The sequence below is a fragment of the Triturus cristatus genome, chromosome 4_2, assembly GCF_964204655.1.
Source record: "Triturus cristatus chromosome 4_2, aTriCri1.1, whole genome shotgun sequence".
Classification (NCBI taxonomy): Eukaryota; Metazoa; Chordata; class Amphibia; order Caudata; family Salamandridae; genus Triturus; species Triturus cristatus.
In genome coordinates this window covers 407,766,691-407,838,779 of record NC_140586.1, presented here as the reverse complement: position 1 = coordinate 407,838,779, position 72,089 = coordinate 407,766,691, and the positions used below count along the sequence as shown (strand labels likewise).

The window sequence follows — 72,089 nt, the reverse complement described above, 5'->3', positions numbered from 1 at the left end:
TATTTTTTTTCAAATCCAACGGCAAATAGACAACTCTTCCTTTTAAACCTCTCTGTAAATCTGAAGGAGGTAATTTGCCTGTTTTTGGCTCCATACGTACTATGATCTGGAACGGATGAACACAATGAATGAGTATAGACTCATATGTATTTAAATCAGAAAGTTCTGCAGGAACTTCAACCAATTCTAAATTATTATGTACAGCTCTAGCTGGCATTTTATTTTCTTTTAACTTGTTGTAACAGTATTTACAAATACGATGATCTTCACCCAAATCAAAACAATTTCAAGAAATATATATGTTGCAAAATCCTTCCACTTATAATTATCTTCTTCTTCACTTTTTTTGTAGAGATCAACATTCCTTGTTTGGATTTTATAATGGCTTCTCCGGCAACAAATACAAGTAATATTTGGTCTTTCATTAGAGATGATAGCAAATTTTGTTATTTGATCTTCAAATTTCTTATTTACGGAGGGTTCTACATTCTCTTCCACATTTTCCTCAATAACTGTGTCATTCCCTGCACTTTCTTGTTCCGGACCAAAGTAACTTGACTGAATTTCATCAGTAACCTTCTCAACATCTGATACAGTTCCACGGAACAGAGCCCTATTCAACTCATTTAACTTTAGTGCTGGACTTTTAGCAAAATACAATCTTCTCACAAATTTTCTAATTTCAGTATGATGAACTGCCAGCATCCTAAAATGGTGAAAAACACTTTGACAAACTTTTCTAGATAGACAAGCCAGAGAGTGTCCTTGCAAACCAGTATTCTCTCTCACTCTGCATGGATCTAGTCCTTGAAGCACCTTAATCGTCTGTTTAACACTCTTTTTACTATATTCTCTTAAAAACTCACGTAACTTATCAATAGATTCCTGTCGCAAAGTACAAATACTACTACAATTCCAAGTATACACTGGGGCTTTAGGACGTCTCCCCATAACCTCATCCGCAATCACTTCTTTCCCATTTCTTGGAACCATTTTCTCCTTTTCCATTATACAACCATCTTTTACTTCATAAGCTCGTCCAGTGGTGTCAACTGCATGCAGCAAACTATTACTTTGAAGATAACTCTCTTCATTAAAAAATGGTTCAGTACTTGAACTATGCATCCATTCTCCTAAAAACACTTTACAAAAGTTATTTCTTTTCACTACTCTTTTCGTTTTGCTTTGTGACTTCATTACATTGACTATTTTTTCTAATGTACGCATCCTGTTCAAAATTAAAATGAATAGTTTTCTTTTTAATTCTAAAGCCTTAGCTACAATAGCTTCAATATCTTTTTTTCTCTTGTAAAATTTAGCTCTTTTCTTATATTTTTTCACATCCTTTAGCAAATTGGACATCACTCTTCTCTGAAACATTTTCCTACGGATCTCTTTAAATGCTGATTTTCTTTTCAAGTCAATTTTTATTGCTTCTGCTTGTACATTAGCATTTAGTAAATTCTCACTATTGTCCTTTTGTTTTCTACTTCAAACAGTTTTTCCAATGGGGCCATTTTTTCAATTTTTCCTTTTTTTGAATATATTTTTAGAGAATTCCTTTGTCTGCTTACCAGAAGACTTTTTCTTTTTCCCAACATGAGCATCTTCAACTAACTTGGGTCCTCCAGTTGTCTTCAAATATACATGTTTTTTCTGTTGTTTTCGCTTTCTTGATTTTATAGGCATCTTATATTTCCTTCACTGCTCTGCAGCAATACCTGAAAGAAACTAAAAAAAAATACCTTTTTGTAATTTAAATATATTACTATATTTGTTATGATCTTTTCTAATCTTATAACACTATCTACCCCTTTCCTACAAGTGAAAAACACAACAAAACCAAAACGAATTTAATCTCTAAGAACAATTCTTGTGTGCACACAGACTCTTGGTGTGATTCTAGGCAGAACACGATATTTGATTTGCAATTCAAAAGCACACTTACTTTTTTTTTTTTGCAACTTTTAATTACTCTAACAGTCTGACACATTTCCTTTATAGTTTAGAGAGGCAGAAAAGAGCACATGTCCAAACAGCTTTTTCAGAGCATGTACATGTGTAACCTGGCTGACTGACTACACTCCAGCAAAGATAATGAGCCTTGGTGATGTTCAATGCATTAGCGTTCCTCACTCCTACCTAAAACACCACACAGTGCTGATTAGTAAGCATGAGTGTACAGGAAAAACAGCTAGCTCTCTGCTAAGAGTGTGGTTCTGGAGACTGTCTACTGTCAGGTGCAAGAGAGACTTGAATGGACCCTTACATAACTGCTTACACACTGTAAACATGTATGTAAGACTACATGTGTGGTAAGGGTTAATATGAGTTTTTAGCATGTAGCAACTACATGACCCATTGCAGGAGTGGAAGAAAAACCTACCATGTTGATTTCAAATATGTTAGCATTTGCCTCTTATTTGAGATACTGTTTTGGGCTGAATGCTAACCATCACATTTCCAGAAAACAAGCTTCCCCTTTCATACGAATGCAATTCTAAATGAAGCAGAGTGTCACAAAATAGATCTCTGAGAACAATTCCTGTGTGCTCACAGACTCATGCTGTGATTCTAAGCAGAAAACGAAATTTGCTTGCCAATTTCAAAGCATACTTACTACTGTTTTTTTCTGCAAGTGTTAAGTACTCTAACAGTCTGATACATTTTCATTACAGTTTTCAGATACAGAAAACAGCACATGTGCAAACAGCTTTTTGAGACCATGTACATGTGTGACCTTGGTGACTGACTACACTCCAGCAAAAGAAATCAGCCTTAGTGATGTTGAATGTATTAGCGTTACTCACTGCTACCTGAAACACCACTCACTTGTGAATACTAAGCATGATTCTACAGGATAAACTGCTGGGTGTGTGCTAAGAGTCTGCTTATGCAGACTGTGTATTTTCAGTTACAAGAGACATATGCATGGATACATCCAAAAAGAACCAGAGTGACACGAAATACATCTCTGACAAGAATTCCTGTGTGCTCACAGACTCATGCTGTGATTTTAGGCAGAAAATGAAATTTGCTTGCCAATTTCAAAGCACACTTACTACTGTTTTTTTCTGCAAGTGTTAAGTACTCTAACAGTCTCATACATTTTCATTACAGTTTTCAGATACTGAAAACAGCACATGTGCAAACAGCTTTTTGAGACCATGAACATGTGTGACCTTGGTGACTGACTACACTCCAGCAAAAGAAATCAGCCTCAGTGATGTTGAATGTATTAGCGTTACCCACTGCTACCTGAAACGCCACTCACTTGTGAATACTAAGCATGATTCTACATGATAAACTGCTGGGTGTGTGCTAAGAGTCTGCTTATGCAGACTGTGTATTTTCAGTTACAAGAGACATATGCATGTATACATCCAAAAAGAACCAGAGTGACACGAAATACATCTCTGACAACAATTCCTGTGTGCTCACAGACTCATGCTGTGATTTTAGGCAGAAAATGAAATTTGCTTGCCAATTTCAAAGCACACTTACTACTGTTTTTTTCTGCAAGTGTTAAGTACTCTAACAGTCTCATACATTTTCATTACAGTTTTTAGATACTGAAAACAGCACATGTGCAAACAGCTTTTTGAGACCATGAACATGTGTGACCTTGGTGACTAACTACACTCCAGCAAAAGAAATCAGCCTTAGTGATGTTGAATGTATTAGCGTTACTCACTGCTACCTGAAACACCACTCACTTGTGAATACTAAGCATGATTCTACAGGATAAACTGCTGGGTGTGTGCTAAGAGTCTGCTTATGCAGACTGTGTATTTTCAGTTACAAGAGACATATGCATGTATACATCCAAAAAGAACCAGAGTGACACGAAATACATCTCTGACAACAATTCCTGTGTGCTCACAGACTCATGCTGTGATTCTAGGCAGTAAATGAAATTTGCTTGCCAATTTCAAAGCACACTTACTACTGTTTTTTTTCTGCAAGTGTTAAGTACTCTAACAGTCTGATACATTTTCATGACAGTTTTCAGAAACAGAAAAGAGCACATGTGCAAACAGCTTTTTGAGACCATGAACATGTGTGACCTTGGTGACTAACTACACTCCAGCAAAAGAAATCAGCCTTAGTGATGTTGAATGTATTAGCGTTACTCACTGCTACCTGAAACACCACTCACTTGTGAATACTAAGCATGATTCTACAGGATAAACTGCTGGGTGTGTGCTAAGAGTCTGCTTATGCAGACTGTGTATTTTCAGTTACAAGAGACATATGCATGTATACATCCAAAAAGAACCAGAGTGACACGAAATACATCTCTGACAACAATTCCTGTGTGCTCACAGACTCATGCTGTGATTCTTGTCAGAAAACGAAATTTGCTTGTCAATTTGAAAGCACACTTACTGCTGTTTTTTTCTGCAAGTGATAAGTACTCTAATAGTCTGATACATTTTCATTACAGTTTTCAGAAACAGAAAACAGCACATGTGCAAACAGCTTTTTGAGACTATGAACATGTGTGACCTTGGTGACTGATGCACCCCAGCAAAACAAATCAGCCTTAGTGATGTTGAATGTATTTGCGTTACTCACTGCTACCTGAAACACCACTCACTTGTGAATACTATGCATGATTGTACAGGATAAACTGCTGGGTGTGTGCTAACAGTCTGCTAATGCAGACTGTGTATTTTCAGTTGCAAGAGACATATTCATGCATGCATCCATAACAGCTTAAACATTGTAGTAATGTATGTAAAGTACATGTGTGGCAAGGTTTAATTGCAGTTTTGTATATGTATGACCAAGCTCAGCAATTGCATGATTAGAAGCAAAATCTGCGATATCAATTTCAAATGTGTTAGCATTTGCCTCCCATTTGTGTCTTACTGATTTATGCTGAATGGAAACCATCATATTTACAAAAAGAAAGCTGCCCCTTTCCTACAAATGCCATTCTTACAGAACCGGACCATCACTATTAAAATCTCTAACAACAATTCCTGTGTGCACACAGACTCATGGGTTGATTCTAGGCACAAAACAGTATTCCTCAGTGATACCAGTACACCTTAACTTATGGTAAAAACACACTCCATAATATTAAACTAGTTAAAGACAGTTAAATATCTCCCAAACCACAAAATGTAAAACATAACTTTTAAAGAAGAATCACAATTCTAATATTTATATCAAAAATCACCACATACATCCTCTCTCAAACTCATATCTCACCTTTAAAATTACTTAGTTGAGAAAGAAATGTGGCACTCAAACAGCATACTATCAGAGTCAGAATATCAGAGCTCTACACCTCTCTCCTCTCTCCAGAACCAGTAAATGGCAATGTTTCCCTCTCTTTTTTCACACATATACATGGTAATTACAAATCTCAGTGCTTCCCACATTTTCTCAAATGAAATCACACATTTCTATTGGTTGAAAACGTCAACCCTTTTCCAAATGTACCCTTCCCCCAACTTGACTTCTGCCTGCTACCATAGCAACAGCTCATGGAACACTGCTGTGAGGAGAGAGGTCAGAAGTTCAGCACACAATGTTTCAAATCCAAAGAGCAAGAGTGCTTCACCTGTCAAACCTAACAGCAAATCCAAATTAATCTTCTGTGGGAACACAATTTTCTGAACCAATACAAAACATGCTTCTAAAAATGTATACACCCAGCCTACTTTTTACTGTAAAAAGATTTGAATCAGCCAATGAGTTCTTTTTATTTAAAAAAAATATGTATGCCTCCATTTTACAACTGTCTTTCATTTCATATTGCCATTCTACTGACAGACACCTTCTGAGTGCATCCAGATCTCCTTGAAAGATGTTCACAGTGTGGATTGTAGGTCACAGCTATGTCTTCTGGAGTGAAAAGTATGCAGAAAAAAGAGGTATGGTGAGAGACCTTGCTTTGCCGAATGTAGACATTAAATGGATTGGTCAGAGAGGGTTAAAGTGGCACCAATTATTGCCTTTGGTGAAAACCTTTCAACATCTCCCACAGCCTAACCTTATTATTGTGCACTGTGGTGGAAATGACCTAGGCACTTTAACTGGGGTAGGTCTGGAAATGCTTGTTAAGGACACCTTTGTGCAATTGATGTCGCTTTTTCCTCAATCTGCCTTTGTATATTCTAACATATGCCAAAGGCAAAAGTGGAACTGGTCCAACCAATTTTGTCCACAGATTGACAAAGCAATAAAGCACGTCAACAAATCTATTTCTGCTTTCCTCAGAGACTATGGTATGGGTTCTATATACCACAACAACTTACAAGGCATTTATAGAGGAGACGGTGTACATTTCACTGATGAAGGCAACAGAGTCTTCCTCTTGAACTTTAGACTCTGCATCGGTACTTACTTGTAGGTACCGAAAAACACTTCATAAACACAACGGCTCTTTTTTAGAGCCCCCTAATATCTAAACACTTAAATTTGTTTTTTACTTCTATTTTTTTTATTGTTTTTTTTTCTGCCATACGCGTACGGTAAGCTTACCGTACGCGCACCCCGCGATTTAAAAAAAAAAAATTTAAATGTATTTTTCATACTTTTATGACCTTCTTTGACCCCCTGACAAACGCTAGGGGGTCTGCAACTCTCTTCGTTGCCCCCCTTTCCACGTTCTCCACCTTTGTTTATCAGTGTGAGACACACAAAATGGAGGCTGACACTTCCTGATTTCGACCGTTTCTAATGTTTACAGTCAAGTGATGTAACCACCAATCAGAATTAAGCTCGCGCACGGCAACGTGCGCGTACGGTAAGCTTACCGTACGCGCTCAGAGCGAGCTTATAGATATATATATTGATTTAAATGCTATTTTCTCAGCAAATACTGAACACATTTACACCAGACCTACAAAAGGCACATCCCTGACCTGAGGACTACCTCTCTGCCAAATTTCAAGTAATTCTGTTCAGCCGTTCGGGCTGTAGCTTGGACTAAAGGTCCTATGGAAAAATGCATGGGGAAAACACATTTTGGGACCCCCCTTTTTCTCAGCCCCCGCTTGACGAATCCCCCCGAGACTTTCAGGGTAGGAGCGGAGCGGAGCGCCCCACCTATTTTGAAAATTTCGCCAGGATTCGTCAATCGGCGCTAAAGATATTCAAAATAGAATGTTGCGGATTTCCTATGGAAACACGGTCCTAACTATAACTACCTACTGGTGACCGCCAGTAGGTAATATATATATATATATATTTATATATATATATATATATATATATATATATATATATAAATATATGCCACAAGGAATCGCCTCACGAGATGCACTCCATAACCGTACAAAGAGACGAACACGGACCCAGTAGTAAGTGCTGATTTTCATTTATTCAGTCCAAAACTGCACCACCGCCATGACGCGTTTCGGCCTACCAGAGGCCTTGATCACATGGCGCTGTCGTCAGAAGCCTAAATTTTTAAAGTGCCAGTGCAAGATCATGTGTCCCATCCTATCAATGAACATAGACAACAGACTGTATCACTGATATGGAATACAAGTGTACAATGTATAAAAATATATATATATAATAACTGTTAAATACGTTATTGACACCAGGAAGGAGCGAGCGCATACGGGCCACAGGAACATGTAAATCAGGTATCCGCGCCCATTTAGGCATACTGCGGAAACATGGCAAATCTTAGTAGCAACTAATAACTGGATTAAAATTCATATGCATTGTAAAACACAAAAACAAATGTAAGTGACATATTGTCTATTGTTTCAAGCAGCTGGCACATATGCATGTGAAATTCAAACACATAGTTAATTATGCGTAGGTTAAAACTTTAAATACCAGTGTGTGATATCTCTTTGCTTTAACATGTTTTAATCCCTGCGCCAGAAAGGTTTAATTCCAATGTGACTATACTAAATACTGCCTGAAATAGGTTGGCTACTGCTGTTACTGAGGCCTCCTGAACCTATCTATGTTAAAAAAAAGTGCTCGTGCTAAAGTGATTGAAACAATGAAACATTCATTGTCGTGACTTCTAAAAAAAGGGAAGGGAAAAAGGGAGGTGGGGAGAAAAAGAAACATAAGGAAAATTTGACAAGCGTGACTACCAATTTCATCACATCTACAGTTTCTGGAGGATCAAAAGTTGATTAAACTAACATGGTGTGTCAGGGGCCAGGTAAACAGTGGCTGTGGATTTCAAAGCCACATGAAGAAGTCTTCACTGGAATTTAATCCATTCGGCATTTTGGAGTCCAGCTCCAAAATATACCGTGTTTCCAGTTTCCTGAGAAGGGCTTCTCGGTCCCCACCCCGTCTGAGTGGTGGCACTGAATCAATGACGAAGTAGCTGAGGTGTTCAAGACTACTTTTGTGTTTCTCTTTGAAGTGTCTTGCTACTGGATATGAAGCGTCATGATTAGTGATAGCCCTCATGTGCTGGAGTATACGTTTGTGTGCCTGCAATTTGGTGCTACCAATATATTGCAGGCCACAAGTACACTTCAGCACATAAACTGCAAAGTCTGTCCTGCACGTTAGTTTCTTGGTGATTTTGCAGGGTGTTTCAAAAAACGGAGAAGCATATGTTGTCGTGCTTTTGCCCAAACTGCAAGCTTTGCAAGAGGAACATTTAATGAATCCTTTGCTAGCCTGTAGCCAATTACTAGTGTTGCTCATTGAACGAGCCTTCCGAAATGTAATGGCAGGGGCGTTCGGTACATTTCCACCAATAACAGGATCATTGCGTATGAGAGACCAGTTTTTCTTAAAAATTCTCCGCAATGTATGTTGTTGGCGGCTGTATGTTAAAATCAATCTGGATGCATCCTCTTGAATGGATGAAGGGCTGGAAGCAGCAGAAGAATCAGATTTTTCAGATTTTGAACTCAGAACTAGATCTCTGGCCAGGGATCTGGTTTTGGACATGGCCTTGTCAATAACTGCTGAAGAATATCCCCTTGCTAAGAACCTGTGTTTGATCTCTTCCTGGGCTGCCCAACAATGCTCATCAGTGCTGTAAATCCGTCTTATGCCCATAGGGAATGCTGCGTATAAGGGGCCCTGGATGGTGACTACTTGCATGGAGCACTGTGTTACCTGCAGTTTCTTTGCGAAAAAGTTTTGTTTGGAGTTTCCCATTGAGTATGAAAATTTCTACATCTAGAAAATTAACCTGGGTTTGGCTGATATGTGCTGTCAACTGCAAGTTCAACTGGTTGACATTGATGGCCTGAATAAAGTTGGAAGCAGCTAAGTCTGACCCCTTCCAAACCAAAAATAAGTCATCTATATAGCGATGCCAGGCAATGATGTTGTTAGCCATGACATCACTAAAATCTTTGCTGAGGACTTGCTCCTCCCACAAGCCCATGTGTAAACATGCGTAGCTTGGGGAAAAGCAAGCCCCCATCGCCACGCCCCTCAATTGTTGGAACACAACATTCTGAAATAGGAAAAAGTTGTTATTGAGGCAGATAGTAATCATTGCCAATATCATTTTGCAATGGTCCATCATGTACATGGGTTCAGTCCTCAGGAAATGTTCCACCGCCTTTATCCCATCTTGGTGGTGTATAATGGTATAAAGAGCGGTTACGTCAAGGGTAATTAACCAGTAATCATCCTGCCACTCAATGTTGTCAATTTTCCTCAGGAAGTCATTAGTGTCTTGTATGTAAGAGGGAAGTCTCTTCACATATTTTTGTAGAAAAAAATCGATGTATAAAGAGGTCTTTTCCAAAATACTGCCTCTGGCCGAGATGATTGGCCTGCCTGGAGGTTTGGTGACGTTCTTATGAATTTTGGGGATAAGATAAAAGACCGGAATTATGGGGTGATTCACATTCAAAAATTTGAATTCTTCTGTACTGAGAAGAGCGGCACTCTATATATATAAATATTTATATATATTTATGTTTTCACTGAAAAAATACAAAGATTACAGGGATGTTATAGTTAGGAAATGGAATTAAAAAAACGTAGAAATACACTAAAAAAACAAAGGTTACAGAGACATTATAGTTGGGCTCCGGTTTTACTCGTACAAAACCAGAGAAATCCAGCAGTTATAGTTAGCTGAGGTAACTATAACTCACGCCCTGCAATGCACTGCTATGACCTCACATAATACATCACTCATGACATGGTCAGGTACATCACTGATGACATCTGCAATGGAATCACTGATGACATCATCCAGTGACTGTGAATGTTTTTAAAAAGCTTATGGGTGTTAAATATATATACCAAGGTGTATTGGTAAATCGGTGTGTATATGAGTGTCTGTATGGATGATTCAGTGGGTGTGTGACTGACCGTATAAGTGAGGGATGGTTTCTCAGTAAATGTATGGGTGAATGACTAGGTTGTGTGAATTTCTGTATCAGTCTGTCAGTTGGTGTATAAGTGGCTGTATTGGTTGGTGAGAAGGGACATGAGAGGCTGTATGGGTGACTGGTAGTCTGAGTACCTCTATGGGTGTATGAGTGTCTGTGTGGGTGAGTGAGGGTGTGTGTGACTGCCTGCATGGATTAGTGAGTGGTTGAGTCAGTGGATGTATGGGTTAGTGAGTACGTCGGTGAGGGGCTGCATGGGTGACTGAGTGTGTGTATGGCTGTGTCGGTGAGTGAATGGATATGTCAGTGGTATATGGGTGAGTAACTGCATATGTGAAAGGAAGTTTAGGTGAGTGTTAGTATAGATGAGTTACTGTGTGAGTGAGTGAATGTGAGAGTGGCTATATGGGTGAGTGTGTGTTTGTGTCAGCAACTGTATAGGTGAGTATGTATTAGTATCTGTATGAATAAGTGAGTGGGTGTGTGTATAACTGTATATATAAGTATGTGATTGACTATGGGTGAATGAGTAGGTGTGTGAGTAGCTCTATAGGTGACTGACAGTGTTTGAGTGGCTGTATGGGTGTATGAGTGGATATAACAGGGGCTGTAGTAGTGAGTGTGTTCGGGTATGAATGGCTGTATGGGTGACTGAGTGAATGTGTGTATGTAGGCCTATGAATCAGTGAGTGGGTGTGTAAGTATTGGTGTGGGTCAATGGTTTTGAGAATGGTAGTGTGGAAGTTGGAGTGGGTGTATGTATGAAAGGTTATATTGGGGTGTGAGTGGGTGCATCAGAGATTCTGTGGATGATGTCATCATTGATGTCATTTGAGATGTAATCAGTGATGTCATTAGTGATGTCACTGACCATGTCATGAGTGATGTAATATGTGAGGTCATAAGCAGAGTATTGCGGAGGCTCAAATTGTAGTTAGCTCGGCTAACTATAACTGCTGAATTTCTCTGGATTTGCATGAGTGAAACCTGAGCCTAACTATAATTTCTCTGTAACCTTTGTTTTTTCTGTGAATTTCTAATGCTTTTTAACTAGTCGCCACATTGGCAAAGTTGTTAGAGAAACAAGGCTGGGGCTCTGACCAGCTCTCAGGAGTACCTCTGTATAGGACTTGCCAGAGGTACCAGGAGGGCTTCTTGGCCCCCAGGGTCCCCCAGAAGTAAAGTCAACTTCATCCACTAAACAGTAGTGCACCATGAGCCATGTTTGCATAGTGGTGGAGAAAGGGGTGTGGCCTCCGATGACCTCTTAGCAATCCCGCTGTGTGGGACTTATTGGAGATAACAGGAGGGGTAGTTGGCCCCCAAGGACAGCCTTGTGGGCCAAATACCCCTCCTGTTAACTCCAGGAGGTCCAAAACAAGGGAGGAGGCTACATTACCCCCTTTCCTAGGCCAATATCTGCACCAGGGACTGCATCCCCTGGGGCCAGGCCTCTTAGTTGGGGACTAACGGGGGAGCATCAAGGCTCCGCAGTCCCTGCCAGCTCGCCGCCTTCAGTGGGAGCGGGCACTTTTGGACAGAGGAAGCTGCTAACATGTAGCTCCCACTGTCCAAAAGCAATTTTGCTCTGCTTTGTTGGAGTGAGTTCATTTTTAATGCTCTCGCTTCCATGAAGCGGAGCAATATTTGCTACAGCTTAGCGGAAGTGGTGCTCCCACAAAGCCATATCAAACTGCAATGTCCCAGGGGTGGGCAACTCAGGACATTGCTGGAGTTGGCACGGGGATGCTGTCCTCAGGGCAATGTAGGGCTCCACGAGGAGGGTCGCACATCCCCCCTCCAATGTTAAGTAAGCCCTGGGGAGGTAGTGGTCCCCCTTCATTATTTTATTGTAGCCCCGGGGAGCTGGTGATCCCTGAGGCAACAGGGGTGCTGAGCAACCCCCTGCATTTTTAGTTTTGAGTTCCCCGGGGAGGTGGTGTTCCTCGGGGCTTAGAAAAAGCCCAGAAAGGGGCCCCATGAGCCCCCTCCTTGTTTACCCACATGCCACCCGGATTTGGCCCACCCGGGAGCTTTAGTAAAAAGACGTGCAGGCTTTTTGTTTTGTCTCAAATTTGCATTTATTGTGACTTCATAGAAATGTTCTTTTTTTAATGCATTTATGTGTTGGCGGGGTACCAGGGGAGCCCAAGTCCATGGCTTGGGGGTCAGGGTATTCCTACCCGTTCCCCTTTTCTTTATTTCACTTTTTTGGGGGGACTCAGTGAAGCTGAGTACCAAGATGGCTGCCAACACTTCCTGGTTGACGTGTTGGCCCTCAATTAAACATGTGCATTTCCTTGCAAATGCTCGTCTTTTTTCAGGCTTCGCAACCAGAGATATCATTATAATTTTCGACTTACATTTCTAAAAAACTACTGAACAGATTTACACCAAATAACAAAAAGTACAATCTGAGTAACAACATCTACCTTTCTTCCAAATATGGTGTAATTCCTTCTATTAGTTCCGGCTGTGTGTTCAACAACGCGTTCCTATGGGAATTAACATTACAAACACACACTTATTTTGCGCCCCTTTTTCTCGGTCCTCACTACATTGATCACCCCCAAACTTTCCAGCACACACAGAACCTACCTTGACACATTTTTGGGAACTTTTCAGGAAGATTGGTCAAACCACACCAAAGATATAAGCAAGTCGAAAAGCTATTTTCCTATGGAAACTAGGTCCTAAGTATAACTACCTATTTGCGATATATATTATCTACTGGCCGTCGCCAGTAGGTAGTTATACTTAGGACCTAGTAGCCACAGGAAAATAGTTTTTTGACATGCCTATACCTTTGGCGCTGGTTGACAAATCTTCACAACATTTTCCCAGAATAAGTGTCACAGTAAGTCCTGTTGTGCGTGGGAAGTTTCAGATTGATCGGCTAAGCGAGGGCTGAGTAAAAGGGGGCAAAAAAAAGTGCATTTTCCCATTTTAATTCCAATAGGAATTAATCTGAATATATTGTGGGGGGGCTTCAGGGATCCCCCGCACTCCCCCAATTCCCCAGTGCTGCCACCTCCTTTTCGTTTAATGAATAGGGAGCCATGTGGATCCCCCATCCCGGTGACCACCACCTACATAGGGCTTTTGCGAATTTGAATGTGGGGGGGCATGAGCCTCCCTGCAGCCCTGGGCACCACCACCTCCCCGGGGAAAATGACTAACAAGGAAGGGGCCAAACGGCCCTTATCCTGGAGCCAGGGATGGCCCTGAGGACTGACATCCTCCCAGGGTCGGCTCCTGCAGTGTCCCGGGGTGCCCATCCCTGGGACATTGCAGTTTGCTATAGATTGGTGGGAGCATTACCGCTCCGGACAAGCCATAGCGAACTCTGCTCCGCCACTAGCTAGCGAGAGCATCATAAATGCTCATGCTTGCTAGAAGCAGAGCAGAACTTCTTTTGGACAGAGGGAGCTGCATGTTCAGCAGCTTCCTCTGTCAGAAATCTCTTTCCTCAGAAATCAGAACTCCGTGGAATCCAGGTGAAGCAATGGGGGGTCCACCTCCTAACATCCCCAACTCTGACTATAAGCACAGAGTGTTAGGGTGATCAGGTGAGGCAAGGATATGAGAGGAACTGCGGGGAAAAGGAACCTGCAAAACAAAGAACATTACCATAAATAAATGAAAACATGAAAAACGACTCTCATATGATCTCGCTAGTTACTTCACTCTACCTTGCTCATCTACAAGGCATAAGTCAACAGATTAGTGCACCTCAGAAAACAACACCTCACCAAGCCATATTTCTTCATGCAGACCCCGTACATAAAGGTTCCTTATCACACCCTTAGTAATGAGAAGACGTCCAATATATAACAAAAGAAAAAGGTGCTGGTATGTAAACAGAGTCTCAATCCACAGAGAGATAAAGAAGCAAATTACTACTTCCCAAATGCGCAGTGTCCGAGAGCAATGTCAAAAGCAACCCAAAGAAAATTGGTTGTCTTCTTTTGTTTTCATCAACAGTGAAGAAGTTTTGTCCAGCAAACCGCTGTTTTCAAAATAGTTACTTGGATACAGATTCAGATCCTTATCTTAAACGAGCCAAACCCAAACGAAGAAAAAAAATGAAATTTCAAAGAAAGAGCACTACTTCGTGCTACACAGAATCGGTAATGCGTGGTTAAGACTCACCACCGCATTCCGCTCTGGCCATCCGATTAGCTCCGATCCGCCAAGCTAAGCAATGCCAATGCACAAGATAAAATGGCGTGACAGCGGGAAATCTTCGCTGCTGCACACCCAGGAAATCACATGCCAATTAGGAGCACTTTACAAGAACCAGAATCCTGGTTCTGACTCACCCGTAACACTGCTTCAAGTCCAGGGAACCCGCGCTTCTCAAGGAACGAACAGATGAAACCACACGGAGCGGCTTCCAGTAGCCGCGGGCCTCTCTCTCTGCCGAGAGAGAGAGAGAGAGCAACCTGAAACAAGAATTGCGCACACCTTTGAGGGAACGTCACCCGGTATAAAAGGCCACTCCTCTAATCAACTGCCTTCTTGGAATTGTAGTCCTGACCTTGGCGATACGATAGGCAAGGTGGAAAATACAATTTAAAACAGTGTGTTTAACTCTGTTTGCTATTCTCAATGGGGTCGCAAATTGCGCAGCTCATTTATATTAATGAGCCTCTCGCATTTTGCGGACCCATTTGGAATGACAGGCCCTCCCAGGGATGGTGGCCTGCTGGGCTCAGCAGACTACCCTGTCTGGGACTGCTTTTAAATAAAGCAGTTTTTCCCCAAATGCAGCCCGTTTTCCTTAAAGGAAAACGGAAACGTTTTCGTTTAAGTTTTTTAAGGGCAGGCAGTGGTCCATAGGACCACTGCCTGCCCATAAAAAATATTTTTGCATGATGTGCAAAGGGGAAGGGGTACCCTGGGGACCCCTTCAAATTTTCAAATGCATTACCACCTACTTGAAGTAAGTGGTAATTGCGAGTGTTTTGCGACCGCAATTGCAGTCACAAAACATTAGTACATGGTTTTGAGACTTGCTATTTGGAGGGGAACGCTCCTTCCAAATAGCGAGTTGCAAAACCTATTTAGCTGGTCGCAAATAAATTGCTTTGTACATGGCTCATGATGTCGTACATATGGCCCCAGTTGTCTAAAGCTGAACACCAACTAGACTGAAATCATGATATTCAGGAAGAGCACATCATGTCGGAACTCCACCTGGTGGCCAACAGTGCTAGTACTGACACCAACCCCCCACAATCCATGCCAAGAACCTCGGGATCATCATCAACAGCAAACTCGACATGACCATCTAAGTCAATGCTGTAACCGTCTCATGCTTCCATACCCTGAAGATGCTGAGGAAGATTTTCAAATGGCTCCCACACAGCACCTGGAAAATCGGCTTGCGCACCCTGGTCACAAGCAAGTTGGACTATAGGATCACCCTCTATGAGGGGAATCAACAAAATTCACAAGAAGGCTGCAGCCCATTCAGACTCGGTGGCCAATCGCATCTGCTTTCACGAACTTTCCAGGCACCACATCTGGTGGTCGAGCCTTCTCCCGCATTGCTTCTAAAGCATGGAATGACCTGCCACTACACATACGAGCCGCCTCCTCATTTACTGAATTCTGCAAGAAGCTAAAGACCTGGTGTTAAGATGTTAGAGGAACACACCAGGGAGCAATAAAGAGGTCCAAATGTTTATGGATATAACACTCCCCAGCCACAGCACATCACAGATCAACCTTCCTTCCTTGGCCAGCTCTCTCAGCCATGGAACACTGCTGATAGAATATTGGTGGGCAGGGACTAATGTACATTGGGCATGGGAGAACACAGGTAAGGATTGAACTGAATGAGGAAATACCACACACCTTCTTTTCTTCAATAAAACAAGGAAAGTGACAATGGAAGTGAGAAAGAGAAGAGAGAGACAATGCGTGGAGAGTGAAGGTTGCACAGCAAATATACCTTTGGAGCGAGGAAGAAGGAAGAGGTGCAGCCATGCAGAGGAATCAAGGGTGCTTTAGGTACATATAATGAGTCAAAATAACAAGTAAAAATGAACAAGAGATACATGCTCTCTTACACATATCTAGTAAACTATAGTGGATGAAGTGAACAATTCTAACGGATACATTTCTTTTGAAAGAACAACGGCTAAGACTCTAAATATGATTGCATATTCTTTCAAATATCTTTGTGGTCTGATGGGACGTGTTTGCACTCTATAGAGAAAACTCCCTGCCGAGTACTCGAGGTTGGGGTCTGATGCTCCATTTTCAGTGCTATGTGTTTTTGCAGTTGCTTGTAACTCCTCACGTTACATTATGTCTCTTGAACATAGAGTGGTTTGGTTCCGCCACTCTTCCAAGGTTCCATACCTTACCATCATCCGTTTTTACAGCATTCCGGAAGTGTTTCACTACTTTCACATGTTTTTAAAATTGTGAGTGTTTTGCACACCAGGTGGGAGGCTTAATATTTACCCAGTCCCCAACGGTGACATTAGATTTCTTGGTGTGCTTGTCTTGGTCATGCTTTTCTTTTCTCATCCCTTGATATCTAATTTCTCATCGTCTCCATGGTTGTTTAGTGTCAGCCTTTTCCCAATTTCATCCATGAAGGGAGTAGATGAGAATTAGGTTTCTTTCCCTTTAATCGCCCAGAGGCTGTTTTCAGGGTTGTTTGGTGGGTGGTGAAGTGACATTCAATGATTCTTTTAGCTCTTTCGTCTCTCCAGTTGAGATTGTAGACTTTTTCCACTTGCATTCCTTCCTTTAAAGTCTTATTATAGTGCCCTACTGTTCTATTAGCCTCAGGGTGATATAGAGCTGAGCGTTTATTGGTGATGCCATTTCTCTCCAGGAATGTTTGCTCTTCACTTGCACAAAATTGTACCAGATTGTCTACTGTTATTGAAGAGGGTGATCCTTCTCTTGCGAAAACTTCATTTGGAAATGTTATGACAATTTTGGAACTAATGTCTGGTGTCAGTCTGATTTTAGGCCACATAAGTACAGATCCCTTAAAACTATAATGTAGGGAGTGGCAATTTCACCTGCTAAGGGTCCGACAATGTACTTTTACTAACAACACAACATTCACCGGGAATTCACATCTCACTATGCCACTCTATACATGTCCACAGTCAATATAACGACAGAGGAGACTCACCAATACCTAGCTGCCATCACCCTTCCCAAAATCACCCCGGAACAGAGGCTCCAACGTGACACCACAGTAAACATAGAGGAGATACTGGTAAGTATGCGCACCTTAGCCCCGGAGAAAACCACGGGTCTGGATGGACTTCCATCCATATTCTACAGTGCCTACGCTGATATATTAGCACCACAGCTCAAAAGAGTATATGGCGCTGCGCTTGCAGACTTCACACTCACAACTACACAGAGAGAAGCTTTACTGGTCTCTCTCCCCAAACCAGGCAGGGATCCAGCCTTATTAGGATCTTACAGGCCGCTGGCTATACTCAATAGAGATTATAAAATTTTAGCATCCATTGTTGCTGCTAGACTGGCTCCACTGCTAAAGTCCTTAGTACATCCAGACAAAATGGTTTTGTCCCCACCCGGAACACCTCCCTGAATATATGTAGATTCTTCAGAATTCAGGAATATGCTACAGCTCCCTGGCCCAATTTAGGCTGCTTGGTCCTGGACCTGGAGAAGGCCTTCGACTCACTAGAGTGGACCTATCTTTTTGTGGTTTTACGTGACTACAGGTTTGGGGATAACATTCTCCAACTGATCAAACTGCTCTACACACAGCCCACCATCAGGGTTCGCATAGGTAGCATAACATCAGAGAACATAACCATTCACAGTGATACTAGGCACGGTTGCCCCCTGCCCCACTTCTCTTCTCACTAGCGATGGAGCCATTAGCAATACAATTGCTTGGCGGGAGAGGGGACTGGGGTATCCAACTGGGAGATGGTTTACATGTGGTTTCGCTATATGCGGACAACCTCCTCTTATATCTCTGGGACGTACATAATATACCGAGTTTTATAGCAGACACATTAGGACAGTTTAAGGCGACGTTGAGCATGAACGTGAATTGGGCTAAGTCGTGTCTCTACCCCTTCAGAAGCAAAGCCTGTAACCCAGAGTTTCTCATACACAACTCACTTCTTAACTGACAGCCTTCCACTTTCAGGTATCTAGGTGTTTTCATCTACCATAGTCCTTCAGACATTTTGGAGGGCAATCTGATTAGAGCTGTATTTTCCATTAGGGCACGAGTGAAATTGTGGATAACGCTGCCATTAAATGTGATGGTCGGAATTGCCTTGACCAAAATGGTGATATTGCACAGGCTCCTGTATTACTTCTCTAACCTCCCCGTCTATGTCCCTACCAAAATGTTTTGTGAGCTGGAACAGCTGCTTCGGGGTTTTATTTGGAATTCAAGCCATCCTAGAATAGCGTTCTGGAAACTATATGCGCCCACAAATAAGGGGGGACTGGCTGTCTCAAACATGGAGCTATATTATTTAGCATCACAGCTCCAATGGGTAGCGGAATGGCTTGCAGGACTTAATTTAGCAGACACAACCTTGACACTACCTCAATGGTCTCACTCTCAGATTTATCATCTGTTTCACCTAATGGCCCGACTTCCCACTCCATCTCCGACTTACCTGGCCTTGGCCCTTCGCTACCACAAGCGCAGTCTATACCGCACCAGGAGCAAAACTCCATATGCCCCAGTGCTGCCCCTCTTGGGGACACTGAGGAACAAAACAGGCACCCCCAATAGTGTACCTTTGCCCTGGCACACCGCCGGGATACACACGCTTGGCAATTTATACGAGGATGGTACTCTGATACCCTTTGAAAGACTGTCTTTTCAGTATGAATTGCCAGCAGGTCAATTCCTACTTCATAATTCGATTGTCAGATCACTTACAATGTCAAGGGGAGATGTGAGCACTGAACCTGAAATGCACCTACTGCTCCAGTACTTGCACGTTATGGGCAACAGAAGCCACATTATACTCTGGTTGACAGAGGCTTGGCTAGCACACACTCTGCAGCCTCTGATGTCTCTGTGCTCGTAGTGCGACCAGGACAGGGGCACTCCATGGTCGGATGGCGATTGGGTACAAATCTGGCCAGTTCCACGCAGATAACAAGAAATGCCAAATTTCGTGTTATTCAAACCTATATTACACACAGAGCGTATTTATCTCCAGACAAACTAAACAACTATTTCCAAATAACCAATTCCGCTTGCCCGCGCTGCATACAGGTGGCCGCTAATTTACTGCACATGCTGTGGTCCTGCCCTACACTACAGCTTTATAGGTAGGAAGTGACAGCACTGCTAGCGGCCTACACTGATGGACCCTAATTGTGCACATGGGCAGAATGTATATTGGGTCTGATTTCCTAGACCCAAGAAACACAAAGTTACCTCCAGATTTACAGATTTGGGTCTTATTGTAGCTAAACAATTAATCACTAAGCGGTGAAAAAGTAAACAACCCCCTGTCTTCCACAATTCACTAGTGGTATGGACACAGGCCAAAAGCACGACACTGCACAGGGAGGAAGTAGCAGGCTGGCATAAATACCCCATCGCGCAATACTGGGACACAATACTGTTGAAATAAAAACAATCAGACCAGGACTCTGATGGTAATAATTCACCAAACAGCGATAGGACTAGGTCAATTGTAAACACCTGAGTGATCCATGACTTAGATACCGCACATACCAATTTGATATTGACATCACCTGAATGTGTACTGTTGTATTAGGGAACTGGGATAGCTCTAGATTTTTCTCTTTCTGTATCCTGCAATGGTGGGGCTCGGGACTGAAGGACGTGTACGCATATGATGGAAGCACCAACAATAGCCTGAAATGATTCTAGTGTGCTGGATTGTTGTAATTTGTTTACATGCTCATTTTTTCTCGTTATTAAATATGCATTGCACTATTTCCTGAAACAAGAATCACATAGATCCAACCAGGCTGCAGTGGGCAGAGCAGTTCATGTTTCTGCTGCGACATTGCACATAATAGAAGCGGGACACACCTACCATCATCATCCCTGGACATTATGGTGGTATCGTGACTGTAACTAATGCACTGTGAATCTAAACAGATGACTATTAAGGTGGTTGCAGCCAAACTGTCATGTCTTGATAATATGTTTAATAAGTACAAGTGCCATGAATCTGATCCCTTCATATATTATCTCCCATGTAACATGTGAATTCTGCACTATTAATGTTAAAATGTTATAAAATGCAAATAAAGAAATTTAAACAAAAAAAATGAAATATTGTGAGAACATATTGTCTTCATGTTCATTGGTATTGTAAAGTGTAACGTTTTCTTAAATTTGAGCAAAACTTTGTTGACAACAACACACTTGATAATGATCTGATTAAGTGTAATATTTCGGATCAATAAACCACTGAAATGGTAATATTTTATGTGAGAGTAATGTAACACAAATGATGCATCTAATCAGCACGAGAAGCTATTTTTCATTTTGTGTTCGTATAAATACTTTGTTTATGTTGTTTGATTGACACGTAGCGCCTGACAATGTTACTTGTGCCTTTAAGAACCCCATGATCCTGTGTTAGGATATATATATATATATATATATTATCTACTGGCGGTCGCCAGTAGATAGTTATAGTTAGGACCGTGTTTCCATAGGAAATCTGAATATTCTATTTTAAATAACTTTGGCGCCGGTTGACGAATCCTTTCGAAATTTTCAAAACTAATGGGGCGCTCCGCTCAGCTCCTACCCTGAAAGTCTTGGGGTGATTCGTCAAGCAGGGGCTGAGAAAAAAGGGGGGTCCCAAAACGTGTTTTCCCCATGCATTTTTCCATAGGAACTTTAGACACAGCTACAGCCCGAACGGCTGAACAGAATCACTTGAAATTTGGCAGAGAGGTAGCCCTCAGGTCAGGGATGTGCCTTTTGAAGGTCTCGTGTAAATCTGTTCAGTATTTCCTGAGAAAATAGCATTTAAATCAATATAAATATCTATAGGCGCGCTCCGAGCGTGTACCGTAAGCTTAACTTACGCGCACGCCGCCGTGCACGAGCGCGATTCTGATTGGTTGTTAGATCTTAGTAAACATTCGAATCGGTCGAAACCAGGAAGTGTCGGCCGCCATTTTGTCTCTCGCAGTCTGAGGGGGTGAAAAACAAAGGTGGAGAACGTGAAAAGGGGGCAGGGTGGACAGTTCCTGACCCCCTAGCCTTGGCCAGGGGGTCACAGATGGACCCCCAAGGGCAAAAATTAATTTTAATTTTTTTTCAAAAAATCGCGGAATGCGCGTAGCGTACGCGCACGGCGTAAACGGAAAAATTTTGCGAACTTCGCGTAACTATTCCGCGATTACGCGTACCGTACGCGCACGGCAAAAAATATTTTTCAAAAAGGAAAGCTTAAAAAAAAATAAAAAAAATTGTGAGGTAAGGTTGGCTCTTAAAAGAGCCGTTGGGTTAATACAGGGATAGAGGAAAGAAAGAATGGGAATATTATGAACGTCTACAAACGTGCTGGTCTATCTTATTGTTAATAAGGGAAACACTGGTCTCCCCAAAAACAATAAGACCACAACACGTTGTACACCTCATTGAAACCCTCCGAAATCGAGGGTTAATATCCAGAGGAGCTGAAGAAGGTGATGCTCCCACCTCAGAGGAAGGGCTCAGCTGAGCTGCCGATGATGTACTCGGCTGAGCTTCTTAGGTTGGGCTCCGGTGACTTACTGAAGAGTTTTCTTCAGTATGTCGAGCAAAGGTCCTGGGATGTTTATCCCTAAGGTGTCTCATCATAGAGTGATTTCCAAAGGAATACTTCTTCCTTGGATCTCCTCTAGATAAAACACCCTCACAAAGTCTGCAAGTGACCAATGGAGCATTGACCTTTTTCTGCCCCTCTGGAAAAGTAAAATACTCCCACACAAAAGAATTCTTTTGTTTCCTCCTTCTCTGTCTGATGATGGTGCTGCTAGGATCACTCTCAGAAGAGGACTGCTTCTCTGCCATTGTATCTCAATGTCAGTTCAGCTCCTTCTCCTAGGGGATCTCAAGCAGTAATGAGGGGAATGGGTGTGGTGTGGGAAGTTTCTGGAACTGAAAGTAGTTTCAACCAATGAAAAGTGTTCTTTGTGGATCACATGACCTACCGTGCGCGCTCCGTAAGCTTACGGTACGCGCTCGTAAACAAGTACGCATGCGCAAACGTGACGCTTACGGAGCGCTTACGGAGCGCGTACGTAGGACGCACTCGCGCATGCGCATTACACGCACCTGCGTAACCGCAACGTTGCTTCCGCGCAACGCGCATGCGTGTACGCGTACGTCACGTACGTATCACGTAAGCGCACCGTACTTATGACGTACGGAGCGCGTAGCGTCAGTTTACCGTACGCACATCGTATCACGTAAGCGCACCGTACTTATGACGTACGGAGCACGTATTATAAAATGCATAAAAAAAAAAATACAAGTTTCAAGAGTTGTAGAAGATAATAACTGTGATGTACAACTGTATGTAAACATTAATTTTTAAAAAATTAACCATTCCATAATGCAGGATATAGTACATATATTATTTTATACATAGGTTGGATATTATTTTTTACCAAAAATCTCAAAAAAAAATTTGCATTTAAAAAAACGTACAAATTCACTGAAAAAACCATCGGTTTCACACACGTTATAGTTAGGAATTAGCATTTAAAAAACCTTGCAAATTCACTTAAAAAACCATAGGTTTCACACATGTTATAGTTAGCTGGACATTTCACTCGTACAAAACCAATGAAATTGCCCCGTTATAGATAGTGCAGGCAACTATAACTCACGCGACCGCAATCCTCTGCTGATGATGTCAAATATTACATCACTGATGACATATGTGTCTTTCTGAAAAAAAAAATATTTGTAATATATGTATAGCTAAAAATTAATGGAAGAAGACATGGGTAAATAAGTGTCTAAATACAGTGATGTAATATTTGACATCATCAGCAGAGGATTGCGGTCGCGTGAGTTATAGTTGCCTGCACTAACTATAACGGGGGAATTTCATTGGTTTTGTACGACTGAAATGTCCAGCTAACTATAACATGTGTGAAACCTATGGTTTTTTAAGTGAATATATATATATATATATATATATATATATATATATATATATATATATATATATATATATATAAATATTTATATACATTTATGTTTTCACTGAAAAAATACAAAGATTACAGGGATGTTATAGTTAGGAAATGGAATTAAAAAAACTTTAATACACTAAAAAAACAAATGTTATAGAGACATTATAGTTGGGCTCCGGTTTTACTCGTACAAAACCAGAGAAATCCAGCAGTTATAGTTAGCTGAGGTAACTATAACTCACGCCCTGCAATGCACTGCTATGACCTAACATAATACATCACTCATGACATGGTCAGGTACATCACTGATGACATCTGCAATGGAATCACTGATGACATCATCCAGTGACTGTGAATGTTTTTAAAAAGCTTATGGGTGTTAAATATATATACCAAGGTGTATTGGTAAATCGGTGTGTATATGAGTGTCTGTATGGATGATTCAGTGGGTGTGTGACTGACCGTATAAGTGAGGGATGAAGTTTCTCAGTAAATGTATGGGTGAGTGACTAGGTTGTGTGAATTTCTGTATCAGTCTGTCAGTTGGTGTATAAGTGGCTGTATTGGTTGGTGAGAAGGGACATGAGAGGCTGTATGGGTGACTGGTAGTCTGAGTACCTCTATGGGTGCATGAGTGTCTGTGTGGGTGAGTGAGGGTGTGTGTGACTGCCTGCATGAATTAGTGAGTGGTTGAGTCAGTGGATGTATGGGTTAGTGAGTACGTCGGTGAGGGGCTGCATGGGTGACTGAGTGTGTGTATGGCTGTGTCGGTGAGTGAATGGATATGTCAGTGGTATATGGGTGAGTAACTGCATATGTGAAAGGAAGTTTAGGTGAGTGTTAGTATAGATGAGTTACTGTGTGAGTGAGTGAATGTGAGAGTGGCTATATGGGTGAGTGTGTGTTTGTGTCAGCAACTGTATAGGTGAGTATGTATTAGTATCTGTATGAATAAGTGAGTGGGTGTGTGTATAACTGTATATATAAGTATGTGATTGACTATGGGTGAATGAGTAGGTGTGTGAGTAGCTCTATGGGTGACTGACAGTGTTTGAGTGGCTGTATGGGTGTATGAGTGGATATAACAGGGGCTGTAGTAGTGAGTGTGTTCGTGTATGAATGGCTGTATGGGTGACTGAGTGAATGTGTGTACTATAACTGCTGAATTTCTCTGGATTTGCATGAGTGAAACCTGAGCCTGACTATAATTTCTCTGTAACCTTTGTTTTTTTCTGTGAATTTCTAATGCTTTTTAACTAGTCGCCACATTGGCAAAGTTGTTAGAGAAACAAGGCTGGGGCTCTGACCAGCTCTCAGGAGTACCTCTGTATAGGACTTGCCGGAGGTACCAGGAGGTCTTCTTGGCCCCCAAGGTCCCCCAGAAGTAAAGTCAACTTCATCCACTAAACAGTAGTGCACCATGAGCCATGTTTGCATAGTGGTGGAGAAAGGGGTGTGGCCTCTGATGACCTCTTAGCAATCCCGCTGTGTGGGACTTATTGGAGATAACAGGAGGGGTAGTTGGCCCCCAAGGACAGCCTTGTGGGCCAAATACCCCTCCTGTTAACTCCAGGAAGTCCAAAACAAGGGAGGGGGCTACATTACCCCCTTTCCTAGGCCAATATCAGCACCAGGGACTGCATCCCCTGGGGCCAGGCCTCTTATTTGGGGACTAACGGGGGAGCCTTAAGGCTCCGCAGTCCCTGCCAGCTCGCCGCCTTCAGTGGGAGCGGGCACTTTTGGACAGAGGAAGCTGCTAACATGCAGCTCCCACTGTCCAAAAGCAATTTTGCTCTGCTTTGTTGGAGTGAGTTCATTTTTGATGCTCTCGCTTCCATGAAGCGGAGCAATATTTGCTACAGCTTAGCGGAAGTGGTGCTCCCACAAAGCCATATCAAACTGCAATGTCCCAGGGGTGGGCACCTCAGGACATTGCTGGAGCTGGCACGGGGATGCGGTCCTCAGGGCAATGTAGGGCTCCACGAGGAGGGTCGCACGTCCCCCCTCCAATGTTAAGTAAGCCCTGGGGAGGTAGTGGTCCCCCTTCATTATTTTATTGTAGCCCCGGGGAGCTGGTGATCCTTGAGGCAACGGGGGTGCTGAGCACCCCCCCTGCATTTTTAGTTTTGAGTTCCCCGGGGAGGTGGTGTTCCTTGGGGCTTAGAAAAAGCCCAGAAAGGGGCCCCATGAGCCCCCTCCTTGTTTACCCACATGCCACCGGGATTTGGCCCACCCGGGAGCTTTAGTAAAAAGACGTGCAGGCTTTTTGTTTTGTCTCAAATTTGCATTTATTGTAACTTCATAGAAATGTTCTTTTTTTAATGCATTTATGTGTTGGCGGGGTACCAGGGGAGCCCAAGTTCATGGCTTGGGGGTCAGGGTATTCCTACCCGTTCCCCTTTTCTTTATTTCACTTTTTTGGGGGGACTCAGTGAAGCTGAGTACCAAGATGGCTGCCAACACTTCCTGGTTGACGTGTTGGCCCTCAATCAAACATGTGCATTTCCTTGCAAATGCTCGTCTTTTTTCAGGCTTCGCAACCAGAGATATCATTATAATTTTCGACTTACATTTCTGAAAAACTACTGAACAGATTTACACCAAATAACAAAAAGTATAATCTGTGTAACAACATCTACCTTTCTTCCAAATATGGTGTAATTCCTTCTATTAGTTCTGGCTGTGTGTTCAACAACGCGTTCCTTTGGGAATTAACATTACAAGCACACACTTATTTTGCGCCCCTTTTTCTCGGTCCTCACTACATTGATCACCCCCAAACTTTCCAGCACACACAGAACCTACCTTGACACATTTTTGGGAACTTTTCAGGAAGATTGGTCAAGCCACACCAAAGATAAAAGAAAGTCGAAAAGCTATTTTCCTATGGAAACTAGGTCCTAAGTATAACTACCTATTTGCGATATATATAATATCTACTGGCCGTCGCCAGTAGGTAGTTATACTTAGGACCTAGTATCCACAGGAAAATAGTTTTTTGACATGCCTATACCTTTGGCGCTGGTTGACAAATCTTCACAACATTTTCCCAGAATAAGTGTCACAGTAAGTCCTGTTGTGCGTGGGAAGTTTCAGATTGATCGGCTAAGCGAGGGCTGAGTAAAAGGGGGCAAAAAAAGTGCATTTTCCCATTTTAATTGCAATAGGAATTAATCTGAATATATTGTGGGGGGGCTTCAGGGATCCCCCCGCACTCCCCCAATGCCCCGGTGCTGCCACCTCCCCCGGCTTTACGTTTAATGAATAGGGAGCCACGTGGATCCCCCATCCCGGTGACCACCACCTACATAGGGCTTGTGCGAATTTGAATGTGGGGGGGCATGAGCCTCCCTGCAGCCCTGGGCACCACCACCTCCCCGGGGAAAATGACTAACAAGGAAGGGGCCAAACGGCCCTTATCCTGGAGCCAGGGATGGCCCTGAGGACTGACATCCTCCCAGGGTCGGCTCCTGCAGTGTCCCGGGGTGCCCATCCCTGGGACATTGCAGTTTGCTATAGATTGGTGGGAGCATTACCGCTCCGGACAAGCCATAGCGAACTCTGCTCCGCCACTAGCTAGCGAGAGCATCATAAATGCTCATGCTTGCTAGAAGCAGAGCAGAACTTCTTTTGGACAGAGGGAGCTGCTTGTTCAGCAGCTTCCTCTGTCAGAAATCTCTTTCCTCAGAAATAAGAACTCCGCGAAATCCAGGTGAAGCAATGAGGGGTCCACCTCCTAACATCCCCAACTCTGACTATAAGCACAGAGTGTTAGGGTGATCAGGTGAGGCAAGGATATGAGAGGAACTGCGGGGAAAAGGAACCTGCAAAACAAATAACATTACCATAAATAAATGAAAACATGAAAAACGACTCTCATATGATCACGCTAGTTACTTCACTCTACCTTGCTCATCTACAAGGCATAAGTCAACAGATTAGTGCACCTCAGAAAACAACACCTCACCAAGCCATATTTCGTCATGCAGACCCCGTACATACTGGTTCCTTATCACACCCTTAGTAATGAGAAGACGTCCAATATATAACAAAAGAAAAAGGTGCTGGTATGTAAACAGAGTCTTAATCCACAGAGAGATAAAGAAGCAAATTACTACTTCCCAAATGCGCAGTGTCCAAGAGCAATGTCAAAAGCAACCCAAAGAAAATTGGTTGTCTTCTTTTGTTTCCATCAACAGTGAAGAAGTTTTGTCCAGCATACCGCTGTTTTCAAAATAGTTACTTGGATACAGATTCAGATCCTTATCTTAAACGAGCCAAACCCAAACGAAGAAAAAAAATGAAATTTCAAAGAAAGAGCACTGCTTCCTGCTACACAGAATCCGTAATGCGTGGCTAAGACTCACCACCGCATTCCGCTCTGGCCATCCGATTAGCTCCGATCCGCCAAGCTAAGCAATGCCAATGCACAACATAAAATGGCGTGACAGCGGGAAATCTTCGCTGCTGCACACCCAGGAAATCACATGCCAATTAGGAGCACTTTACAAGAACCCGAATTCTGGTTCTGACTCACCCGTAACACTGCTTCCAGGCAACGATCCTTCTAAAGTTCAGGGGACCCGCGCTTCTCAAGGAACGAACAGATGAAACCACACGGAGCGGCTTCCAGTAGCCACGGGCCTCTCTCTCAGCCGAGAGAGAGAGAGAGAGCAACCTGAAACAAGAATTGCGCACACCTATGAGGGAACGTCACCCGGTATAAAAGGCCACTCCTTTAATCAACTGCCTTCTGGGAATTGTAGTCCTGACCTTGGCGATACGATAGGCAAGGTGCAAAATAAAATTTAAAACAGTGTGTTTAACACTAAATACAATTTTCCTACTCCCTGCTGACGAGAGGCAACTACCTCGAAACACGTGTCCAGGGATGGCACACGCCACGCATACTTGCATTCTCACTCGAGCATAGCTGTATCCGCCGACGCTGACCTTCAGGGACCATTGGGGGAACACGCCTGGTAGGTGTAGCAGTGTGCGACCAATCTGGTTTAACTTTATATTCAGGCTCCCTTGAGCCGGTGGAGTCGACGGACTCATGGTTACGCACCTGCGCGCTACGAGAGGTACTAGACCTGATAACGATTTTAGCAGCTTACACAGCAACCCCACACATTTTCCTACTCCCTGCTGACGAGAGGCAACTACCTCGAAACACGTGTCCAGGGATGGCACACGCCACGCATACTTGCATTCTCACTCGAGCATAGGTGTATCCGCCGACGCTGACCTTCAGGGACCATTTTCATTGGGGGAACACGCCTGGTAGGTGTAGCAGTGTGCGACCAATCTGGTTTAACTTTATATTCAGGCTCCCTTGAGCCGGTGGAGTCGACGGACTCATGGTTACGCACCTGCGCGCTACGAGAGGTACTAGACCTGATAACGATTTTAGCAGCTTACACAGCAACCCCACACATTTTCCTACTCCCTGCTGACGAGAGGCAACTACCTCGAAACACGTGTCCAGGGATGGCACACGCCACGCATACTTACATTCTCACTCGAGCATAGGTGTATCCGCCGACGCTGACCTTCAGGGACCATTTTCATTGGGGGAACACGCCTGGTAGGTGTAGCAGTGTGCGACCAATCTGGTTTAACTTTATATTCAGGCTCCCTTGAGCCGGTGGAGTCGACGGACTCATGGTTACGCACCTGCGCGCTACGAGAGGTACTAGACCTGATAACGATTTTAGCAGCTTACACAGCAACCCCACACATTTTCCTACTCCCTGCTGACGAGAGGCAACTACCTCGAAACACGTGTCCAGGGATGGCACACGCCACGCATACTTGCATTCTCACTCGAGCATAGGTGTATCCGCCGACGCTGACCTTCAGGGACCATTTTCATTGGGGGAACACGCCTGGTAGGTGTAGCAGTGTGCGACCAATCTGGTTTAACTTTATATTCAGGCTCCCTTGAGCCGGTGGAGTCGACGGACTCATGGTTACGCACCTGCGCGCTACGAGAGGTACTAGACCTGATAACGATTTTAGCAGCTTACACAGCAACCCCACACATTTTCCTACTCCCTGCTGACGAGAGGCAACTACCTCGAAACACGTGTCCAGGGATGGCACACGCCACGCATACTTGCATTCTCACTCGAGCATAGGTGTATCCGCCGACGCTGACCTTCAGGGACCATTTTCATTGGGGGAACACGCCTGGTAGGTGTAGCAGTGTGCGACCAATCTGGTTTAACTTTATATTCAGGCTCCCTTGAGCCGGTGGAGTCGACGGACTCATGGTTACGCACCTGCGCGCTACGAGAGGTACTAGACCTGATAACGATTTTAGCAGCTTACACAGCAACCCCACACATTTTCCTACTCCCTGCTGACGAGAGGCAACTACCTCGAAACACGTGTCCAGGGATGGCACACGCCACGCATACTTGCATTCTCACTCGAGCATAGGTGTATCCGCCGACGCTGACCTTCAGGGACCATTTTCATTGGGGGAACACGCCTGGTAGGTGTAGCAGTGTGCGACCAATCTGGTTTAACTTTATATTCAGGTTCCCTTGAGCCGGTGGAGTCGACGGACTCATGGTTACGCACCTGCGCGCTACGAGAGGTACTAGACCTGATAACGATTTTAGCAGCTTACACAGCAACCCCACACATTTTCCTACTCCCTGCTGACGAGAGGCAACTACCTCGAAACACGTGTCCAGGGATGGCACACGCCACGCATACTTGCATTCTCACTCGAGCATAGGTGTATCCGCCGACGCTGACCTTCAGGGACCATTTTCATTGGGGGAACACGCCTGGTAGGTGTAGCAGTGTGCGACCAATCTGGTTTAACTTTATATTCAGGCTCCCTTGAGCCGGTGGAGTCGACGGACTCATGGTTACGCACCTGCGCGCTACGAGAGGTACTAGACCTGATAACGATTTTAGCAGCTTACACAGCAACCCCACACATTTTCCTACTCCCTGCTGACGAGAGGCAACTACCTCGAAACACGTGTCCAGGGATGGCACACGCCACGCATACTTGCATTCTCACTCGAGCATAGGTGTATCCGCCGACGCTGACCTTCAGGGACCATTTTCATTGGGGGAACACGCCTGGTAGGTGTAGCAGTGTGCGACCAATCTGGTTTAACTTTATATTCAGGCTCCCTTGAGCCGGTGGAGTCGACGGACTCATGGTTACGCACCTGCGCGCTACGAGAGGTACTAGACCTGATAACGATTTTAGCAGCTTACACAGCAACCCCACACATTTTCCTACTCCCTGCTGACGAGAGGCAACTACCTCGAAACACGTGTCCAGGGATGGCACACGCCACGCATACTTGCATTCTCACTCGAGCATAGGTGTATCCGCCGACGCTGACCTTCAGGGACCATTTTCATTGGGGGAACACGCCTGGTAGGTGTAGCAGTGTGCGACCAATCTGGTTTAACTTTATATTCAGGCTCCCTTGAGCCGGTGGAGTCGACGGACTCATGGTTACGCACCTGCGCGCTACGAGAGGTACTAGACCTGATAACGATTTTAGCAGCTTACACAGCAACCCCACACATTTTCCTACTCCCTGCTGACGAGAGGCAACTACCTCGAAACACGTGTCCAGGGATGGCACACGCCACGCATACTTGCATTCTCACTCGAGCATAGGTGTATCCGCCGACGCTGACCTTCAGGGACCATTTTCATTGGGGGAACACGCCTGGTAGGTGTAGCAGTGTGCGACCAATCTGGTTTAACTTTATATTCAGGCTCCCTTGAGCCGGTGGAGTCGACGGACTCATGGTTACGCACCTGCGCGCTACGAGAGGTACTAGACCTGATAACGATTTTAGCAGCTTACACAGCAACCCCACACATTTTCCTACTCCCTGCTGACGAGAGGCAACTACCTCGAAACACGTGTCCAGGGATGGCACACGCCACGCATACTTACATTCTCACTCGAGCATAGGTGTATCCGCCGACGCTGACCTTCAGGGACCATTTTCATTGGGGGAACACGCCTGGTAGGTGTAGCAGTGTGCGACCAATCTGGTTTAACTTTATATTCAGGCTCCCTTGAGCCGGTGGAGTCGACGGACTCATGGTTACGCACCTGCGCGCTACGAGAGGTACTAAACCTGATAACGATTTTAGCAGCTTACACAGCAACCCCACACATTTTCCTACTCCCTGCTGACGAGAGGCAACTACCTCGAAACACGTGTCCAGGGATGGCACACGCCACGCATACTTGCATTCTCACTCGAGCATAGGTGTATCCGCCGACGCTGACCTTCAGGGACCATTTTCATTGGGGGAACACGCCTGGTAGGTGTAGCAGTGTGCGACCAATCTGGTTTAACTTTATATTCAGGCTCCCTTGAGCCGGTGGAGTCGACGGACTCATGGTTACGCACCTGCGCGCTACGAGAGGTACTAGACCTGATAACGATTTTAGCAGCTTACACAGCAACCCCACACATTTTCCTACTCCCTGCTGACGAGAGGCAACTACCTCGAAACACGTGTCCAGGGATGGCACACGCCACGCATACTTGCATTCTCACTCGAGCATAGGTGTATCCGCCGACGCTGACCTTCAGGGACCATTTTCATTGGGGGAACATGCCTGGTAGGTGTAGCAGTGTGCGACCAATCTGGTTTAACTTTATATTCAGGCTCCCTTGAGCCGGTGGAGTCGACGGACTCATGGTTACGCACCTGCGCGCTACGAGAGGTACTAGACCTGATAACGATTTTAGCAGCTTACACAGCAACCCCACACATTTTCCTACTCCCTGCTGACGAGAGGCAACTACCTCGAAACACGTGTCCAGGGATGGCACACGCCACGCATACTTGCATTCTCACTCGAGCATAGGTGTATCCGCCGACGCTGACCTTCAGGGACCATTTTCATTGGGGGAACACGCCTGGTAGGTGTAGCAGTGTGCGACCAATCTGGTTTAACAGTGTGTTTAACACTGTTTGCTATTCTCAATGGGGTCGCAAATTGCGCAGCTCATTAATATTAATGAGCCTCTCGCATTTTGCGGACCCATTTGGAATGACAGGCCCTCCCAGGGATGGTGGCCTGCTGGGCTCAGCAGACTACCCTGTGTGGGACTGCTTTTAAATAAAGCAGTTTTTTCCCCAAATGCAGCCCATTGTCCTTAAAGGAAAACGGAAACGTTTTCGTTTAATTTTTTAAGGGCAGGCAGTGGTCCATAGGACCACTGCCTGCCCATAAAAAATATTTTTGCATGATTTGCAAAGGGGAAGGGGTACCCTGGGACCCCTTCAAATTTTCAAATGCATTACCACCTACTTGAAGTAAGTGGTAATTGCGAGTGTTTTGCGACCGCAATTGCAGTCACAAAACATTAGTACATGGTTTTGAGACTTGCTATTTGAAGGGGAACGCTCCTTCCAAATAGCGAGTTGCAAAACCTATTTAGCTTGTCGCAAATAAATTGCGTCTCGCTAAATAGGCTTTGTACATGGCTCATGATGTCGTACATATGGCCCCAGTTGTCTAAAGCTGAACACCAACTAGACTGAAATCATGATATTCAGGAAGAGCACATCATGTCGGAACTCCACCTGGTGGCCAACAGTGCTAGTACTGACACCAACCCCCCACAATCCATGCCAAGAACCTCGGGATCATCATCAACAGCAAACTCGACATGACCATCCAAGTCAATGCTGTAACCGTCTCATGCTTCCATACCCTGAAGATGCTGAGGAAGATTTTCAAATGGCTCCCACACAGCACCTGGAAAACCGGCTTGCACACCCTGGTCACAAGCAAGTTGGACTATAGGATCACCCTCTATGATGGGAATCAACAAAATTCACAAAATTCACAAGTTGGTATTTGACCTTCATACAAACAAGGTTGTGTCGTCTTCATTCTTTATTCTGAAAAAGATTAAGAGGCTGCTCCCTTATCTCCCTCCCTCAGCTGGGAAGACTCTGGTCTCTACCTTAGTCTTCTCCAAAATGGATTATGGAAACGCTCTCTTTCTCCATACCCAGAAGCGTGTCATAACAAAGCTGCAATCCATCCAGAATGCGGCAGCCAGGATTCTCCTGAGCATTCCTCGCCGCAACTCCACCACTCTTGGCATTCGTCAACTCCACTGGCTGAGAGTAGAGAGCCGCATTAAATTCAAGGCCCTCTGCATTGCATATAAGGCAGTACACGGCATAGGACCCAGGTTCCTGACGGAAGCCTTTCAGCCATACACTCCTAGACGGCAATTAAGATCGGCCAATACCAACCTCCTCACTGTTCCACTCACAAGAACGGCCACCTGGGGAGATAGACGTTTCTTGGTGGCCACCCCAAACTCTGGAATCTTTTGCCACATTCCATCAAAACTGCCCCGAATCTGATGAGCTTCCGCAGGCTCTTAAAAAACGTGGTTATTTAACCAATGAGAGGATGACTGACCCCAGTAGCTCCACAGCGCCGAGACACCCCAGGGTATTTGTTGCGCTATAAAAATTACGTAAATAAATAAATAAATAAATAAACAAGAAGGCTGCAGCCCATTCAGACTCGGTGGCCAATCGCATCTGCTTTCACGAACTTTCCAGGCACCACATCTGGTGGTCGAGCCTTCTCCCGCATTGCTTCTAAAGCATGGAATGACCTGCCACTACACATACGAGCCGCCTCCTCATTTACTGAATTCTGCAAGAAGCTAAAGACCTGGTGTTAAGATGTTAGAGGAACACACCAGGGAGCAATAAAGAGGTACAAATGTTTATGGATATAACACTCCCCAGCCACAGCACATCACAGATCAACCTTCCTTCCTTGGCCAGCTCTCTCAGCCATGGAACACTGCTGATAGAATGTTGGTGGGCAGGGACTAATGTACATTGGGCATGGGAGAACACAGGTAAGGATTGAACTGAATGAGGAAATACCACACACCATCTTTTCTTCAATAAAACAAGGAAAGTGACAATGGAAGTGAGAAAGAGAAGAGAGAGACAATGCGTGGAGAGTGAAGGTTGCACAGCAAATATACCTTTGGAGCGAGGAAGAAGGAAGAGGTGCAGGCATGCAGAGGAATCAAGGGTGCTTTAGGTACATATAATGAGTCAAAATAACAAGTAAAAATGAACAAGAGATACATGCTCTCTTACACATATCTAGTAAACTATAGTGGATGAAGTGAACAATTCTAACGGATACATTTCTTTTGAAAGAACAACGGCTAAGACTCTAAATATGATTGCATATTCTTTCAAATATCTTTGTGGTCTGATGGGACGTGTTTGCACTCTATAGAGAAAACTTCCTGCGGAGTACTCGAGGTTGGGGTCTGATGCTCCATTTTCAGTGCTATGTGTTTTTGCAGTTGCTTGTAACTCCTCACGTTACATTATGTCTCTTGAACATAGAGTGGTTTGGTTCCGCCACTCTTCCAAGGTTCCATACCTTACCATCATCCGTTTTTACAGCATTCCGGAAGTGTTTCACTACTTTCACATGTTTTTAAAATTGTGAGTGTTTTGCACACCAGGTGGGAGGCTTAATATTTACCCAGTCCCCAACGGTGACATTAGATTTCTTGGTGTGCTTGTCTTGGTCATGCTTTTCTTTTCTCATCCCTTGATATCTAATTTCTCATCGTCTCCATGGTTGTTTAGTGTCAGCCTTTTCCCAATTTCATCCATGAAGGGAGTAGATGAGAATTAGGTTTCTTTCCCTTTAATCGCCCAGAGGCTGTTTTCAGGGTTGTTTGGTGGGTGGTGAGGTGAAATTCAGTGATTCTTTTAGCTCTTTCGTCTCTCCAGTTGAGATTGTAGACTTTTTCCACTTGCATTCCTTCCTTTAAAGTCTTATTATAGTGCCCTACTGTTCTATTAGCCTCAGGGTGATATAGAGCTGAGCGTTTATTGGTGATGCCATTTCTCTCCAGGAATGTTTGCTCTTCACTTGCACAAAATTGTACCAGATTGTCTGTTTGTATTGAAGAGGGTGATCCTTCTCTTGCGAAAACTTCATTTGGAAATGTTATGACAATTTAGGAACTAATGTCTGATGTAAGTTTGATTTTAGGCCACATGGAGTACAGATCCCATAAAACTATAATGTAGGGAGTGGCAATTTCACCTGCTAAGGGTCCGACAATGTACAGGGCTAATTCGTTCCATGGGTGCTCAGGTAGCTTTCGCACATGGAGGGAGAGTTTTCTCATGGTTAATATTTTATCACTCTCATTGCATGGTACACACTTCACTACACACTTTTCAATTTGAATGTCCAAAACAGGCCACCAGAACTCAGCCTTAGTCTTTCTTTTGTTTTGGACACGAAAATGAGCTTCATGTCCTTTGTTTATGACTTTTTGTCTCAGATTTCCTGCGGGTATTAATGTTGTGCCTCTAAGCAGGCAATCGTTCTGTTCTGCTACTTCTTCTTTGATGTTCCAAAATGATTTTTCTTCTTCTTTGATGGTGTTCTTTACTTGGCCATTTGTTATTCATATACTGTCTGACGATTTCTAGAGTCACATCTTCCCTGAGACTTGATTTCCACTCATTCTCTGCTAGCACCCCATCAGACACTAAGCATACATTCGTAAATGCTACTTCCTCCTCATCACTCTGGTGATTGTCCTCTGTAATGCTGGCAGTGGAGGGAGGCATTCTTGAAAGACAATCGGATGCTTTATTTTTTTACCCCAGGATATATTCAACTGTGAACGTGTATTCTTTTAGGTTGATGATCTATATCTTGATGTTGCTTGATATTATATCTAAACCTTTCTTTTCACATATTTGTTTCAGGGGTTTGTGATCAGTTCTGGCCATGAATTTGCAGCACCAAATGACGTTCTTCAACGTTTGAATGCCCCAAAACACAGCAAAGCCTCTTTATCTACCACAGAGTAGTTTACCTCTGCTCCTCGTAATGATCTTGAGGCAAAGGCTATTGTGATTTCTGTCTTTCCATCTGTTTGTGATAGAACAGCTCCCCATTGTTTTGAACTAGCATCGGTCGTCACCATTACTGTTCAACCCGGTATAAAGGCACTTAGCTTGGTGACATTGTTTCACATCACTTAGTTCTCCATCACATGTATTGCTTCATATGAATTCTGTTCTAGTTTTTATCAATGATCTCAGGTTAAATGTTAATTCTGTAAAATCTTGTTTAAACTTGATGTAAAAGTCTTCCATCCCGAAGAATGAGTAAAGCTCATATTTCTTAGGTGAAATTGACAAGTTTATAATGGAATTCACCAAGTCCACTTTGGGTTTGATACCTTTATTTGAATGTTTGTGCCCCAGGTGAGTTAGTTCTTACACCTGTCAGCTTTCACGGTGAGACCAAATTCCTTTAACTTCCCGAGTACCTTTTCAACTCTTTCCCGGTGTTCTTTGTTGGTTGCGCCACAAACCAATACAGCATCTTGATAATAAAACAATTCTGGTGTGTCTTTGAGCATAGGCCACATAGCTCTCTGGGATACTGAAGATGCCAAAATGAGCCCAAAAGGCATGCATTCGAATTTGTATGCTCCCAGGGATTTCATGAAGGCAGTAAGGTCTTGCGAGCCAGGGTGCCATCTGATCTGATGCCAAATCGAGAGTTGAAAAGACTTTGGCCCCTTTTAAAACAGTGAACATGCCTGTGATAGTAGGTAGAGGAAATCTATCCAACACCACTTCTTTGTTTATTGCCCTTAAGTCGATACACAATCTCACTTTATTGTTAGGTTTGCCTGCTACTATGATTGCACAGTTTCTCCAATTCCTTCTTCACAGATTCCTGAATGCTCACAGGCGAGTGTCAGACCTTGGAGACAATGGGGTTTGTGTTTGGTTTCAATTTTATTTTATGGATGTAAGATTTGAGACATTTATGCCCCCATTAGAACCCGGCACGGGGCCTCCTGTACTTTGTCTGGCTCATCAGGGGGGGCCAACATGCCCGCTCTTCCTCCCCCGTCACTCGTCTGTCGCCACTCTCCAGAAGACCTTCGGCGGCAGCCCCCAACAGAGCCCTCCGTTCATCTGCACTCACCGCTATGGCCCCAATTGCCGCAGCACCACCAGTGTGCCAGACTTGCAGGTATTTTCGCTCAGCCGGGATATCTGCAACTTGTTACCGACTTTCTCGCTCCGTTTTCGGGTCGTTTTCCGCCGTACTCAAAGCCGCGTTTCGCGGCCTACTCCCACGTGTGCAGCCGCGGTCTAAAGTCCCTCTGCCAGCCGCCTCAGCTCGCCTCCTTGCTCCACTGCTGTGTCCCGGCTAGACTTCACTGCTGTGCAGCTCCGGAGCCTCCGGCGCGATTTTCTTCAAACTTCCAGCGAGTCTTCAGCAAGGTATTGTGAGCATTTTACTGCGGGTATATTATTCTTCCACAATGTTGAGCAGGATAATTGCAGGAGAATGTCTCCGGGATGCGGGAGCCCCACTACAGTGCGGCCATTCCGTGTGTGCACCACCTAGCGCCAAGATTTGAGACATCCTAGTTCTTCATTGAATATCTCTGGGAATTTGCTCACAAAACAGTTTTCCTGGACTGCTTGAACTATGATTTATGGCAAAGCATTAGGGTCAAAATTTACTCCTAGGGTTTTCTAAACTGGCTAACTTAGAATATTGTCAGTTTTATCAGCCATATACACATTACTTTGTGTTTAATTTCCCCGTATTTTGATTCTTTCACCAAACGTAGCCTCTCAAGTTGATGGGTTGTCCCTTATATCCACCAGTTTATATGTCCATGTTTATTAAGTGGACCCTGTAAATGAATCTGCTATTGAATGCCTGGTCTGAAATGATAATCATGAGCATGAATCAAACATTGCTTAAACATTTGTTTCATCTATTTTTATGATGTCTTTGGTATTTACCTCTCCACAACCTTTCATTTGCAAAATGTCATTGTGAGAAGTTGGCCTGGTATATGCTGTCCACTAGTTATAGTGGGCACCTTGCACCAGTCTAAACAAGCCCTTATTGATGATAGGTTAAAGACAACCTTTATTGAAAGCTATCCTAGTGGTAGCTATGGAGAGCAGCCTTCAGGTTAAGTTTTGAAGGAATGTAAAGCAGCTTGTTTACCAGTCTATAATCTCTTGAATTGCTAAATGAAAGGCAACCACACCAGGTATATATATAAAATATATGTATGTATTTCTAAACACACCCTACTAGTCTCTTTATGAGGCTAGAGGTCCAAACACATAAGTTAAACTTGAAATATTACAGTAAAATAGCACAAATACACGTTAGGCCCTAGGGGCAAGCCAAACCATATACTAAAATAGTGGTATAAAAACCATGACTTAACTAGACACAAGGCCTATAGCCTGTAGAATCGCTGGGACCCCAAGGAACCAGCCAAGGTAGTGACACAGGGGACCCACGGGGGCCGTGTGCAGTGTGAGAACACAGCCGCGAGCTCCCGTTAGCTTCTATGGGGAAAGTCGCGGTTAGATTTTTAAAGATTAGGGACACTTAGAGAGGAGCTAGGACCAAACTCTTTTGGACTTAGGAAGTTTTAGGGTCAACACCAAAGGGAGCACAGGAGTACGCGAGTTACCTCACCCAGGGAATCCGCGTGCATAGGTGTAAAATGGTGTCGGGTCGCGTAGTTGTTATCAATGGGAGCAGGCGAAGAAGTGCCGCTGCCGGGAAGATGTGAAGTGTCTGAAGAGATCCAAGCCTGGATTGAAGATGAGAAGACCCTGAAAGCAGAGGGGACAGAGTCTGGGTCACTAGCCAGTGACCAGGGGCACGATAGGTGAATGCCCACCGAAGTCGGGTGATTTCAGGTGAAGAAGGTGAAACTTGACTCTTCAGCCACGAGGACCAGGAGGTGTCGAGGATGAACAGGAGCTGGATTTGAGCTGTCCCCCAAAGGATGTCGAGTGCTGCAGCATCGGGGCCTGGATTGGACACAACAAGCCTTGGCAACAGCAACCCATGCAGAAAGGAGAAAGATGCTTCGGCGCAGACCAGCAAAGTCTGAGGGACTCACCACGCAGTGGGGAGTCAGGGCAAGTCTGGAGCAACCAGGAAAGCTCAAGGAAAATTAAAGTTGCCTTCACAGGGATCCACCAGTCGACGGACCAGGGATCGCGAAGGAGCCTCAAGCCGAAATGCAAGCAGCGGGCTCACGGAACAGTCGTGGAGTGTAAGCACACAATCTTCGATGCAGATGGTGCTCGGGGTGTGGGCTACAAGTAACCTTAAGCACTGCTTTGAGAGCCGTCGGGAAGTCAATGCACGTGCAAATGTGCATGGTGACCAGGAGTTCTGGTTCCACATTACTCACAAGGGCTGCGGGTCTCAGCTTTGCTGGGGAATAGGGTTGGCCTCTGAGAAGTCGGGAAATCCTCTTCGTGGGCTGCAGATACTTTGGAGTACGGCGGGAGCTTCGAAGATGCAGACTGGCAATTGCTTTGCTGGTGTCTGCCAAGCAGGGGAGTCACTCCTTGACCCCAAGGGAGATTTCTTCAGTCCTCTAATCTTGAGTAGAGCGTTGAAGTTCCAGGATTCAGTTGCAGTTTTGTCCAGGGATATCTAAAGTCCTGTTGCCAGGGGTTCCTTACTTATACCTATGAAATGGGTTGGACTAACTCAGGGGACCCACCTATGGGAGGGTTTGGAAGGAGGGGTGGCTACACCCATTTTCTTTGTCCAGTTTTGTGCCAGAGCAGGGGCTGGAAGCCCCTGAACTGGTTTGAGCTGGACTATGCACAGGGACATCAAATGTGCCCCCAGTGCAGGACTTTAAAGCACTCTGAGAGTGCTCCCACCCTGCCCCAATACACATTAGCCTGTCTGGGAGGTGGTTACACCTCCCTGTGACAGGAAACCTATTGTCCAGGCCTCCCCTGCCGGAGTTTCGGTCAGCAGCAGGAGGCCAGATCCGTGTCTTTTGCTGCAGCATCCATTTTGTGATGCCAGGGCTCTTTTAAGTTGGCACTGGGTATACCGGTGCTGTCATGTCTCTACCTCTAGAAGGGTGGGATCATACTCCCACACCAGTTACTGGTGTGGGAGTATCATTCCAAGGTGTTTGACACCAAACACAACATGTTTCTGTGCAGCCAGTCCCAAGTTAGCCTTTACCGTTTGGTTATAATGCACTTAAGAGTATATGGTCAGGCTGCACTACAGACAACCCCGGAGGATGGATTTCGAAGGCTGCAGAGGGGCTCAGCTCATGCCTGGGCACCCTCTCACTTATAACCAAGCACCCTGCCTTCAGGATTGATAAGGCCTGCCATAGGGGTGACTTATAGGTTTTTATGTGCAGTGATAGGTGAGATATAGTGAACCTAGATCTCTGTAAGGGGGCATGCACCAACTTACCCAGGCTGCAGTAGCAGACCTGTGGTGTCGTTTTGGAGGACTTCCCAGGGGTGGCATAATACATGCTTCAGCCCCTGTAGGCCTCTGGGGTACCTATGCCCTGGGTACATAGTATACCATATACTAGGGACTCACAAGGGTACCCCAGAATCCAATCTGGAGTGTACCTAAAGTACATGGAATCAATTTATAAGAGAAAGCAGATAGGCTGGGGACCTGAATAGCAGGTTCCCAGCCAAATTAAGTCAAAAACCATAAAAACACCAGGAAAAAAGTGGGGGCAACCATGTAGTCAGATTCTACCTTCCTACAGTCATTATCTAGTTAAGAAACGTTTGTATTTTTATCTTTCTCTTCATTTTTCTTATATCTGCAACATGCCACATAATGCCCTTTCATGCCGCATTCTTTACATATTGTCTATCATGCCGGACACTCCCTTCAATTGGCCATGTGGCCAAACATTCCACACCTGAAATACTGGTCTATAAAGCTTTGATCAGTGCTTTTAAAGGTCTCTCTTTTCTTCTCCCATACTACAGTCACCTCCCCTTTATATTCTGGTGCAATTCTGTACCCTCAACTTGTAATTCCTTGACACAGGACACTGTTTAGACACTATGAGTACCTCATTAAGGGGAGTATCATCCTTGAGCCACAACTCTTCATGCTCTATACCTATGTTTCAGTTTAATAAAAACTGATCACAGATGTGCTCATCAACATAGGCACCAAATGTACATGTCACTGACAGTCTTCTGAGTTCAGACACAACTTGTTCTATGCTCTCACCTTCTCTCTGACAACTCTTGCCAAAATTTTACCATTCTAGAATGATGCTTATTCTAGGCAGAATGTGCTTTTCTAATTTTTATTTACATATATTTCATATGCATTCAAGTCATCTACTTCCTCAGCAGGCAAATCTAGGAGATGCTCTAATATCTCTTGCCCTTTGGCACCTAGGCAATGTGCAAGCAATGCTACCTTCCTTTCAATGTTTATGTTAGAACCACATAATTTGAGGTAATTGTTAAAAAGCTTTCTCACATCTGCTCCATAACATTGGTGGTTCTCCTGTGATGTTCATAAATAAATGGAGGTGGTGTAATGCTTTGCATTGGGACAAATATACAGGGTAACATTCACAGTGTGCTATGATGTAGTGTGATCTGCTCTTTGTAAGAATGTCAAAAATAGTGCGTTACAATAGGACTAAGTTGTATTTACATATGATCTCAAAATTCTGTGTAAAAATGTGCATAAGAAATTACTTTTTAGCTGTGTACTATATATACCATAACAGAATAGCACAGTCGAACATTAATCAGCAGAATAATACAAATTACATATTTCAGAATAATTTAACATCAATCAATTTTCCTTTGCGTGTGGCTCACAGTACTAGTGAATTGAGGTTGCCAAATAGTGTGTGGATCACTATTCCTTTAAGAGGGATCCACAGTAGTTTAAGAGAATGGATGATTCTGCTTTTATTTTTTTCAAATGTAATATATTTCTACAGTAATTTGCTTTAAATATATGTATATTCTATTTGATCCCCTGGATGGCGCTGTTGGAACATGGATATTTTGGAGGCATTCCAGCACTGACAGGAACTGGTCTCGTCACTAGAAAGCTGTTCACCAGGCAAGAATGGTAATGAAGATAGAGGTAAGGCTCTTCTCGAGTTTACTGATTTTATTTTCTTGCGACCATACAAATATTTAGAAATATGCTTCTTTTTAAATTGACATCAAAGATGTTTGCGGGCGGTTACAGTAATTGCCTCAGGCACGCAGGCACCTTCTAAAGGAAGCGCATAGCCTCAAACGGGCGTTCGGAACGTGATGGCTTGAAGAGATTATGCCTAGCAGAATATGAGGGCGGGTGAGGAGCTCAAAGCAGGCTCGGATTCAGGAACTTTTATTTGGGTGGGCAAAGGATGCATTTGGGTGGGCCACTGCGGGTCCGATTTGTCACTTATATGTCAGGCCTGCTTCAGGGCTCTCCTTTCTCTCTCTCCTTAGTCTTACAAGGGCCCAGTAAAATGCATTATTTTCTTTTGAAATCTCTTTCCAAATGTGATCACTCTCAAAAAGTGTTTTTTTTCCCATGGAGGGGAAGTTTCGGAGGTGGGATTATCATGCAAGTGACACTTTTCTGGCTCTCCCTCATGATCTCCTCCTAAGATTCCCTCACTGCCCTACTCCTCCAGTGCCCCTAATCGCTCCATAGCCCCTCCCCCTCATGACCTCCTCCTCAAATTCCCTCACTACCACCCTCCACCAGTGCCCCTCATCTCTCTGTAGCCCTTCCCCTTATGACCTCCTTCTCGGATTCCCTCACTACCATCCTCCACCAGTGCCCCTCATGTCTCTGTAGCCCTTCCACCAATGACCTCCTTCTCGGACTCCCTCACTATCATCCTCCACCGGTGCCCCTCATCTCTCTGTAGCCCTTCTGCCAATGACCTCCTTCTCGGACTCCCTCACTGCTACCCTCCGCCAGTGCTCCTCATCTCTTCGCAGCCCCTCCCCCTCATGACCTCCTCCTCGGATTCCCTCACTGCCACTCTCCGCCAGTGCCCCTCATCTCTTCGCAGCACCCCCCTCATGACCTCCTCCTCGGACTCCCTCACTGCCACTCTCTGCCAGTGCCCCTCATACCTCCGCACCCACTCCTCTTCATGTCATTTCCCTTTGGACTCCCTCACAGCCACCCTCCGCCAGTGCCCCTCATCCCTCCGCAGCCCCTCCCCCTCATGACCTTGTCATTGGACTCCCTCACTGCCACCCTCCGCCAGTGCCCCACACTGGTGGGCAGTATATTTTAAGAGGGTTTCGACAGGAGAAACACTAACTCAGGATTTAAAGAGTACTCCAGTGCTTGGGGGTTGGCTTTACTAATACAAGCATTTGCAATGCAATAGCTCTCGCATTTACTTGAGTTTGAGCTATTGGCATTGTAAATGACAATGCCTTTTATTTATGTTTTCGTTTTTAAAACAAATAAATAAAAGGGATTGTTATTTATAATGCCAATAGCTTAAACTCGCGTAAATGCGAGACCAATTGCATTGCAAATGTTTGTTAAACTGAGCAATGGTTTTGTCTTTGCTTTAGGGACAAGGGAAGATAAAAACAGTGTGTGTGCCACAGAAAGACAGAGAGATAAGTAACGCTGTGGAGAAGAGAATGAAAGAGAGGGCCAAGGAAGAGTGGCAAAGGAGAAAACAGAAGACAAAAAAGAGGATAAGTAAGAAAAGGAAATAGGACAAACATAACAGAGAGAAAGAGAGAGTGAGATGGAGAGAGAAAGAAAGAAGATGAGAGAGGGGTAGTAAGAGATGTGGCAAGTGTAATTGTTATGCAGCCAGTCAGTGTATATATGTCATAGTAAAACGAGAGGAGAGAGTTTTACATACATGTTAGCACTGTAACCGAAACTACACACTTTTACTTTCGTGCTCATGGTAAACAAGGCCCAGATTTTCTTTTTTTCCACACAGTGCAGCATCCAAATGAATTTATTGTGCTGATTTGTGGAGAAAAATACAGTGCATCCCCTGTGCTGTCACACAAACAGGGCTGCCCTGTGAGGCAGGTAGCTTCACACCAGGGTGCACAGGGGAGTGTAAGCTTCTAGCATAGCATTGTACTTGAGGCACAAATTTCCACCTCAAAATTCTATGCATAGACAAACTCAAAAGGTTGCCACACATTGGATGTGTGCTGTGCACTGTAGCACACATGCAGTGTGTCATTTTGTGGAGAAATTAACACATTCCCTGTTGTTTGAACTTGCTTTAAGTAGACATTGCTATTTTAATGTAAAGCCTGGTCTGGCTATTTTCGCCTACGGTCCTGGAGTCAAAATCTGTCCCTGTTTGCCCCTTGACACAAAGCAGGGCCTTCCATTTTTTACGCTGTGAAATGTGCGTCTTTCCAATGCAAAATAGCTGGATAGTAAATAGAATGCCATGCTGTGCATCAAGCTACCACTGGCACCAGTGCTTAATTTGTAAAACAATATGCGCCAGGGCTCTCTTAATGAGACTACCATAGCTCACACTACCCATTGCCCCTGCCAGTGCTGCCAATTATAGTAACAGCACAACTCCTAGCAATCACACTCCTACAAGTGTGACAAATCAGACTCTTCCATGCCCCAAAGCTACAAGAATAGCTGGGACACAAGGTATTAGTAATTTATAATGTCTTTTGAATTAATAAACAATTGTTGTTGTGCTCATCTCTGAATCACACAAAAAGTGACACCATGTAGCAGACAGCTATTATCACAATTAAGTGGGGGTGCTGAGCACCGGAAACCTAACCGGCACAAATTAAGCGCTGACTGGTACACTAAAAATGGGCTCAAGTGTACTTTTCTGTAGATTGCTGTGGTTTTAAAACGTGATAAACAATACATTTTACGGTGCAAGCAAACTTGTTTCCTCTGAGGGTTTCAGCGAGGAACCGGCTGGAGGTTTACATGTCCCAGTGGAGCTGCACCTTTCTTTTGTCAGCGTTAAGCATAAGACTATTCTATTGGCTTCTTTAGTTACTTTGTTCCTTTTCCAATGTAAAATGCTTTTTAAAGTTCAATAATATTATCACGTTGAAAGAGTGCATAATAAAAATTGGAATAAGAAAACAGAGACTAATTGACTGGTATTTTAGAAGTGTTCTTCAACCGGAGACAATAAATGAATGATGTAAAGGGAAACTGGGAACCACACACTAAGTGTAACTTTACACATCTCCCTCTGTATGGTATTTGCGTTACAAGAGTGAACAACCTGATGCTCGAGCAGGGTTAAGCTTATCAACACAGCTGCCCCGGTTCTAGTTTTCACATCCCGTTTGAAAGTGTCACATTGCGTGTGAGATGGGACGAACAAAAACCAGAGTCAGTTCCACGGCCGGGGCAGCTGCGAAGACCAGAAAAGGCAGCCCTTTACAAATAAATTCCTGAGGACCTTGTCAATCCTCTACGAATGGATTTAACTGCATTACAATCCTGCACTTCAAGTGGTGCACTATAGAACCAGGGAACCTAGTCAGTGCTTAATTTGTAAAATATTAAGTGCAGGTGCTCAATTTTATTTAGGAGACCACACCCAATTCCTCTACTGGCCCCACCCACTTCCTCAACTGGCCCCACCCACTGAGCCTAACAAAACACACAGACAGCCTCAGCTAAAGCAAAGTGGAGATCACCCAAAAATGTGAGTGAGCTGGAATCTGCTCTAAGAGATCCACTCAATGCTATCATTTGGCGCCTGTGTTTACAGTTTAAGCAGACACCTTGCATTTTGATTGGATCTGGCATATCTCCTGTGCCAAGAGCCCACATTCTCATCACCTTACAGAATTTGGGGCAGCAGGAAATGTTTTTCACCTTTTGTACAACGAAGGAAAGGTGCATACAAAGCCAGGCTGTAGTACCTGCAGACACACCCCTTCAGAATATGGCCCAAGGCAGGTGATCCCCAGATATCCCTGCAAACATTTTCATGTCTACCAAGCAGCAGACCCAAAACCTGGCCTCCCTCAAGCTGCTGCCTCTAGAGGAGATGTGACCCAGTGCACATGGTCCTAAGTTGGACATCCCTGGCCTACAGACTGCAGAATGACTAGCCCCTTTCCCTTCTTTGCTGCTGTCATAAGCCGGTCATGGACTCAGTACATATGGGCCTAAGTTGGACACCCCTGGGGAACAGACCTGCAGAATGACTAGCCCCTTTGCTCTTCTAGATGCTGTCATGACCCTAGCATGGACCCAGGGCACATAGACCTAAGTTGGACACCCTTTGCTTACAGACCTGCAGAATGACTAGACCAATTATTCTCCTTGCGGCTGTCGTAAGCCTAGCATGGAGCCAGTGCACATGGACCTAAGTTGGAGACCCCTGGATTACAGACCTGCAGACTGACTAGCCCCTTACATCTACATGCTGTTACCATAAGCACTTGGAAGCAGCTGTACCACGTCCGTTCTTATTCTGCGATGCCACATGCCTTTGGATCCCTGTACTTATTAACTGCACCCGGCTGTGGGAAACCCCCATGGTGAGAACAACGTGTTGTGGAGCAGATGCAGGGAATGTAGCCACTGTCCTGTGGCTGCACCACGGGGTAACAGTGCGTGGACAGGAAGGCAGGCAGTCGGTAGCGCTGTGCCTGGTAGTGTAGTCTTGTGTGCACGCCGGGCATGGATGTTGCTGTTGGCTGACGGGAATTGGTGAGGAGGTGCCGGTTCGGTATGCCTGCTTCCTGATCTTGTTTCTTGACATCTTTATGATATGGAATGGCACTGACGACACGCTTACTCTTTTTCATAACTGGTTGAATATGAGATCGGCCGATCTCACATTTACTGTGGCAAGTAACAAAGAGAAAATACATTTTGTTGACATTTGGGTACAAAATAGTGGCGGCAAGTTGGCAGTAAATCTATACACCAAGCCAACTGACAGAAACACGTTGTTACACTTTTCAAGTAGCCATCCCCGTAGTCTTAAAGAAAAATTGCCATACGGGCAATTTTTAAGAATAAGACGAAATTGCACCAACAAAAGTGATTATTTCTCAAATGCAGAAGTACTTAAAAACAAATTGATAAATAGAGGAAATCCTCCTAAATTGGTTAAAACTGCATTAAAAAGAGCATAGTACACACCAAGACAGGAGCTCCTTACACCTAAAGAAAGAACCGAAAGCACGCCCCTCACATGTGTATTAACATATAATCCTAAAGCTAATAAAATCAAAAAGATCATTTTAAATAACTGGAGAGTGGTGAGCCACCTAGGATTACCTAAACCAATGTTTGCTTTCCGTAAAGGCAGGAACCTCAAACAATAACTTGTGAGGGCTGTACAACCCCCGGACAAGAAACAAAATTTGAGAGGAATGTTGGGCGTTCCGCCTGTGGAAGGACACTTCAGGTGCCAACAGTGTGCTGCATGTCTACTGACTAAAGACTCTAAAGAAGTGATGATTAATGGACAACGACACATTCAGAAAACATTTACTAATTGCAATACAAGAAATGTTATTTACTGTGTATCTTGCCCATGCAATATGTACTATATCTGTCAAACCACTCAACCAATAAAGAATCGAATCCTACAACACAAATCTCGAATAAAGTGTAAAAAAACTGGAGCCCCTTTAGTAGAGCATTTTTTGAGCCATGGCCATAATGAACTCAACTTCAGTTGGACAGTCTTGCTTGCGTTGCAAAACAACGTACATGATAACATACAGATGAGGCTCAATAGATTAGAGGCGAGATTGGTCGAGAAATATCATACAGCTACCACGGGCCATAATGATAGAGATGAAATCTGGGCATTGATACAATGAAGATTCACTTTGCCTGTATTGAAAACCTTAGAGAGAAATACAGTATTATACTGCTCAAAATACGATGAGTTCTGTAATTTAGTCTCTTGTGTTAAGCCTAGCTGATAAAATATGTAGACTATGAAATATAATCACTCTGACCTTGAAAATGGTTTTACATGATTTGATTCAATGACAGTTGTTTGTATCGCAATTCCATCTTAGACATGTACTCTTCCCGGAGTCATTAATAATTGTTATGGTATAATGCTCCTTTGCACAATTATGGAACTATACGGATATTCTAACAAATATATATATTGTGAGGGACAACAGAGAGCAGTCACTATATCGGGTGAAGTGATATTGATATCATTCACATATATGAATTATATATCTTTTTTCTTTGGTGATGGTGTTATCTTGTTGTAAGAGAACACTCGATCCGGTTAGTCGTTTGATTTCGGTCCCCTATTTACTTGTTGATTTAATCATCAGTTATTATATATAACAGTGCTCATTTAAAGAGTGGTATTTTCTTTCCCCTTTCTCTATCTACGAGTATTGGAGTGCCCTTAGTGCATCACGCATAAAAGAGCGTCGAGTAGTCCTTTTAGTGTCACCATCTATGCTAGGTATTTTCACTTTACTCTGCGAGCATTCTAGTGTTTCCAGCTATTTAGTAATACTACATTTAAAAGAATGCCGATTAAGTCCTTTTTAAGTTTCGATCATCTACGTCAGGTATTTCACGTAGCGTCGTCTACGTAGCGTTCTGCAATTCCAGAAGCAAGGACTGCATGTTAGGAAGCACTTCTTCGTAGGTAAGCGGTTACCTGTAATTAGTGTCAGCCGTTGCCTGTAGTAAGTGTTTACGGATTTATTTAGCCACAGAATACGAACATTTGTTTTGGGACTTCACTCTATTCCTTGTAGATTGTTCGCCCACAAGTTTGTACCAGGGTGAAGAACCCCGATTAATCGGTAACGCGTGAATAAAGAGCGAAGTTAACTGCTTGTACGTGCTGCCGTCTATCATGTAAGTTAGTATTTGTACTTTGTAATTGAGCATAAATATTGGGTGTTGAATACAGTGTTTTAATCTGAGTTGTTATTTTTCGAATTTTGAAAATAGAGTCAGTATGTACACCATTCCGTTAGATTCAGTCTTGAAGGAATTTATGCGTTTCTCCACAGAGATGCCGAGTAAATATTCAGTAGCGATCAGCTCGGTTGTGCTTGGAGACCTTCATCTACACCTCGAATTAGGCAGTAGCGCAAGGTAAATTCGCAAAGGGTTTCCACTGTATGGACTTCTAGTTATTATTATTTTTTCGGCACATCTATATAGCTGGGTTTAGTCGGGTTTTGATCTTTCCTCTTGCACAGATATCTGTCTTTCATGCGTTTAGCAGGGAATTGTAAGGAATGTTATACAAATGTACGTTTTGTAGTAATTCATTTTTGCATGGGTTCACACTTTTGGGTCTTTTTCTTTCTTTGCGTTGTGGCTCTACTGTTGCCCACAGTTTGATTACAGTAATTTTACTATTTTACTATGTGTTGTGGCTGATTTCTACATATTTGTTGAAATGTAAATATTGTAAAAAATATATATACATATATATAGATGTGAACACGCACTTTTGTCTTAGGTCCTCTTTGGCCCCCAGTCCTGATGAGGCCCTAATTAGATGGGCTGAAACGCGTCGACTCACTACAGAAAGAAGCCCTGCCTAAATTAAATTTATTTACAAAGAATATATTGCAACTCCAGGAAATAGTAGGGTTTAATGACAAATACCCTAAGAGTTGTTGATTTAAGGGTGATCTGAATTTATGTGGACTGCGAACTGTAATTTTGGTGCTTATAATCTTTTTTCGCAGCACATTCAAAACTAGGGCTAAAAGGATTCTGTGTTTTTTTTTTGTGTTTGTTTCCAGACATACTGTTGTATTATTTATATGTAAGCATATAATTTGTTGTATGTACTCACTTTTTTATGTCGTGTTTAACACTATGGAAATAGAAATCAATTTTCTGATAATGTTTATATAGATACAAAGATTCATATATATATAAAAAATTGCATGTTCAATGATATTCATTGAACCCACAACCAAATGTGAGTGTATTTTTTCAATTAATATAATTGTTTTTTCAGAGAATAATTTATTTTTGATGGATTAATTTGGGTTTCCATTACCTATACAAATAAGTATTGTTATATTGATTCCACTGCATTATCATTTTTTTCTTTGTGCTTCCTGATCTTGGGCAGACGACAATAAAAAAAATAAACAAAAGTTGGGCAACCTGCTGCAAGGAGATGTGCCATTACTGAATGTTTTTTTAAAAATAAGAAGAGGTGTTGCCACCACATTTAAAGTTAAAGCACGACCTTGCATGAGCAATATTTGTATTTTACTTGCTTTCCCAGCGACTTTAAACTACGCCGTGCTGGGTGGGGTTAGAGTACAAAATTATGTCTGGAAGGATTGCTTTAGTTCATGTAGACGTAACCTAAAATAAATGTATTGGGGTGTAGACATTCTGAATTAAAACAACCTGAAGTACGACACAAAAAGCAGAGCTTGATTGATGTTAAATAGGAGCTTGAGGGTTTTCTATGGTGGAGTCTCACATAAAGCCCCTCTGTGTAGCTAACATTTTATAAAGGCAGTTGGGAAGCAAATTACAACTTGTGGCTTCAGAGTTGGGATAAACAAATCTTTTTTAAGGAGTCTAGGCTGCTGCAAAGGATTACGAGAGATTTTAACGTTGTGGGCCTTTGCATGGCGTGTATTGTATGTGCAGTTTGTAATGCTGTGATGTTTGTAGATATGTTTAGGTGGGAATATATTGTTTGGAAGCAAAAATTTAGAATAAGTCAGTTACCGTTCCTGTGAAGTAGGTGGACACTTAGGGGACAGCCTTCAGTGGAGACAACAAGGAGAAGACAATACGATGTCAAAACACGGCAGGTTGACAAATCCAAAAAGCCAGACGAAGGGCATGGATGGGGGAGGGAGTGGGAACAATGGAGGAAGCGTTTGCAGTTTGTTTCATTAACCCAGCATCCGCTTCGGTCGGCGTCCGTGCAGGGGGGGGAGGGGTGGAGCATATTTACTACATATAATGGCCTTAAATAATCAAATATTTTTGTTCAAAAATGTAAATGTATTCAATATAAAAAAGAAATCTGATATGACTGCAAAACTCTTCCATGTGTGGAATTTTTTGTTTAATCTGGTTCCGACCTGCGCCGTGGGGAGGTTTACGGCTCCTTGCTCTTTCTCCTCCCCTCGTTCATGGCTGGTCTCCAAGCCTGAAAGTAGTTAAAGCCAGAGGCAGCGCCGTATGTGCTGCGGAGGCACAGCGGGTGGAGTAACGGAGGGTGAAAGTTGGCCCAACAAACAAACAAACCTTGTTCAAATCATGATGCGCGGTGTTGGAGTTTACCGTGCTTCATGTTTTGGACAGCCTGGTGCTAACAATGTTTGTTTATTTTAGTAAATTTTTTCTAAAATAAAAAAGCATTACTAGCACCCTGCTGTCCAAAACATGAAGCGCAGTGTCCGAGAAACGGGTGCCAAAGGAGCAACGCGGACTACTGCTGCAGGGGCGGTGTGCGTTGTGAGGGAGGCACAGTGCTTCAAAAAACTAGGGAAAAATAAAGTACCATGAAGAGCGATGTCAGAGATGCGGGTGCATATATGAAGTGAGAAAAAGTGTGCATTCTGGAAAAAAAATGCTTTACCTACACGATGACCCCTCGCATCTCATGCCGCTTCTTCTCAGCTTTGGAAGCGGTGAAATATAAGACGTGACCCCTGGTTATAAACAAGCAGCATGCGTTGCCCGCCCCTCGCACACACCGGCACTTGAGAACGGCAGTGGAAAATAAACAAGGAAGTAGTCCCTACACGAATAGATAATGCCGAGCAGTGGAACGAAATTGTAGTTGGTCGGTGCTGATTCCTGCTAAAGGGAAGCAAAACGGAAGTGCCGCATTGGATCGTAAGCCAATGATAAGCCCGCTAACATAATAAATAAATGAATTAACTAATGGAAAGGTGCAGGAGAAAGTACCAGCAATAGACGGAGTTTCACCTAATATACAGATTACTTGATGCCTCATAGAGGCAGCGCATGCACTGTCCTTTGCGAGACCTAAAACTATAGAACAATGAAAGAACTGGGAAGTTCTTACTATATTACAACACAAAAAAAGCTAAGTTCTAACTATACCATTCAGGTATGCATGCAGCTCTTTGATGACAGTTCATAGGTCACTGTCCTACGATAGGATAGTAACTTCTGAACTGCAAGTAACACAAGAATCTCTGTGACAGAGGAAGAGTTTATTTGCATTTCAAAACTACCAACAGACAAATTATTGCTCTTCAGCAGGATTATTAATCACCAGTGTTATGTGGACATTTTTTATTATTGTAAATGAAGCCTACATGAATTATGTGTCTTGCTTGGCCTTGTGTAACCACAAAATCCAGACGGAATCTGGGATGAGGGTACCTGAGGCACGGGGTGCTGGGAGCCGGCAGCCTCCAACAGAAACTGTTTACCACAATGGAGCCGCACCCAGTGGGGTTGCTAGTGCTAGTGCCGATTAATCTGTGAGTGTAGGCATCTCACAAAAAGTGAAGGACTGGTCTCACACACCACCTGGAGTCATGCTTCATCATTGACCAGTCCTCACCCTCTAAAAACTTGGTTTGATATAGGGCGGGCATACACCTGACGACAGGGATGCACTTCTAAACTAAGTGGGGGCCCATGGAAGGAAATAGTGAGGTTAAAAAGCCATTATAGATTTCAAATTAAATTTTAATATGCTGGCATCTATATGATAGTTAAAACAAAATGATCGGTGTAATGGGGATATGATTGTCCCTCCACCACCATCAATGGGGTCGACATGTTTCTGCCAGATGGCCCAGTTGGGTCCTTGTAGTTAAATGACAAGCGTGGGCTTGTGGAAAGCTGTGCACTGTTCGCCTGGTGTGTACTAAGACACTACAATTTTTTTGAAATTATTCAGAAATTATTCAGTTTATTTCTGACAATCACAACATAAATTCAACCTTTTGTTGCTGTATCACACTATAGCTTAATAAAGTTTGTATTTAATCTGCTTTGGTGTACATATTGAAAAATGACACACATAAGAATGACTTCATTGTACATCATCATTGGATTTCATCACAACATTACATAATCACTGCATAACATTTTAGTATATATGCCCAATGCATTTCGGAACACAGTGGTTCCTTCATCAGGGGATAATCTGAAATAAAAGTAAACATGTGTATCCGTAATGGTGTCATTAGGGGCTCAAAATCGTGAGTAAAAATGTGGATATAAATATGTTGTTATATGATCGTATCCTACCTGTGCTGGATTATTGCATGTTGTACACTAAGAAATAAGGGTACAGAATGAGTTAATGATGCCCGTATTCTAAGTGTTTTGAGGAAGTTTGCTGACTAGATAAAACTGCTAGAGTAACTAACCAAGGGGCTTACCTCAATGAGAATTAAAAGTGCAAGCTGTGGAGAAATGAAAATACTGTTTGAGCGTTTAATCATGCTCAGAGACATAACCAATATAGGAATGAGACTACAATGCTCAAACGTTGAAAATGAGAAGTAACTGCACGCTTACCTCTATGGTGTGATATTCAAAATTACTGGAAAATAATAACATAAGAGAAATCTGTGAAAAACTATTTCCAGGGAAAGTGTCAGATATGAAGATAAGAATGCTGCGGAAACCGCCTTACCTAATGATGGTTTAACGAAGAAAAAAAGAAATTCTCCGTGATTCAGGTATGGTTTGAAAACGCTACGGTTACCGCGTGAAACGAAAATATAATGCGTGTAACAACGAAAAACGAATAAGAAGAGATATGGCAAAGAACTATTTAGAAAAGAGTAGAAGTTTCAAGAAATATATGGTAATTCAACGTGTTAGTGTTGAATGTAAAATAAAAGCGATAGAGCGGGTCAGGACATGAACCCTGACTCATATAAAAATATGTAAATAAATGAACGTATCGAATTGAAAACAGAGCTGGATATACTATTATATCCAAAAACAGTCATCCTAAAACAATTGCCACTCTCATGAGTACAATAGTGACTCTATACTGTGAAGTATCACGATGTTTCAATGAGTTGAAAGTCATTCATGTATTTGACATTAACTTAAAAGAAATCACTCTATGTGAGCTGAAATAAAAGGAATAAAATGCTCCTAGTGAATGTTCTATACTGTAATAAGTCTGTGGCCCATGAAGTAATAAATGTGCTAATGTGGGGTAAAGAATGTGCTCTAGTTTTTTACTCTGTGGGTGAAAATAAGGAAAAAAACGGTTCCCAGGACCATGACGATCAGGATTTGTGTGTATTCAAATGTTCAATCCTAACGTTGGTTCATAAGTAACATGACATATCTAGTCTGTCATTAATACCCTGTGGAAGCATGGTGTCAAGGTATTTTATCCAATATACTTCACGTTGTAACAATTTAAGGTGGTTGTTAACTCCTTGTTGTATTTGTATTTGTTCAATGACTTGAAATCTCAGTTGAGATATGGTATGGTTTGCTTCTACCCAATGGTTTGCCAAAGAGGAGCTCAAGTTTTTTGTTCTTATGCGACTTTTATGTTCCGTAATGCGGGTCTTGATTTTAAACCCAGGAGCACCTTCCAGGCACCTATTTCTCACAAAATTCTGGATACTTTTGAAGTAATGGTAAAAAAGGACATACAAACACTTAATTTGACAAAAAGTAAACGTCAGAATTTGACTAAGACTGAGAGAGGCATCATTAAAGCGATAGCTAACAATCCCAAGACAATTCAACCGGCTGATAAGGGAGGAGCCATCGTAATAATGGATACAGACTTTTATCAACAACAAGTTAATGATCATGTACTAAATCCTGAGATATATTTACCTTTACCGACTGATCCTACGACAGAACTACAAAGGCTTTTACAAGACATCTTACAAGAAGCACTAACAAAGGATTGGATAGATGAACCTACGAAGCAATTTCTCACAACCACCAATCCACGAAGACCCCATTTATACATGATACCCAAAATTCATAAGAACTTAACAAAACCACCATTCAGACCCATAGTATCAGGATGCGGATCACTATTTGACCCAATTGGACGATATCTTGATCACTACTTCCAAAAATTTGTACAGAACTGGTCATCATATTTAAAGGACACAACAGATTTCCTCAACAAATTGGAGCAAATACAAACTGACATCCAATCATCTTGGTTACTCTGCACCATTGATGTGGTGGCATTGTATACCTCGATACCTCATATGGCAGGAATGGAGGCAGTGGAATGGGCAATCTTACAAAGAGAAGACATTGATGTTCAGAAAGTGTTCTTAATGCAACTATTACATTTCTGTTTACACCACAGTTATTTCAGATGGAATGACATATATTATGCTCAACTGTCGGGAACCTCTATGGGTTTTTCGGGGGCTCCTACGTATGCTAATATCTTTATGGCAGCATTTGAACATGAATATATCATGAACAACCCTCAATGGTGGGCCAACATCCACATATATTGTCGCTTCATTGATGACATTTTTTTAATTTGGAAAGATTCAAGACAAACATTGGAAAACATGATTGAAACAATTACTACATATAACCCAAGGATCCAAGTCACCCATAAGATCCACATACAAACCATTGAATATCTTGATGTAACAATTACCAAAACAATTGGAGGCAACAGTCTAGAAACTTCGATATATACCAAACCCACGGATCGGAACAATGCGCTACATCATTCAAGCTTCCACCCGACCAGTCTCATCAATAATCTTCTGTACTCACAATTTATCAGGATCAAACGAATCTGTTCCAACTCACAAGATTGTCAAGACAAAATAGAGGAACACAAGATCAAGTACCATCAAAGAGGTTACCCAGAGAAAACAGTACAAGAGTGTATAACCAGAGCTTCAAAAAAAGATCGCAGAGAACTTCTTACCACCACAACAACATCACAAGAAAATAGAATAGTATTTGTATCAAAATACACAACGAGCGCTACAGCGATTAAGAAAATAATCAATAAGAGATGGGAATTATTGTCACAAGAACCAGACTTTAACAACATGTTTGGGAATCTTCCACTACATGCCTACACCAGGGGGAAAAACTTATGAGAACTTTTAACTTCACATAAAGAAATCAAACCAATGACCTCTTTCAAAGGAACCTTAAGATGCACAAATTGTTCACATTGCAATAATGTGATTGTGGGAAATATTTTAACACACCCCATCACAGGAAAAGACATACCATTGAGACATACCAGTGACTGTAAAGTGAGCAATGTAATATATGGCATTAAATGCCCTTGCGGCAAAATGTATGTCAGCAAAACAGAACGTAAAATCAAGACCCGCATTACGGAACATAAAAGTCGCATAAGAACAAAAAACTTGAGCTCCTCTTTGGCAAACCATTGGGTAGAAGCAAACCATACCATATCTCAACTGAGATTTCAAGTCATTGAACAAATACAAATACAACAAGGAGTTAACAACCACCTTAAATTGTTACAACGTGAAGTATATTGGATACAATACCTTGACACCATGCTTCCACAGGGTATTAATGACAGACTAGATATGTCATGTTACTTATGAACCAACGTTAGGATTGAACATTTGAATACACACAAATCCTGATCGTCATGGTCCTGGGAACCGTTTTTTTCCTTATTTTCACCCACAGAGTTAAAAACTAGAGCACATTCTTTACCCCACATTAGCACATTTATTACTTCATGGGCCACAGACTTATTACAGTATAGAACATTCACTAGGAGCATTTTATTCCTTTTATTTCAGCTCACATAGAGTGATTTCTTTTAAGTTAATGTCAAATACATGAGTGACTTTCAACTCATTGAAACATCGTGATACTTCACAGTATAGAGTCACTATTGTACTCATGAGAGTGGCAATTGTTTTAGGATGACTGTTTTTGGATATAATAGTATATCCAGCTCTGTTTTCAATTCGATACGTTCATTTATTTACATATTTTTATATGAGTCAGGGTTCATGTCCTGACCCGCTCTATCGCTTTTATTTTACATTCAACACTAACACGTTGAATTACCATATATTTCTTGAAACTTCTACTCTTTTCTAAATAGTTCTTTGCCATATCTCTTCTTATTCGTTTTTCGTTGTTACACGCATTATATTTTCGTTTCACGAGGATTCTCCTGTTCTAAGATGGCGCTTATAACTCACTGCACTAGAGCAGATATCACCCGAACAGTCCTCCTTCTATGACTATGTCTTTTTAACGCGGTAACCGTAGCGTTTTCAAACCATACCTGAATCACGGAGAATTTCTTTTTTTCTTCGTTAAACCATCATTAGGTAAGGCGGTTTCCGCAGCATTCTTATCTTCATATCTGACACTTTCCCTGGAAATAGTTTTTCACAGATTTCTCTTATGTTATTATTTTCCAGTAATTTTGAATATCACACCATAGAGGTAAGCGTGCAGTTACTTCTCATTTTCAACGTTTGAGCATTGTAGTCTCATTCCTATATTGGTTATGTCTCTGAGCATGATTAAACGCTCAAACAGTATTTTCATTTCTCCACAGCTTGCACTTTTAATTCTCATTGAGGTAAGCCCCTTGGTTAGTTACTCTAGCAGTTTTATCTAGTCAGCAAACTTCCTCAAAACACTTAGAATACGGGCATCATTAACTCATTCTGTACCCTTATTTCTTAGTGTACAACATGCAATAATCCAGCACAGGTAGGATACGATCATATAACAACATATTTTTATCCACATTTTTACTCACGATTTTGAGCCCCTAATGACACCATTACGGATACACATGTTTACTTTTATTTCAGATTAGCCCCTGATGAAGGAACCACTGTGTTCCGAAATGCATTGGGCATATATACTAAAATGTTATGCAGTGATTATGTAATGTTGTGATGAAATCCAATGATGATGTACAATGAAGTCATTCTTATGTGTGTCATTTTTCAATATGTACACCAAAGCAGATTGAATACAAACTTTATTAAGCTATAATGTGTGATACAGCAACAAAAGGTTGAATTTATGTTGTGATTGTCAGAAATAAACTGAATAATTTCTGAATAATTTCAAAAAAATTGTAGTGTCTTAGTACACACCAGGCGAACAGTGCACAGCTTTCCACAAGCCCAGGCTTGTCATTTAACTACATTTTCACAGTAGAAGAGGACAAACTTCTACCCTGCTGTTGCACCGCTAATTCAAAACTCATTCAAGTTGTAAAAAAGACAAACTACAAACGGAGTGCTCTCCCTACCACATAACTTCAGTTTACCAGTTGGGTCTCTGGCATTCATCAGGACCAAGACAAACAAATAAACTGCGGGCTCCACTCTTACCAAACTGTGGCAAGAGGATTTCCACTCAGTGGGGTGATGTAGATCACACTCCACCGTGATGTGGCCTATATCTAAAGCTCTGTAGTTGGGACACTGTGCCCCATCGGAGGGTGAGGGCAGGAGACTCCTTAGGTAAAACGTGATACTTGACATGGTCCCCGCCTCTGCGCCTATATCTGTGCTCCTCCGCTCCTTGCTTGGCCTTCCCTGATTTAAAAAAAGAAGAACAAATAGCCACTCATTCACTTACCTACTGGTTCATTGTCACAGTCTATCTGATAAGCAGCTGCAGGGCCAGGAAAGGTGAATCAGGATAAACAAACTTTTTTTCTCGCACGTGGAATAGAATAGGAAATATCCAGGCAGCAGAACAGTTAAGGTTACAGTTAAGGTTACCTGGTGCCAAAGAAAGGATTTGTCCCCTTCCTGTCACCCAATTGTACCTTCACGAGTGGGCGGGGACACAGCCCACCGTCATAAAGGCGATGCATGATTGGGGTGCCTGTGAGAGAGACCAGGCCCAATCACGCAACTCCTAGGAAGAAAAACAGAACGTTTTAAATTAAAAGTGGCCATTTACTACTGGACTTCGAGACGGCACTACCAGGGCCAGACTCATGTTTGGGTGGGCCTGGCTCACCCACTAGAATCGGGCCTGGCTCAAAGGGAGGCAAGATCAGTGCGATCGCAAGGCGACCCAAACTCCCCAGTATTAATAAAGTAACTAGGTGATCAGGAATATATGACGAAACCAGTCCGGTACCGATTGCGCATGTGTTTCTGCTTGACTGATAACAGAATCTGGCCCCCCTACTTTGAGTGGCATACTTTCTATGTGCTAGATTGTGCTATACATATGGTTTCCTTTGCACAAATGAAAATGAGCAGTCTCACCAGGGGGCCCTTGAACAGGTTGAGTTGTGTGAAGATGTTAGAGGAACACACTGGAGAGAAATAACGTGGTGCAAAGCTTTACTGATATATCACACACCAGCACATCACAGGTCAGCCTTCCTTTTTCGGCCAGCTCTCTCTGCCCCGGAACACTGCTGATGGAATGTTGGTGGGCAGGGACACTTGTAAATTGGGCATGGGGGAACAGGATTGAACTAAATGAGGGAATACCACACCTGGCTTTTCAAGTAGGCCCACTAGGCCAGGCGTCTCCAACCTTTTCTGTAGAGAGAGCTATTTCTGCTCAAGGAAAGCCTTCACGAGCTACTAACACATTTTAATTCTATGAAATATTGACTACACCATGACCCCTCTAAGCAGGGATTATCAGTAGTGCCCACCCACGTATTCCATTCACAGTTACCAGCTGAAATGCTGGGTAAACTCCATCAAATTTAAATGCCTCCACCTGACTTATGAAGTAACATTTAAATCTTGACGTGCCCTGTGGCACAAAGGGCATTACCACAGCAATAGATCTCCCCAGCTCAGCTTCAAATATCATTCATCAGTTTCTGCACAATGCTAATTTTTCAATTAAATACCACTTTCCGTTGTGGGAAAACAGACCCAATGTTTTCGAAAAAAACTGAATTTTTAAAACAAAAACAGCCTTTAAAATATCAGTTTTAATTTTTAGGAAGTGAACAGTCCCAAAACATGAGCTTGTCATTTTTATCGAGTGCTCCCTTGTACAAATGCCTCATATGGACAGACTACTTTAAATGCCCAGGTAGTACAGTCAAATGGCATGGATGCTCACCATAGCACCAAGGATGCCTGTTTTATGCCAGTAATGCCTACCATTATACTAGGGCCCAGTGGTGCCGAGGCTTGAAACCATAAGGACCAGAGCACAGACCATATATCAGTCATGACCATTATTATGCCAGGAATAGGTAAAGGTAGGCCAGTCATGCTTCTAGTATGTCAATGATGGCTGCCTGTATACCACAAAGAGACCAAGAATACCCAAAAATAGTGAAGGATGACCAATATTATGCCTGTGGGGCATCACTAGAGAACCCAAATAGAAGCCCTCCTGACTCACTTCGATGTCTTTTGCCACCACTGGGTTCTGCTGATGCTGGCCGGACCTGAAAGAAAAGACAAGCCTCTGTCAAAACACTCAAGAAGGACTTTCATTCTTTCACACGGGCAAAACAGGAAAAAAGCAAGAGGAAGAGCCAATCACAGACACAGGAGGGAGAAGAAAACGAAAGCCTCAGAGACATGAAGATGCTTGTAGAATGAGGGAGGAATTAATCCGGCAACAAGGAAGACGCAGAGGAGAAGACCGTTAGAGGACCATGGGAGACTCCAATGGACAATGGAGAGACCTGTCTTCCCAAGTTGAGAGGAGGAGATGCTAAACTCGATGGGAGTCTGGACCAGTGGTGCCAGGTGTGGTGGTCACCCAAGGAGGATGTGCAGGAACCACCGCAACCCAGGAAAGTTGCAGCAGATGCGGTATGTGACGCGGCGAGGGTTGGTAGAAGCTGAGTGTCAGGGGACGTTGGAAGGGAGATTATAGACTAACATCTTTTCCCTACCTACCGTTTCTTTGTTTTTTTTCCCTCTTCTTCCTTCTTTAAACTTTCTTACACTGGAAAGGGGGGACGTATACAGAAAACAAAACTATCCCACCAAAGACACAATAGAGATACAGCAAAGTATGGAAGCATTATTGTTTTGATACTAGGAAGGGTTTGAGGTGTTACTCTCAACATAAAGGAACAAGAGAAATGGAAAAGGACCCTGATACTTCTTTGGCTTTTCTAGAACACCAGGAAATAGATCATGGATAGGGGAACCCCTACTCCCAGGGAAACTCCTCACTCAACTCCTTTTCTGTTGGGCACTTTTACTCATTTGGTGTGTTTGGCACAATTATTTTCTTCTTCCACCCAGGTGTGGTGAAGGTGTCTGTCCTACCCTTTGTGGGTAAGACACACATACTTACCATCTCTTTCCTTCTCCTCTTATTCACAAGCCTCCCAAGGGCCCCCTCTGAAGAAGGTGGAAGACCTGGAAGAAACAAGACAGAAAAAAGGCAAAAAGTAGAACATTACGGAAGAGAATCTGCTACCGCGATCCCCCTGATTTGAGTTGTGAATGAACGCATGTCACAATTACACCTAAATGGTCTCCTTACTTCTTTTTCTGCTCATCGCTCCCACAGTTGCTGTCAGAAGTGGGATTGGAAGAAATTAAGACCTTTGTCACCAAGATGGCTAAAGGGCAGGAAAGGCTCGAAAAAATAATGGAGAAATTCCTTACATAGGACCCTGACTGAGCAAAGCCAGACACAAGAAACCATCACAGGGAAATTGGCAGAAGCTCTCGGCCAACCAAGAAGCAACACCACTTTGCCCCAAAGCCAGACACAAGAAACCATTGTAGGGAAATTAGCAGAAGCTCTTGGCCAACAAAGACGCCACACCACCTTGCCCTCTGTGGTGATACAAAAAAAGTTCCAGTGGAGGACCCTGACATCTTCCTCTCAAACTTCGAGAGGATGGCAAGAGCTACCACATGGCCCGAGGGAAAATGGGGACAATACCCAGGCCCACTCCTCTCTGGTGATCTTCAGGCAGGCTACCAGGCGGCCAACACTCTTTGAACCACCCAATTTGTAGAGATTAAAAGAAGCATTTTGAAAAGGATGGGGTTGGACATAGAAACATATAGGATTAGGTTAAGACAAGTCAAAGAAGGCCCTCAAGAGACCTCAAGGGCCATGCACCATAGAGTAAGGGATATGGTGGATAGATGATTGAAACCTTTGACTTCTTCTAAAGAAGAGATATTACAAAAAATCTATCTGGAACAATAGCATACATCCTTGCATCCCCCCATACAGCGATGGGTTTGCCAGCATACACAGCTAAATCTGGAGAGGGCTATGGAGATAGCTAACACCTTCAATAGGGCCCAGGAATTACAAAGAAGTCGAGAAGAAGGGTTGTGGAAACATTCAATAGGAATCTCTTCCAAAACCCAGAAGCCTCTTTCTCCCCCCCCACAAAAAAAACAGAAACCGTGACCCTGGTCCCAGGACCTTTGCATTCCCCTAATCTAGGACCCCAAACTGTGACTCTGGTCCCAGGACCCTTAGGCCTTCCCCTAACCTAGGACCCCAATGTTTTCAGTGTTGGGCTTTTAGTCAGATTGCTTGGTTGTGCCCGCAGAGGGAGCACCCCATCGATGTAGGTTACACCAGGGCTCTCTATTGTACTCCCTCAGGAGACAACCTTCCTTAACACCATCAGGTAACCATAAATGAGGAACCTTGAAAAGCGCTGATTGATTCTGGAGTCCTACATAGCGTCATGAGAACTCAGGCCATCCCAGGAGGAGTACAACACATGGCAGGAGTTGTCAACATACAATGTGTACATAGAGACAGTAAAGCATATCCAACGACAGAAGTGTCTGTTTAACACCAGCCGTCCGCTCCACCGGTACCCCTACGTGTATGGTTGATTCCAATATTACCTGAGCTCTTAGTCATAGTGAACGATTACCCCCAAATAAACACCTGCTTAATGAAAATTGATAAGAAGGGAATGAATGGAGAGAGACAACCCCTTTCTTACAAATATCCATCCATGATTTGGCTGTTGGAAAAGCCCAGAAAACTAGGAAACAAAGAAGAGAGGAAAAGAAAAACTGGAATCACGTCCTCCTGCCCAATATTGAGAGTGGAATTTGGGAACATGACAGGAACTTTCGTGCAGCTCAAAGAGAGGACCCCACTCTCTGCGAAGCTTGGGACCGAGCTGCAAAGGAGGAAGATCTTAATCAAGTAGGCCCACAGTTTGTTATCCAACGGGGATTATTGTACAGAATGAGAGGAAGAAATATGCCATCCCAATTATTAGTACCCCACCCATTCATGAAGCCGGTTATGTTTCTGGCACATAGCCTATAGTCAGGTGGGCACTTTGGGAACGAAAAAACAGAGAAGGCCATAACAGATAGGTTCTACTGGCCTAGGAGTTTTCAGCAGATCCAAAGGTATTGTAAAGAATGCCCAATCTACCAAAAAACAGTCAATACCCCCAAAAGTCCCTTTGAGACCCTTACCCATAATAGACAAACCTTTAGCTAGGGTAGGGATGGCCTTCCTTGGACCTCTTCTTCCCTCCCACAGTGGGTACCGCTATGCCTTGGTCTTAGTAGACTATGCTACAAGGTTTCCCGAGGCCGTGACATTGAGACACCCCAATACAGGTCAGGTGGCCAAAGCCATGATTAATATTTTTCCCCGAGTCAGGTTTCCAAGAGAAATCATTACAGACCAAGGGACCCATTTTACCTCCAAGTCAATGCAACAGGTCTGCCAACAGCTTCGGATCAAACAAATCTGAAACACAGCTTACCATCCCCAAGCAGATGGTCTGGTAGAGCGGTATAATAGAACATTAAAAACCACCCTTTAAATACTGTTAAACCTAGAAATGCAACAATGGGAGGATATTTTGCCTCTAGCATGTTTGCCATATGTTGTGGACAACAGAAAAGCCTGGAATACTCTCCGTTTGAATTAGTATATGGGAGACAACCCTGCACTTTTTTTGACATGGAAAAGAAAGAGTGGGAGGTGGAAAGCATGAGTCTAAGCCAATGTTAGAGCATGTAAGCAACCTCAAGTGCCAACAAACCAAGTGCGAGATATTGTAAAAACCAACCTAGAACAGGCCCAGATCTCTCAGAAAAAGCAGTATGACAGGAAAGCGAAAGAACAAACCCTGGATGTGGGGGGTCTAGTGTTCCTCATGATTACCACCTCTGAACACAAATTATTAGGCCAATGGCAGGGACCCTATAAAATTGTACAGAAAGTGACCTCAGTGACCTACCGCCTGGAATTGGATTCACTCAAAAAGCTTACGCAAATCTTCCACATTAACTTGTTAAAAAAAAATGGGAGGGAACTAAGCCAGTTTTAATGGAGATGGCCTCGTCCCTAGGTGAACAAAGTATAGATCAAGACTTGCCTCTTCCCCAAAGACAGGAATTGAGTACGAGCTTACAACCACTTCAGAACATATTCTCTCTAACCCGGAGAGGACATTGGTCCTAGAACACGCAATACACACCCTTCCAGGAAAGAAAGTACAATTACGCCCTTATTGAATCCTAGAGTCTCAATGAGAGGCCATAAATAAAGAGATCCAACAAATGCTAGAACTGGGAGTCATAGAACCATCTAAGAGTGGATGGAATTATCCAATAGTGATCATGTCGAAAACAGATAGGTCCATTCTATTTGGTATCGATTTCCGAGAGGTCAATAAAATATCTAAATTTGACGTATATCCCCTTCCAAGGGTTGATGAGAAGATAGAGAAGTTGGGTAAAGCACAATATATAAACACCTTAGATTTGTGCAAAGGATACTGGCAGGTCCCATTAAGAAAACAGCATAGATAAAAAAAAGCACTTTCAAAACACCGGCGGGACTATATCACTTTAAAGTACTCTCTTTTGGGGGGCGTGGCTTCGGCGCGAAGCGGAATGGCTGCCATCTAAGGGAGCTCAGCCAGCCAGACCATAATCCGACAAATACCATCCTATGTCTGACTTGTGCATTGCCTGGACCTGGTGGCCCCGACCGCGCTGACCGTGCTCCTGCACTGTGGAGCCCTATAACTGACGGCGTGTGCTATCCGGCACAATAAACCGGACCCGATGCGGGAGCGGCCTGAAGGGAAAATGGCGCCCGCGCTAGATCGTAGGAGGAGGTGCCGCGCAGCTGAAGACGTGAGGAGGCGACAGATCTGATGTGCCTCGCTGCCTCCGTGGCCATAGACGTACAAGGAGAGAGTGCGGTGCCGGGGCTGGCTGATTCTGTGTGCCTGGTGACTCCCGCCCTGCTGTGGCGGTGCGAGGCAGCAGAGCGCGCGAGCGCAGCCGCGGAGGCCATACCATCGTCGCTGCCTGGGGACTAGATGGTGCTCCCCCGGGCATGTGACATCGGCCCGGGATTTCAATGACTGTGGAGGTTGGGGCCTGTCACCGGGACTGCTGTGTGCATCTTCTGCTCTGAAACGACGAGCGGAGACTGCGGGTTCCACTGGTGGCGCATCAGGGGACCGGACTGGCGGAGGACACGGCAAATCCCCTTGCTGCGGTGTGAGCACTGCGAGACTTCCCCGGATGCGCTGCTGAGACCCACCACGGAGTGGGGAGACGGCGGGGAGGCCCTCAGAAGGCAGTAAGTGGGGTGTGGGGCGGCGGCTGGGCCGGGTGTTGGTCGGACGGAGTGGTCTTGCTGGACGCTGGCAGTGCTATGGCACTGTAGGGGCTGGCGGGGCTGGGTCTGTCCGGGCAACTGCGGTGCGGGGCCGTCACACTCCTCACAGGCGCAAGGAGTGGGGGCCCAGTGCTTTGTGGTGGGGGGTCCTTGCCGGGGCACTCCAATGCCCTGATCGGCGTACTAAGCTGAGCTGGTGGCGGTGGGAGGGTTCTGGCGGGGCCCGTCTTGCTGGGCGACGGGTCACTACCCAGAGACTGCGAGGCTGACCGCGTGACCTGCAAGCCTCCTAGGTGGACAGCTGACACAGGTCCAGTGTAGGGTGGAGGCTGGATCCCTATGGGACGGGCGCCAACACGCTGTAGAGAGACTGCGTTTTGAGGCTGGCCTGGTGCTCGAGCAGAGAACTACGTGGAGGCAGGTCCCGGCCGTCGCGGTGAGGGCCGCTTGCGGTGTTCCTAGATGGGCTTCTCCCTGCGAGTGCGATAGTCTTTGAGCGGTTGAATAGGGCTCGCTGAGAGGACCATTGGGCTAGCGGGACTACTGAACCTGGTGGCGTGCTAGATTACCGCGTGACATTGCATACTGGGTGCTGCTATTTTACTATGGGAAAATCTGATCCTAAGCAGCCTAAACTGCAGTTTGAGACCAAGCGCAGCACACGTGCCACTGAAATAATGGGGGATAAGGCCGGAACGCAAGGTGCCCCGGGGTCGTCTGCGGATGTTGAAGAGGACACTAGATCTATACTGTTGGAACTGCGTGCCGGCATGAGATCGATTGACAGTAAGATAGATGTGCTGGCAACCGGCCTAGACATAGTCAAGAAGAAGGTAGATAAGCACGAGAGTAGGCTGGATGCTATAGAAAATAGACTGTCTGATACGCAAGATTCCCAAGCCCAGAACAGAACTCAGTTATTACAGATGGAGAAGGTCTTAGAAGTTATAAAGGCGAAGAATGAGGACTTGGAAGCGCGCTCTAGGCACAACAACCTTCGCATTATAGGTCTGCCGGAATCCACTGCTTTTTCAAAGATGAAGACTTTCATAGATGGGATGCTGAGGGATCTCTATTTGGCAACGTACTGTCAGCAGTGATGATAGTAGAAAGGGCACATCGCTCTCTAGGACCTAGACCTAGGCCGGGCACGCCGCCGCGGCCGATAATTGCGCGCCTCCTAAATTATGCTGATCGAGACGCTATACTGCGGGAGGCAAGATTGCGGGCGCCAGTTACATATAAAGGGGACACATTGTCCTTTTTTCCAGACTACACCCCCGCAGTGCAGGCGGCTAGAAAAGAGTTCATTTCAGCGAAAGGGGCACTGCGGGCTGCCTCAATACCTTACGCTAAACTAAAAGTGACACATGATGGTCAAACACACTTTTTCACTGACTCAAAACCAGCGCTTAAATTTGCAAAGCACGCCGGCAGATTGGCGCCTCGCCGTAGCGGTGGGGAGACTGTGGCGGCGGCATCGGGCCTGGAAGACACGGATTAGTTTTGGTACAAGGCATCAGAATGACCATCATGATCGAGGAACTGGATTTAGACTCTAAAGATATTGCAGTTATACTTATATCCCCATTTGACTTTCCAAACTGCTTTTTTTCCTTTTTGAACTGTATTGGTCTATATTTCATGGGCGAGCTTTCGGAGAGTGGGTTGCATTATTCTGGCTGTGTGATACCTGACTAATGGGCTAGTTCGCGGCGCTCTACGAGATGGGGTTGGAGCCGTGTGTCACAAATAGATTTTCTTTCCCATGCGTAAAATTAGGGGCCATGGTGCACAGTTGACTCTCATAGCTTTACTCCAGTGACCACACCTCGGTGTGTGCACCCGTGGCTGGTCCACGTTCCCCAATGGGCATTCCCCAACTGTTGTGTTACAGGGGTTAAGGGGTGAAGGGGTGGGTAGATGGAGATGTTCGAGTTCGGACTAATTGGGAGGTTGGAGTGGGAGGGGGGTGGAGGGTGCTAGATGTGGGGTATGTTTCTTTGTGCTGTCTTTTTGTTTTTATGTTATATCTGATGTGCTGAAGTCAGTTGGAGTGTGGTATGAGAAACATATGAGTATGCCTGGAGAGGGACCTACTGATGCCCTCCTACAGCTGTCCGAGAGATCACTAGATCGATCATATTCAGATAAAGATAGCTATGAGTGACGCGATTCGATTGCTGACGTGGAATGTGAGAGGGCTCAACTCACCTAAAAAAGTACGACAGGTCTTGGCCTACCTAAACAGACAATCAGTGCATATAGCCGTACTACTAGAGACGCATTTGACAAAGCACAAGGAGAGGGGTATTGCAGGACGATGGGCGGGGTTTAAAATAGTGGCTTCATACTCCTCTTATGCAAGGGGCACGATGATCTTGGTCAAAAAAGGGGTGGAATTTAAACCAGTCCATATACATGTTGATGAGGAGAGCAGGTGTGCGATGGTGCAAGGAAAGCTACAAGGATCACTGGTAACTATAATTAATATGTATGGTCCAATTGTGGACGACCCGGTATGTTTCTCCCGGATGTACACTGTCCTCAGGAGCTGGCCAGCAGTCACTGTGCTATGGGGAGGTGACCTGAATACTTACTTAAACCCAGATTTCGATAATTCTAACCCACTGACTCATCGCACCCCCCGAGTTGCTAGGAGCATAGCGGGCGCACTTGAGGAGTTTGGCTTGAGAGATGGGTGGCGAGCGAGACATCCCCTGGGGAAGGAGGGCACACACGCGACACCACTACATGGAAGCTGGTCGAGGTTAGACTATTGGGTGCTGGGGGAGGAGTCCATGAGCTGGCTGCGTGGGGTTGACCATCTACCTCGCACGCTCTCCGATCATAATCCGGTCCAGCTGGATCTAGAGACTCCAACAGTCATACATCGTCCATTCACCTGGCGACTACGGTCAGAGGCATTACTAGACCCAATCTACGATGAAACGATACGGGGAGCAATCGTACAATACTTTGAAACAAACACGGGCACGGTTGACAAGGCAGCCACGCTGTGGGAGGCTTTCAAGGCCACGATTAGAGGAGTATGTATCGGCACAGCGGCGGGTATACTGCGCGATATACGGACGCAGCTAGTAAACAAAGAGCGCGCCCTAAGGGAACTGGAATGTGAGTATGAAACATCACAATCGGCAAGGGTACTCGCTCGCATACAGGAGACAATCACTGAATATGAGAAACTGGCGGACACTGAATTAAAATACATATCCCGCAGACACACGGAGCGAAGTTATGGGGAGGGTGGCAGACCTGGGCGCACATTGGCGAACAAGATCAAAGATCGTCAAGGTCAAACTCATATAGATATGATTACAGATGAGGACGGGGTAGTACATTATCATCCATTGGATATCACAGAGCAATTCAAACGGTTCTACAAAGACATATACACATCCAGAGGCGGCGCGATGGAGGCCGAGACAGGGGAATACTTGCAAGAGGTAGCGTGCGCCTGGCTCTCAGACGCCCATAGGGAGTATATCTGTAAGCCCATAGATGAGCAAGATGTTAAAACAGCTATCTCGGCTTTGTCCAATGGCAAGGCGCCAGGGCCTGACGGTCTCACGGTGGAGTTTTATAAGAGATACGTAGACTTACTCATGCCTCACTTACTTGAGGTTTACGCTGAAACGCACGAGGTCGGAAGATTACCGCCGACAATGCGCCAAGCGCTAATAATCACTCTGCTTAAAAAGGACAGACCCCCAGATAGATGTGACTCTTACCGTCCTCTGTCGTTGATTGACGTAGATGCAAAGATATTGGCCAAAATTCTGGCAACCAGACTGCAGCCGCTGATGCCACGACTGGTGTTGCCTGATCAATCAGGATTTATACCAGAGAGGTCCACATCACATAATTTCCGAACCATCTTTTCTATGCTCCACATCCTTGAACCAACTTTGCCTGCGCAGCTGTATTGCTAGACGCTGCAAAAGCGTTTGGCTCAGTGGAATGGAAATATATGTTCTATGTCTTGCGGCGTATGGGCTTTCCCCCGTTGTTCATACAGTGGATAGCGGTGCTGTATGCGGTACAATCGGCACGTGTACGGGTTGGAGGCTTAACTTCGGGACCTTTCAATATAGAGAGGGGAACGCGCCAGGGATGCCCATTATCCCCGTTGCTATTTGTGATTATATTAGAACCATTGGCGTGTGTTATTAGGCAGCGTCACAGACAGACTGCACTCAACTTCACATATCGCCCGGTAGTCATCTCACTGTACGCAGATGATATGGTGCTTTTTGTTCGCGAGCCGTCTCGGTATCTGCCCCAGCTACTTCGTGAATATATCAGATTCGGACAAGTATCGGGCTTGTCTATTAACTGGGATAAGTCTCTAATCATTCCGTTAACGGAGTCCACCTCCCAAACTGATGTGGAATACCCACTTGTATGGTCTACCGACCCAGTTAAATACTTGGGGGTGTGGATTCACAGGGACCCGAATATGGTGATACGCGAGAACTACGGCAGAGCATGCTCGAAACTAGAACAACAGGTAGAGCTATGGCTCTCCCTGCCACTGTCACTAGCGGATCGAATTGCTCTGATTAAAATGGTGGTGCTGCCGTGTTTTTTATATTTATTCGATAATATTCCACTGGTGCTCACTAAGGAGTTCTTTCGCAATATTCGACGAATGCTGGTGCGGTTAGTCTGGGGTGGCAATAACGCACGGGTGAAATGGTCGACTCTCACTGAAGGGTACAACAGGGGGGGATCTGAGGTGCCGAACTTCTATATTTATTATTTGAGCGCACAGGCCAGGTACGTGTACTAATGGCTCAGGCCGCAAGCATACACTCCACATGTTGCGGTAGAGGAGGGTGATGCCTACCCGGTCCCATTACACAGCGTAATAACACACCGAGCAAGAGGCACCCCGAAAACTGAAATCAGTTTGATAGATGCGACAATAGCAGCCTGGCAGGCGATAGGGCATCTGGCGCAGAAGCTACCGATTTATGCACCTGCCCTGTACATTGAGCATCACGCCGCACTGACAGTGACTCATGAGGCGCCGTCGAAGCGACTGCTCCACGAAGCAGGGCTTCAGCGAATGCAAGATCTATATCCGGCAGGTGCGTTTCTTACGCCGGACGATCTGCAGTATGTAAGCAATCAGACACTATCATTTAGATTTGCACTGCATAGACTGCGACATGCGACCAAACTACATTACACCACATACCCTCTAGAACCGCCTACACTTCAATCATTGCAGTTTGCCCTCACTACTCCCACTAACAGAAGTATGGTCTCCAGACTCTACAAGTTGATAAAGAGTGAATGGAATCCAGAACCAGACAGAAGCTGGGAAAGGTGGAACTTGTGTCTTACAGAGCCCATAGCTGAAAAGAATTGGAAACACATTTGCGAACTGACGGGTGCGCTGGGTACAAATGGCAATTTGCGCATCATACATTTTAAATATATACATCAGGTGTATTATACGCCTAAACGCTTACACAGCTTTGGGATACGTGACACAGATTGCTGCACACGATGTGGACAGGGGGGTGCTGACTTCATGCATCTGGCCTGGAGCTGCCAAAGGGTGAATGAATTCTGGGCGGGAGTGGCGCAGACTTTAGTGAACATGACGTCAGCAGACATACAATGCACCCCGCTTGTTTGTCTACTCTGTTGTGTGCCACACCTCAGAAGTGTAACAGGGAAATTTGTGAGATTGGCACTAATGTTGGCGGCACACAGAGTGGCGATGGTCTGGGGGGGACGGCGTAGGCCTAAAACAGAACAATGGTTAAAAGACGTAGTGTATTGTAGAGAGAATATGGAACTATATGCGGAAGAACTGCCAGAAATGGCCAGACCCCGAGATATCTGGGAGCCATTGCAGGCCTTCCTACTGGCCAGTACGACTGATGATGAGTGAGGAGGTTTGACAAAGATGACGAGGGCACTGATGGAGGGACAGACAGATATTTGTACTAGGGAATGTGACTACACTCCGAGACAACTATGTAATTCTTGATTACATTCTGCAAACAGATGTTCGTGATACGTTTTTATTTTTTATTTTTTTGAGTAATTCTTTTTGGTCTTTATTATTTGCTTTGTCATTTTTAAAGATATATATTGCTCTCTGATGGGAGTCTTGAGAATAATGCAAGATATATGCTCA

At 44.0% G+C, this 72,089-nt stretch overlaps 1 long non-coding RNA gene across 1 annotated transcript; it reads left to right on the top strand.

Annotated features, from left to right (window-relative positions):
- Positions 1-48,937: 48,937 nt before the first annotated feature.
- Positions 48,938-50,517, top strand: LOC146833943 (uncharacterized). Its single transcript, XR_014960298.1, has 4 exons — positions 48,938-49,019; positions 49,132-49,234; positions 49,393-49,477; positions 49,851-50,517. It is a non-coding gene; the product is annotated as an uncharacterized LOC146833943 (long non-coding RNA).
- Positions 50,518-72,089: the final 21,572 nt, after the last annotated feature.